At 40.0% G+C, this 72,089-nt stretch overlaps 2 protein-coding genes across 17 annotated transcripts; one reads left to right on the top strand and one right to left on the bottom strand.

Moving 5' to 3' along the window:
• Positions 1-33,569: 33,569 nt before the first annotated feature.
• Positions 33,570-48,736, bottom strand: THNSL1 (threonine synthase like 1). Of its 14 annotated transcripts, none has more exons than XR_003253506.1 (4): positions 48,647-48,736; positions 47,591-47,888; positions 35,558-45,098; positions 33,570-35,099 (listed from the first exon to the last, which is right to left on the bottom strand). XR_003253506.1 is itself a non-coding variant. In XM_026065767.1 (4 exons), exon 4 carries the CDS (start codon positions 44,211-44,213, stop codon positions 41,991-41,993), a length of 2,223 nt encoding a protein of 740 aa, XP_025921552.1. In that variant the 5' UTR covers positions 44,214-44,260; positions 44,750-45,098; positions 47,591-47,888; positions 48,647-48,736; the 3' UTR covers positions 33,570-41,990. The 14 variants fall into 14 exon arrangements, 10 of the variants coding, with proteins under 10 accessions (XP_025921552.1, XP_025921550.1, XP_025921543.1 ...); XR_003253504.1 differs by having other exon boundaries at positions 33,570-35,675; positions 37,174-45,098; XR_003253507.1 differs by having other exon boundaries at positions 33,570-41,081; positions 44,750-45,098.
• On the top strand, positions 48,701-62,017 carry ENKUR (enkurin, TRPC channel interacting protein). 3 transcript variants are annotated; one of them, XM_026065769.1, is made up of 6 exons: positions 48,701-48,769; positions 49,043-49,136; positions 52,619-52,764; positions 55,662-55,888; positions 56,906-57,052; positions 61,557-62,017. In XM_026065769.1, the coding sequence occupies exons 2-6, from the start codon at positions 49,060-49,062 to the stop codon at positions 61,728-61,730; spliced, it is 771 nt and encodes a 256-aa protein (XP_025921554.1). In that variant the 5' UTR covers positions 48,701-48,769; positions 49,043-49,059; the 3' UTR covers positions 61,731-62,017. The 3 variants fall into 3 exon arrangements, with proteins under 3 accessions (XP_025921554.1, XP_025921553.1, XP_025921555.1); XM_026065768.1 differs by having other exon boundaries at positions 48,718-48,765; XM_026065770.1 differs by lacking the exons at positions 48,701-48,769; positions 49,043-49,136 and adding an exon at positions 48,799-48,883.
• Positions 62,018-72,089: the final 10,072 nt, after the last annotated feature.

The raw sequence follows: 72,089 nt of genomic DNA, 5'->3' as shown, positions 1-72,089 counted from the left end.
TGTCTAGGTACTGGAGAGTTTGATGAGTATAGTCATGCAATCACTCCGCATTTAGCCAAGACCCTAGAGCTAACACTGGCTGTCTTCAGGACTTAAGACCTCAGTTTTATATCTCAAAAGATGTTCCGCACCACTTTCCATTTTAGTCCCAACATCTTCTAAAAAAAATGATCAGGAGTAACAAAGATGCTGGAGCATCTGATTCTCCCATCTCTTTTTTTAATACGCGTGAGAATGTGCAAGCAAACAAGTTATTGCCGTTAGAGGAAGCTCCCGAGCATCAACTATTGTCTGAGAATTACTCATCTGAATGCTCTTCCCTGTAGTACATGTGAGATCATTTTCCCCTCTTTCCCTGACAAATAAGCCATCACAGTTCCCTTGAGCTGGAGATATCCACAAAGACCATGTAGCCCACAAGCTGTAAAATCCCATTTTGTCTACCTCATGGTAACTTGTCCCTGTGTCCATTCCAGRTCAGGGAAGTTATTCTGCACTTACGCAGGCATAACTCTAAGAGTCTGTTCTGGCACTTTCTGCCATGTGCTGCTCTGCATCTTGCATAAAAGAACATAATCCTTTTCCTTGAAAATGTTTTTATTTTATGAGACATGCATTATGTAAGTGGTTTCATTATACCACCTCAAGACTAAGTACCAGTTTCATGACAAAGGAGTTAATGGTTTTTGGGAGGCAAAAGACAGATGGATGGACAAACACACAAAACGTGATCACATAAGTTTTATTAAGGGTATCTGGATAAAAATATTCATAGCAACAGCCTGATCCTTCAAATGACCGTATAGGTCAGTAACTTTTCTTGGACAGGCTCACTCTTCACCTTAGTAAGTCTGTGTAAAATTCATGAGCGTAAGCATTTATAGGATCATACCCCAGATTAATCCCAGGGGTCATTTCACGTTGCTCAGTATTCTTAGCTCATGTTTTCCTTTGGTGGTATAAATTATTCACACATCAAGAAGCTAAATCAAAAGCAGAATGATACTTTATCAGTATTAAATCCTTTGACTCAGACCACAGTACAATTTCCTTCCTTGGAGGATGTGTCTTTTAAAACAGTTCTGGCATACGCTTTCTCCCCTGCCTCAAAAATGCAAAAAATTTCAGGAGTTGCTCGTTTCCTTCTGGGATGTAGAGAAATAATGTAAGTGAGAGTACATAGGAGATTCTTCACAATTAATTTACTGGCAGTACCAATAGCCCATCCAAAGAAGTAGGAAGGAAGTATAGTTCATTTCAATGGCAATTTCTATTGTAAGAAATGTTTCACATGCTGAAATGCTCTTTATGGCCATGAAAGTGCATCCTCGTACTACTGAAAGMAGACTAGGAAATTACATACAGAAACATAAACAAAAAGTTCCCAAAACAGCATAAAAAATGGACAAAACAATTAAGTTAAGGAAATTCCAAATGAAGGTGGTAACTACATCAGGCAGTGGCATAACAAATATAGTGTACATAAATAAACCTAGACATAATAAAAGGTAGATTTACTGAAGTGCATTCCACACAACTCATATCCTGCTGCATTACTTCCTATCATTAATTACCCTATCTACATCAAAATAATATCAATCAGCCAATTGGAAGCACAAGTTAATGAGCGAAATTTCATATTCTGGGGTCAAGTTCCTTTTCCTTCATTTGTCTTCGTTAGCAGCATCTCTCAAGGCTTTCCAGAAATAGAAGGCAGTGAAGTAGACTAACAGCTTTAAAAATTGTCTCTCAAGAATGCTCAGAAATAAAATAGCAGAATTAGCCACAGAGCTTTTAGGATGAAATTGAGATTGTTATTAAATAATATAACAAAAACTACATCTTCTCTTCCTAATTATTTTCACCATCTGTATTTTTGACTGGGTGTCACATTTGCCTTGCACCTTTGCACTGAAGGATATAAAATGTTTTACAAAATTACTGACTGGTCTGTAAAGCACAAACCATAATAATGTTTCTTCTCTGGTTACTCCTGTTCAATGCATCTAGTCCGTGCCTTTTCCTTCACTATGTCCTATACTTTCTTCCTATTCCAATTAAGCTGGGTTTACCTCTTTCCCTCCCAAGGACAAGGCAGGAAAATCAGCCACTACTGGTATCCCATGGCATCTGCACTGAAATTTGGAGACCCATGCATCTATGGGACAGCCACACCGAGGTCCAACTTCTCKCTCCGTCCTGGCGACTTGCAGTCTCCTCTAACTCCATTACCCAAGCAGAAGTCATGCACACCAGGACTTCTCTGCAGACTCCAAACCCCTTAAAGATATAGGTATGGGGAAGGCAAACAGAGGAAAGTGGGATGTTACTGAAGGTGGGTTAGCATTCATTCACCCAGGGAATCTCTTTGGCTCCTGTTGCTTCTGCTTATGAACTGCCGGGGAAAAGGAGAAACAGTGTCACAGAAAGAGCGAGTCTTTCTTTATCAGTAGCCAGAGTCAGCTTGAAACCTCTGCCCTTTGCTCGCATTCAGGAAAGCATAACATATTCCTAAGAAATACTTTGGTTATCACAGATATGCACCAACATATGAAGTGAAAATATGGCAGTTATTTAACAGCTCCTGCAGTTTGCACACACACCAGTGTAGGTCACAGGCATCAGACTGATCAGCAAAACAAGGTGAAAGCATTTGGAAATTGCATGTGCAGAAAGCACATCCTTGCATGGGGGCAGAGATTCCTGTCCTTAAATGACCACATATAGAGGGATCTCAGATTTATGTCTCATGAGAACAAAACGGTTTCTTCTGTGCTGATTTTATTCTATTTAGCACTAACACAGAATCTGTTTATATAAGAGCRAGGTGATAAATGGCAAAAGGCTGCTATTCACTTGGAGCTGAGCAATACTTTACTTGAGAAGTAAGGATTTCCAAAGATCAATTGGTATAAATATGGTATAAATGGTATAAAAATATCATAAATATGATCAAAATCAACATTTGGTGCAATACTGCATACACATAAACAAACAGGAAAAGGAAAAGAGGTTTGAACATTTAGAGTTTAAGATACACAGTTGGTGGGGAGGGTCAGTTTGTCAGTGAAATTCAAACAGTTCGTGCAGTTCAAGAAGGTCTCCAGTCCTGTGAAGCCAGAAGGCACTTGCAATGCAGAGATCAGACACAGCGGTGGGAGACACCTGCRCTAGTCCCTCTCCTGCTGCTTTGCTTGGTGACCTTGGCCAAGTCCTTGGTGGGGAGTCAGAGCAGATCACTGCTGCATGCTCCGCAGGGACCTTGGCCACTGAGAAAGGCAGGGGCATCTTAAAGCAAACTGACAAAAGTCTGTGAATTTTTGGACTAGCTCTTTCAATGCAGACCTTGCTAACCAGGTGTTCAGGTCCAGGTGGGGCTGACCCACTGGAATTCCTCTGGTTCCAGGTGTGTTGGTCACCAGTAACTTCTCCTCAGAAATAAAGCTGATTTTTATGAAGATCAGTCCCCCTCAGCAGAGCCACTCATTGCTGCACCCCTTTGTTGTCCTGGTGCAACATTCTAGATTGCCTTTTAAATGACCCAAGTTAAAAACAGCATTCACATTGTGAAAAAGAGCTTTTTAAGATCAATTTTAATTTCTCTTTATTGCTTTTATTCCTAAATCAGAACTTAATTAATACCAGTTCCTGCCAGGGAATAGTTTTCTTTTCAACTAATTGGTTTTGTTATCTCTTTGTCTCCAAAAAAATCAGCTCTATGAGTTAGGTCATCTTTCAGGTCCAGGTCAAGTCCAGGAAGCAACGGCAAGTAAAGCAATGGCAAATCACTCACWCTGTGTATCTCAGTCCACAAAGACAAAGCCCACTGTATCCAACTATCTTTCTGCCAAGAAAATACCTGGTAAGGAAATGTCCAAAGGGCTAACTACCCTGTCCAGTCAATAGTGGTGTCAAGAGAGCTACACTTGGAGTATCCTTCTCTGAAGAGGTGCCAGGCTGCCACTAACCTCTATAGAGAGCTGAAACAAATGCACCATCATTTTTGTTCCAGTTCATCATTTCTATGAATCTGTTCTCACATTCAAGCCACTCCAAAAAGGCACCCTGAGGTGGTTAAATACCACATTGGAAATGCCCTCTACCACACGTAAACTTTTATCAGTTTAGACTTCAGTGTTTCTCTGCCCTCGCACTGCTCCGGTCAGTGAATCTGTTTGCACAAGCAATGTTACACATACAAATCCCTCACAGGACAACAAGGAGTAACTTGGGCTAAGAACCAGAGCCAGGAGTTCATACAGTTCTAAATCACAGCTGCTTTTCCTTTATGGTAAAACTCCTGTGTTGGTGGTTTAAGAGACAGACTTCAAAATATGTTGCACGTGTAATCGAGGCAGTCAGTCTACTTGGGTATGCAGAGCACTAGAGGTGYGAATGTCTCCTTTGGTTGCAGTAAATACTAGCTCAGATAACAAGGGTATCAACAGAAATACTCATGATGTTACCTCTCTCGCTGCTCATCAAATCATGGCACAGAGGGACCAAGGATTATGTAATAAATATCTATGCTACTGTTTCCTATAACCTGTGTACAGGGAGGCTCAAGAGATGTACCCAAGAAAGAGCTCAAGCCTTCTTCCACTGCGTGGCAGGCTTGCAAGAGAAACCATTTTCCTGTGAACAATCCAGTTTGAAAAAATCTGGGAGATGGAGCTCATGCCTCATTTAAATAATTCCCTTTCTGGCGATGCAGCCAGGGTGCTGCCTGCTGCTCCAGCTCCAGCTGGCTTTGCAGCGCAGGGGCTTGCAGCCAGGAGCTGGTGGGTGGAAGTGCTCTGATGTGCCTTCAGTGTTGTCTGCATAACTGATAAAGGAAGGTTTGTCTATAAAACAAAAGCCTGTGGATAGTATCCTCTCGTTTAATAGAACTTGCAGTCCCCACCAGCACATCTGATTTGTGTCTGGAGAAATGAAGAGCTGCTTTTTCAGACACAGTCATTTTCCTTTCCATGCAAGTAGAGTTATTACCCACATGTATTATTCACCAGCAGCTTTGGACTGCTAATTATTTGGAAAGAACCAACATCTATTTAAAATTGTTAACTTAGTGAAGCAATTGCTGTTCTTCTGAGACAGCATGCACAAGTTGATCAAGACAAATTCTTAAAGCAAAGAGAAGTTTCTGTTTTGTTATTTCCCCATAAGAAGGCTGAAAAGAGCAGTGGAAACATCCTGAAAAATCTCAGGTAATTTTCTTCAGGCCTCCCATGAAAGATCACATCAGCTTCTGTCTCCTAGCTCCCAAAGCTCATTTACCTGTGGCTCAGTCATCTCCCCCATTAGGAAGAAGCAAGATGGAGGAAGTCCTGCACTGCCCAACAATGACCATGTTGTTACCATGTTCCCACAGGCCCCATCACTGATCCCTCTGAGAGCCCCACTGAAACCAGGACAGTTCCTGCCTGAACAGCCTCCGTGGATGCTGCGACCAGGGGTCACCGAGTGGTGCAGGTAGGAGACAGAATGTTCTGTAAAGAACTGGCTTCTTTYACAGTGCCCCTGTTGTCACTGCTGTTTGTCCTCAGAGTGTGACACTGGTCCGCAGCTTTGATGCTGATTACAACTCCTCAATGCTTGTGGATGCCCTATTAACTTTAGCAAGAAAGAAATAAAAATAAAGACACAGTTCTATCCCATATCCTAATGGACAGAGCCTCAAATGCTGGAAGCCTTCAGACAGTCTCCAGGTCTAATTTCTGGTGCTCATACTTGTAAATCAATTTTCATAGCCCAAAAATCTCCAGCTGGCCCAAAGACAAACCCATCTGCTTCCCCCTGAGCTGAGACCTTTGCAAGCCACCCCTGGTGACATGAGGGTTCCCACACTGCTGTTCTGCAACTCAAAGAGGCTCCACAGACCTCTGACCTGTGTCCTCCCCACCAGCACACTGGGTATGCACCACATCTGCTTCTGCAGTCTACGGGTGCCAGGGTCTTATTTTCTCACAGCAGCAGCATGGCAGGTCTGGGGAGGCAGGCAGCGCTGCAGGAGAGGAGGCAGCAGGACCAGGCATAGAGACAAGTCTGAGGAGAAGGGTGTCTTGGAGGGGAAGAAGAATGAAAATCAGAAATAATAAACAGCAAGGAGGCAAGGAGGTAGGAAGATGGATGCAGCTAAAACTCCTGAAAAGTTGGGAGACGTTGCCCTAAAAGTCACTGTCTTCAGTGACAGCTTATTTAATGTGGAGTCTATTACAGGATATTATGCTTGATATTCCAAACTGGCCATGAGATTGGCCCTACTGCCTGAGAAATACACTTGCTTTATAAAAAAAATAGAGTAGTATTTAGTCAGACCAGTAGTCCATGTGTCAGGTATTTGTACTTATCATTTTCACAAAGTCTGACAACACTGAGTTCCTCAGTGCAGTTGTAATTATTGCATGGCTAAACTACCTACATGACAAGATCCTCCAGGGACATGCTGTATTAGGGCATTGACCGGGGCTGGTGGCAAGACATGGAGCTTCTGCAGTGCCTGGGCCCAGATGAGGAAATTCACCTTCAGGAAACAGGAATGACTGGAAGGTTCGGGGTGCACAGTCCTACATGAAACCTTCCCTGCCTGGCTTGGCTGAGCAGAAAGAAGTATAGGTTGATTTATTCTTTTTTAACTTATAAGAAGCCTAGCTGATGGGGCTGAGTGAATCTCTAACAAGCCAAATAGGGATATTAATTTACTTCATTTTAGCTTCAACTTCCTAAAAAAGAAAAAACTCAAGAGAATTGCAATGCAAAATTCTAGGTAAAAAATTATTTCTGTAAGAAAACAGATATTGAGCTACAAAACCAGGCCATGGAAGATTAGTCTAGGTCCTTATAAGGACTAGGACTTCTTTTGGTAATTTGAATAATTAGCCCATCTCTGTTATTTCTGGACCCCTAGAGAATAGTGATCATTTGGGGAATCTTTCTATAAGCAATTTATGCATTCCAATTAAAGATTTTATTATGAACTCTCACTATTCATTTCGAACCTCACATTAAATTGCAAACTTCATTTTGTGAGACTAATCTGCCTTTCTTGCTGTTGTCTTTGCACTTTTTCTGGGGAGGAGATGCCAAAGTGGGTAACAAAAGACAAATTTGAAGAATTGTTAAAGTTTGTATGCCTCCTACTCAAATGAAAACCTTCTTCAGCAAAGAAGGTGGCCAGATCAAGAAAGCCAGGCTAGTGCTAAGCAACAGATCACCTGTTGTGAAGACTTTAACCATCTGWTGAGGTTGATCAAGAGTTACACAACAGGCAGAAGTGATGCTGTGAAATCCTAAAAAATATGATATCTTATGATTGTGTCTGTAAAAAAGAAGCAATGATGTGCTTGAGCATGTGATAGATAAGCAGTTAGAGATTATGCCTGTCTGAAATCTGTCAAAGAGCTGACAAAGGTCTACACAAGACAACTGTGGTACTGTCTAGAGCAGGGCACACAGACCAGGAAATGACCACATAGGGCAATTAAAGACATACAGCGTGAACTGAACACACTGTTGTATAAAATTCTTGAATAATTTTAATCATTATTTTGGGCCTTAGTATGTTAAATAGTGCAAAATAATCTAGAAGAAAGTAAAATCAGTAGAGATATAAGAACATGAGTGAAGCCCTCTTCCTGACTTCAATCATGCTAAGTTAGGCTAATAGGAAATAAAGTAACAGGAAAGCATTAGAGACAAGGTACATCAGAAGTGAAAGATAAGCAGTGATGTTCTATCTGCTGGATGAACAGCAAGAAGCTGGACTGTAAAAAGCAAGGAGGTATAGCTGCTGGTCTTAAAACGATAAAGATAATTTCATATTTGTGATAAGATAATAAAAGAAGATCTCAACCCAGATGTGAGTTCATGTTCAAGGAAAGATTTCTATCTCCAGATAGCTTGGGACCTTCCTTAGACCTCAAGTAGGTTTAGGTAAGATCTCTCCCCTAACTGGCCACTCTATCAGTGAGTGATCTTTAAGGCAGGGTTTAGAGCTTTCAGCTATAATTCCTACTCTCATATCTGTTATCAAAAGTTTAGTATTGAAGCCTTATAGAAATTCTTTTGCCACAGCAGCATTGCATTGTCCTTTATCTAGTCATTTTATCATGTGTTTAAGATTTAAAGTAAAGTTCTTTTCAGTCTACAACAGCAAGTACATCATTTGTTTGGAATTCTTTGGAAATGTGCATTCCTTGAACTTTCTTCATTTCAGCTCAGCTTTACAGATCAACAGCTCCTAATGACAGGATCCCACTTAGCACATGCTTAACATATGGATAAAATAATTAAACTATTAGAAAATGCATCATGGGGATATGAAAACTAATAGCAAGTGTATGATGCAATGTATAGAGAACCGGCTAAATTGTAAAAAGAACAGGCACAGCTTGAGTTCTCTGGACTCCAACTGCAGGGGAGCTCGACCTCTATATGTGCTGCTGGATTGCCACTACACCTTATTACTGATCAGTAGACCACGCTATGCCTGTTATCTACCATAATGAATGCAGAAACCTGCATAACAAATCCAGCGTCAAGCTCAACTGTGTAGCTGAGTAAGTGAGAGGGAGTTTGGTCCTTGACAGTGGTGGTGTTTGACCAGACCCCAGCGCAGTCAGCTGTGGCTTGTAGGTGAGACATGCTAACAGTGGCCAGTGTTCATGGTAGCCAGCAGCTAATAAGGGAGTCGCACTCGTAAGGGCATTCAACATTTAAGGCTATAAAAGGTGACTTCTTTACTTCCTCAGGTGGTCCTGGCTGCTGGAGAGAAGACTCCACACGTCAGAGAAGAAGCCATGTGCGAGAAGAGGGGAGAGGAAGGACCTGGGCGCGCTGGGGGTATGGTACTGTAGGCAGGGAATGGTGTGCAACTGGTTTAGCTTGTCTGCATCTGGTCTGTCCTGTGCTGAACAGTCTGCAAAATGGTCTCCAAATCTGCTGTGCCTTTCCACTGACCCTGCAAAGACAAACTGTACCACCCAGAAACCAGAGCCCTGGGAAGAGGCATGCCATGAAATGTATGAGGTGGAGACTATGGTCCAGAAACCTGTAGCCAGGACAAATAAAACTCTGGCTGGAGCTACACTAACTGAAGAAAGTTGCCAAGAAATGAAATCTAGTTATGGATTGAAATGTAGCCCTCAGATCAGTATCTGTGCAGAGTGCTTAGAAGGGACTACTCAAAATGTGCAAATCTCCAATGGGTACATGAGAGCAAGGACATTGCTCCAATGTTCACTGGAAAACGTTGCAGAAATCCCTGAGCATGTGGAGATCTGAGCAAGCTTTTCCAACAGCTCAGAGCAGCTAGCTCCACGCAACTTGGGCCTGGAGCAGTTTGATCCCATTTACCTTGCGCTCTGTTTGAGCAAAGAAACTAATAGGCCTCTTGGTGGAATTTATGATCTTAGATGAAGCCTGATGTAACGGAGGAGTTAGACAGGAGTTTGTAACCAAGCAACCGCTGCTGTATCACTGGTCTAGGGGTGCACATGCTGCATTAAGCAGCTTCCCCTTAACCGTCTTGGTCTGTCTGCAATTGCATGGCACTGCATGGCCACAGCCAGACAACTACCCGGTCTGAGCTGGCCACCCTGTGTGACAGGTGCCTTGTAGCCACACGGCTGTGTCTGCATGCCTTGTCTCTCTTCATCAGTATCTACAGACTCATTAGACTTTTCCAGCTTCTTTGCTCTAATGACTAGAGGATGGTCTTACCTGAGCCATCCCTAAACTAACACTGCTGCAGTGCTGCAGGCTCTGGGGGTCCTGCTGCAAGCCTCTACGCTTGGGGTTCGGCTTGCAGGCCCAGCTTCTGGTGTGATGCAGCCACACTACAGCTCCAGTTTGGTTGCCAGTYCTTGTAGTTGCAGGAGGGAAGCTTTAACATATGAATCAGGTGAATCCACGGCTTGGAAGACAAACAAAAATGAGCACAAACATATTACACAGAAAGGTTTGTGATTTTAAGGCCATCTGTTCACTGGTAATTAAGGCCAGTTGTATAAATACAAATAAATGGAGTTTACCTGTGTTTACTTCAGTCTATGCAGTGTTTACCCACTTTTCACTGTGTGCCCTAAGGCTCTGAGCAGGACATTTTGCCCATGTTTTTATTTATGCCATCACCTCTAGGCACGGCTGGCAGAGTGACTGTAGCAGGCAGTAGTGAAGCAGTATGCACAGTCCAGCTGGTTCTTCAGAGTATAAACCCTTTTGGGCTRGGTCTGATTGATTTCTGCCCTTGTACAACTCTCTGAAGATAGATATTTAGTGCTAGTTTAAAAAAAAAATCACTGTTGGTTCCAGACTTGCTGTCTCCAGTCACTTAGCACTAGTCACCTCTCTGTTCCAGTGCAGGGTCCAACTATGCTCAGTGCCGCTGCCTTCTCTGCAGTCACTGCTCATTGCAATGACCTTCTCCTCTCTCTATTCCAATGACTTGTTCCATCTCTTTTTTTTTTTTCAGCTTCCTCTCGCTTGCTCATCTTCCTGAGCAACACTGGCATTATCTGTGTTATTGTGTCGCTTCACTATAAACCACTTTGGCTGGATTAAAGGAAGGGTGTTATGCAAAATAAAGCAATGCCATATAGGTCTTCTTTGCTGCTCCAGGAAAGCCTGCCTACATGTCATACTAAGAATCCAGCTCACAGGCCCAACATGCAGCTGGATATCCTGCAAGTTGCTGACAATCACATTTTCTTCACTTGAAGTGGGGCTAGTTTCTGGCAACACTGGAGCTGATTTAAACTCTTCACAAGATCAGCTGATTAATAGAGACAACAGAAACATTGATCAGCAGGAACGAGCACATCATGAATATTCAGAAGGCCCTAAAGTAAAACTTCTTTAATAAATGACACGCCCTCTTTCATTAAGTGCGGAAGTGTTTCATTCATGACTACTGAGCTAGCAGCTTTCACTCCAGCCTCATTATCCAACAGAGTTTGTTCACTATTGCACTAATGAAATATGCTGAAAATACTAAAAAGGAGTGAGAGAGATTTTTCATGCTCTGATTACCTGCTGCCAAGAGAAATCAATAAACTAACCTTAATAAATGTGAAAATGAGCTGCTGAAAATATAAAACAGATAGTCTTGCTCCTGAGTTCTGTTGCTCTCCCTCAGCTTTGACTAACCTTACCTTTGATTCACTATAACCTGGTAAAGAGGCCAAGTAATACCTAAAACTCTGCTCTGCCTCAGTAGATTTCTTTCCAAAGGAGCAGGAGCAAGTAGTGCACGAGGTCCCTCACCCGCTGCCGCCTCCAGGCAGTGTAGGACGGACCCGCTCTTGGGAGATGGGCAGAGCAGCTGCACCACGAGGGTCTGGGATAAGAGCTCCAAGACTGCATTTCTCCGCTTTTCTTCATTGCCATAAACACCTTCACTATTTTCCCTGCTGGCCAGGTTCACAGTTGCATCATGCCTTGACCCCTCTCTCCTCGCCGTACATCTGGGGGCAGGTCACAGCTGGCTGCCAGGCCCTGCTCGAAGCTGCCCCATCACCGTCACGCGGGGGCTATTTTCACTGCTGCTGGAAGTCCGTTTCGAGGTCAGCTTCTAGCCAGCCCCACACCAAATTGTACTTCGCAGAGCTGGCAAAATGTGAAAAGGTTTTTGTCCCTGCTGGAGACACGATGGCAGCCAGAGGGGAGTCCCTGCAGGGCCAGCGACGGTGGTGTAGGGCACCACGAGGACCAGCCTGGGAGTGTGGAGGGGCAAGACCGGCACCCCACAGTGCCACCAGCATCCCCAGGCATTACACAGGCTCTCCTTGTGTTGGCAGCCAGGTCCCATGGTTCACCAACTAGCCAAATTAGATACAGGTAGTTTGGCATATTTCTGTATACAGAAAAACCTAATTGGATCCATTATAGCAAGATTTGCATACATTAGTATCACCGGTGATACAGAGTAGAATTATTATTATGTAACTGTCCTCATTTTGAACAGGCTGTCAGTCAGCCACCTACAGGGTTGGCATAGAGCATTTTGTTGGCAGAGAGGCCATTCCAACCCACTTTCCACTGTCATTTATTTGACAAACATTATTGTACCAGCCAGGTGCTTTATCTATCTATCACCATGATGACAGATCTCTGATCTATCATTAAAGAGGGAAATCTATCTAAATTTATACATATGTGTAAGTTAAAAAGATATTGTTTCAGCAACTTTTTAGCCTAACTAAAATCTGAGCAAAGTGAACACACATTTTCCATTAGGCTTTTTGTCCTATTTTATAGGTGATAATAAGAAGCTGGGAGGATTAGCAACATAAACTGATCTTTGCCATTTCATATATGACTTTAACCAGAAACACATGTTCAGGCAAAACTTCTAATGTCATCAATTATCCACAACTTTTTCTGTAATGTAAAGAAAATCACAAGCTCTGTAGTATGACTGATAAGCTAGTGGTATATTCTGAATAAGACTTTTGATGAGGATTTGAGTGAACATTCTAGTTTTTAAAAGATTTTAATGCATTTCTTCTGTTTACTTTTACTGGAAAACAAATTTATCGGCTGACATCCCTAGCAACCTGATGCTAATTTCAGCACCTGAGAGTGACATCACCCTCTTTATATGTCCAGAATGAGATCATTTCTGTTGACAGAAGAAGAAACAGAAAATGTCTGAAAAATAATTCATAATTACTTCTTGACAGAGAATTTGCCTGGAATGTTTTAAAAGCAAGACAGATGTTAGATTTAAAGTTATTTTTGGTAAGTAATGCTGCATATTTGGTATGCTAATACATGTCTCATGAAAAGAAAGTTATCAGCCTGTGAGGTGCACTCTTTTATTCCACAGGGGTTCTAGCGACATGGACTGCAAGATAGCAGATAAGGAACAAAACCTGAGCCATTAATGCCTGTGTGAATAATACAGAAGATGAAAATAACAGAGCAGCTTTTTATTCTGTGAAAACACCATTGCCTTTCAGAGACACAGTTTCCTGCTGCACCAGGGGACTTTGCTGATCCCTAGAACAGAGGGAACCTATAGACACTAATAGGCGGCAGCCACATAAACTGTGTGTCGACGAGTCTTTCCAAGAAGCCAGGGATAAATATATTTGTGGCAATCCCTATAATAAACGGCAAAGCAGTCCCTATTCTCAGCCTCATTGTGGATAAAACTCATGATGGGGAAATAATAGAAAAGGTAGTGAGATACTGTCAAACATCTGTCAAGGCAAAAGTCAAATGCCATTTCCTAGGCAATAATGCTGTATTAAATGTTCACTGTATTACAGTGCATTATGCAAAGGAGGCCCAAGATGGACAGTTCGGCATAATTTGGACAGATGGATCAGTGCCAGTTTTTCTGGAGGGTAGGTATTTTGCTAATTGATAGGAAAATGCCAGTGAAGAAACCTGTAAACCACAGATCAAACTCCAGACTTGGTTTGATTAAAGAGATCTACCAATTATACTGAAATATAAGATGAGTATGACACCATACTTTTTGCTAGGGATATCTGGAGCAAGGCTGTTGCCATCTTTCTGTGGCTACGTCAGGGTTAAAGAGAGGAGGCACTGAGTGATGCTCTCAGACATTTACGACACCTCTTCTGATATGCACAGTTTGGTACAGCCCTAGCTATTTCCCAGCATCAGATTGTACACCCGTGTAACATATGACATGCTTTCAGTACCTTCTCTAGAGACTTTCTCAACACCACAGAAAAATAGCTGCAACACAGTCAAGCTTAGAAAGAATCTGAGAAAGCATATTAAAACCTTAGAAAAAGTGCTTCAGAAGACTAAAAGCAGACACTGACACCAAAGTGAATTGGACCACAGCATTCTTCAGAATGTGTTCTGGGATTTTTCATGTCCAAAAACAGAGGACCACACTTTTGCAGAGAGAAGGCAACTCTTGCCAGACAGTTAGCATCTGCTTCAAAGCTCTCTCACAGATAAAGCTAGATCATCTGTCAGGGAAAAAACTGAACTCCGCCTATTTGCCAAAAAAAATCTGTTTCAGGCATCATTAGAAAAATACAGGGGTATTTTTAGTAATTACTTGTTAAAAGTAAATAGCTAAAAATAAAACTATGATTTCATACTGGAGAGAGTCTAAAGCTAGCACTTTAGGAACAAACATTTCTGCCCTTTGCTCTCCTTGAAAGCAGTAGGATTTCAGCTCTCCGATGCACAGATTTCCCCATAGCCCAGTCTCCTGAGACTATGGCACTGCAAAGATAAAGAAGCTGTTAGAGCAGCCGTCTCTTCCCTCCAAGATAAGGATGACTAATAACTCACTCAGCAGGTCCCTTTTCTTTTGGAACTGCCATTCTTAAAGGCTTATAATTAGTCAAGTCTGACTGAGGAAAATAATGTTTCCTGGGGACTGGTGACCAACTGAGAAAGCTGGTGGCCCAAGATGAATCGATTAATCCTTGTCAGCCAATACCCAAAACAATAGCTTGGCTGAAGTCATTGTTGCTCCATATGAAGCCTGCTTTTACTGAAGTGTGAACCAGCGTACACTGGTGTCAGGACATTTCCAGAGGATGGATCCCCATGCATCCACCAGTGTAAAATCCCAACATGACTAACTTGCTTTAAAAAAAACCCACCAAGCTTGTTGAGTCCTAATGCAAGATTGTTTTGACAGGTGCCTCAGTCAGATTTTCCTAAAAGCAGGACTCAGTTGAAAGCCAACCCGGGCTGCTCGGCCAAGCACTGGAGCCAGCCAAAGCACGTGTGCTGTGACAGAAGGAAGAGCAAAAACACCCTCACCCCAGGGCCCTCTGTCTGCCAGCCTCGCATTCAGTGATACCAGAGGCAACATCTCAACAGCAGTCACTTATATTTCCCCAAATATGTGTCCCATACAGCAAAATATCAGGTTTTTTTAACTCCTCAGCTGCTATTCCCCGGTGCTGCTGTTATCCCACATAATATTTGATCTTCAAGTGTCCAGAGAAATCTTAGCAGCAAATGCCAGGAGTTATGGATTCTTATTAGGAGAAATACAGTGCTTTTTGTGTCACTGCTAGAGTCCTTGCTGTGAGCAAATTCTTCAGAGAAGTGAGTCCAAAATCTAAAGACGAGAAGTAAAAGAAGGTTTGTGCAACTGCGCATTTTTGGATGGTTCTGAAAAAGAAAGTAGGCTGATATAGCTGTACCTATGTACTGAGTGGCCTCGGTTCTCCTGCTGTAAAGACCCAGGTGTGCTCATTGCTGAACAAGAACAGAAACAAGCAAACACCATATTCCCAGTGTTTCCCAGCAAAGGCAAGCAACAATAAGATAAAATCCTGCAGACTTCAACCAGGAACCACTGATTTTGCAGAGAATTCAGGTCTGCAGATAGAGGTCATGTAGATATTTACATACAGCATTTTAAATCAATTCCTATGACTCATCATAATACAAATATTTTCCTCACCAAATATAGGGATATAAAGATTACCTGTAAAGCTGCAGTAACATTTAACTACTGTCACATTTTAAATATCAATAGTTAAATAGTAACCAGTCTGAAGATCACAGAAGGACATAACAAAGACTAAACTTATGATGCTGTGAGAAAAGGTTATTTTTATGTAATAACTCTGGGGATGGCTTAAAAAGCCATCTTGTGCCACTCCACGTTTTCATAATCTACTTCAACTTTCAAGTGAAAGCAATATAAAGGATTAAACCAACTGTAATTTTAAAAATTCTATTAAGATAAAAAAACCTCATGAAATGGCACTTTATTCCTCAAGTACATACTCTCTCCTGCTTTTCCGAGCCACATTTCCCATAAAACAAATTTTATTTGCCAGCCCCACAAAGCCAATAGCACAAGAGAAGTGCAGCTGAGTCCATCTGCCCTTTGCATCTTCAGGAAAACTGGATGCTGGCCTCTCCCTGTCTGGTACTGATGTGCAGGCGCTGCAGAAGAAATAGCCCAGCCTTCAACATTCAAGTTAAGTTTGTAAGGTCTGTGAGGGAAAAACTTATATCTTGTAAACTAAGCAAATACTCTGTGATGTTCATTAAAAGAAAATATAGGCAACCCCACAATCACAATGCTACAGTTATGGCTCTAATACTGCTTATTTTGGAGAACAGAAGGAGATTTGGAGAATGGTACTGAAATACAAAAGCTTGCAGGCCACCATTTCAAGCCAGATTAGGTAGCTATATAGTGATCTATACAGAATAAGCTGGTGATATGACCCCACTTTAGGAGGCAGTAGATATTCCTATTAGAAAAATCATGATCAAAACTATCATCTTTCTTACCGGAGCCAGACAATTCAGTTGCAGGCCCCTTCCATTCCCAAAAATGCTCCTCCCAGGTCATGCCCTAGCATGCTGACAGGAGAGAAAGCGGATGCCTGAACCGCAGTCTCTGCGTGCCATTCCTGCACTGTTCAGCAGATGGACATGGGAATTTGCCTTCCAGGGCTCTCAGACCAGCATCTTCTACCAAGACAGCTGCTTTCACAAGTGGAAAAGTTATATCAGTATATGCTAACCTGGCACTACAACCATTACAGCTGTATCAGTAAAATTCCCCCAGGCATGACCTTATTCCAGGATCAAGGTCTTTTTCCTGTTTAACTATACCAATGTGGACTACAAATCAAAAATCCCCCGTTATTCCAGTGATAGAGTTTCCCCACATGGCTTTATGCATGCATATTGGCTTACATGTACTGGAGTAAACATATCAATAACTGATAAATATCCCTAGTCTGTTTGGAAGTATATTGGAGCCTGAAAAGCCCAGGGAAAAGGGAGAGAAAGGGAAGGAGGGAGAAGGAGCAGGAGCAAAGGGCTGTTCTGTTGTTTAACTGTACTCCAGAACAAAGAAATCTTGGAGCTACATCTTTAAAGTAGGGTTTTCAGGGGCTGCAGACATCCCTCTCATGTGTTTTATCAATTCCAGGAAAGCTGATGAGGCTGTCTTTCTGAGAAAGCAGGTGGTTCTGCTCCATCCTGCTGTTTGAAATCACCTGATGAGATCATTTCATCCAGGACACAACTTCRGAGGCCACGCTGCAAAGCAGAAATGAAGCGACAGAGCAGTCTGTGAATGAAGGGCATTCAAGGTTTCAAAACCACATCCTCCCTCATCTTGACATGATCAAATCATTGATGAGATGGTGACTGGAACAGCACTTAACAGCTATGAAAACAGGGTGACCAGCCAGTCGGTCAATGATCAGCAAAGGAAACAGAGAGCAGCTCCTGTAATCCTGGGGAGAAAGTAATGAACCTTTGTTCTCACTGTTGTCTGATCTATGACAGATTAAAAACTAGATTTCACTGCTGGCTTTGTCAGGTGATAAATTCAGCTTAGTTTAAGGCAGGAAATCTGGAAAACTCTTATGAATTTTGTCAGCTGTGAATACATGGAGGARATGCTAGCAATGCTTTTCCAGTTGAATAGGAGTAAATTGAGTATTTGCTGCACTGACAAAGTATAAAATCCAAGCAGAGATCTCACACTTAAATATTTTAAAGTTCATATAGTGTCATACAGTAAAAATCATCTCTGTAGTTTCACGAGATGTGTTCATTCAGCCACTGATCTTTTTATGCCCTTAAAGAAACAACACTCTTACCTCCTCAGTCTAATAGGATTTCTTGAAAACCCAAAATTCCAGTAAATCTCATTGGCTCATGAGAAACCAGTCTGAGTTCAAATCCTTTTCCCAGTTCTTTACTTCCTACTCTGAAAGGAAAGAGTGTCATCACTGATAAAATAAGCTCAAATTCAGGTGCCGGATTTGCAGCCCATCTTTGGGATGAGTCTTTGGGCATGGGAGAGGAGAAATGTCCATTCCTGTCATTAGCCATTAGTAGATGAGTTATACTATAAGCAGTGCTCTTGACAGAGCCCTCATTTCTCCCCTCAGCTCTACAGCAGGACTTTGGGATATGGCAAACTGATTTCTGTTGCTAGCTACTACTTCTGCCAGCTGCCCCCAAGTGATCATTCCGGGCGTGGAGGAATCTGAGGTTGGACGTGTGTCTGTGAGGCACCAGGGTGCATCTTCAAAGAACTAGGTCCTGGTTTTGACACTTTTGATACTGCTTAATGCAGTGACTGTGTTTCCCATTGAGTTGCAACAGAGCAGATAATATAAATAGCAACAATTTGAGTCAGTGTTTAGGTTGCTGTGTGGCTGTGAGATATTAATTTCTTTGGGTTTTGATGAGGATAATGCTTTTGCTTGTTATGCAGACAGTGTAGGATTTTTGCTCATTTGAGGATGAACAAGTTTAGAAATGCTGAGCATTTTTAAATGTCTTTGTGTGTGTGTGTGTGTGCATGTGTGCACGCGCATGTGTGTGCGTGTGTGTGTGTGTATCTCTACATTCTAGAGTAGAGACGCAGAATAGGCAGTGAGTACCTAAGCCCCGTCCCCTTCTGTCACGCAGCGCAGCCCGTAGCATGCAATCCCTTCCAGACACTAGCCACTCTTCTTCGGCAAAGTAGCAAAGCRTTTGCCTTGTGATTAGCTTGGAGAGCTCATTGCAAAATCTCAGTTAGAAAAGGTGATTAAAACCTTTCTGACTTAAATATACACTATTTCCTTTATGCCTGTTGTTTTGTAGGCTGATACCGTCCTTTCCATAGATGGGTCTCTCCTTCCTCAGTGTTTCCCGGTTGGTGTATTGGCAAGCAGTGACAGTGCAGTGCAGTGATTCCTCCCGCAGCCGTGTAGGACACGCTGGCAGCCCCTTCCCAGCTGCGCTGTGCCAGCAGTCCCATCAGGCTGCAGGGCGGCTGGTGGTGCCTCCTGGCAGCATCTGCACCTCTCCGTGGGGCAGGGAGCTCCTTCCTGCAGCATCCAGGGGCACCCAGGCGGGGCACGGCCCAGGCAGTGCTGGCAGAGGTGTGTCGGTGGCCACAGTCCTCCCTCAAATGTCAGAGCATCCTTGTCAGCACAGTCCACGCAGGCAGGATGCTGTCTCCTGGGTCTCCCTGGTGAATTTGCCTGGCTATATATGGGAGCAAAGCAGGAACCAGAGGATGACTAGGAGTGGGCAGGTATCTCAAATCTGCCTAGGGGCTGAAGCAGTCTTTCTTTCTGCCCATTATTAAACTTAACTGTGATGAGTGAGTGAATTTTCTAATATGATTTCTCCTTGTTTCCATTGCCATCTACAAAATGCACTGTTTAATATAGATTCATACAAATATTTAGCTAATGCACTTTAAAAATCACTGCATATTGTCTCAACATAAAGAAATAATGGCAAGGCTCTGTTTAGACCAGGCTTTTCCCACATGGAACGCCTTCTGCTGCTCATGTCCTCCTAGGTAGAAACCACCTCATTTAAATCCCACACCATAAGGCTTTGTGACTATTTCTTCTCATTAGAGAATAGCATCAAGGTGAAGACCTGAGCCATCTTTGGAGGGATGCGATGACTCCATTCCTGCAGCATGTCCCTCTGTCACTGCGGCCAGGGCAGCGAGCCTGCTGTGACAAGCAGGCAGGTGCAGGCAGGGGACCCTCCGCAGATGGGCCCAGGTGCTCTGCCTTGCCAGGGCGGCAGCGGGGTTAGTGCAAGCTTTTTGTTTCTCTTCAGCAAAGCTCCCTCCATGCCCTCAAGGACATTCTTTAAATTCCTTTCTTCCAGCACATTGTTTGATAGCCCATAAATAGCTCCTCTTCAAACACAATGCTCAAAGCCCAAAGTAATAAAAGAAGGGCAAAACTGTTTCAGTGTTTAAGTGCTTATTGTGCAGGCCAAAAGCTTCAGTGCTCCGTTCAGCCTTAAGTAAAAGAAAAAGTATTCAAGAAATGCCGCTTCATTCCTGAGACTCCCATAAAACAAGGTTGTTTTCCATCAGTCATCAAAAATATCTACAGAGCATGAAAGGATTTGAAAATAGAAAGGATGAGCAGAGTTGCAGCATCACTGTGTGCTTTTATGAAATCAGTTTGGAGCTCATGGCCAGGGTTTTCACATGCAGATACCAAAAACAGAACTGTGTAAACTCATCATGTCTGAATTGCCAGCAGCCTTTGTTTATGTTCACAGCTGGAACACGATCAACAATTGCTAAAAAATCAGTCCTTCTGTGATGTCCAATTTTGAGCATCAAGAAGCAAATACATTTCAGAACACAAATTATTTAAGGAAATATTGAGATTATTTTCTTTCATGTGTCATTTCACAGGATTACATGGCTCCATGAATGTGAAGACAAGACCAGGGAGCAGTGATCTGAGTTTTCTTAGTATTAATGTCATATAATATTAGTTTATAAATATCATATCAATAATAACCTTATTTCCTGTTCATTTAGCACCTTCTCATAGCAACATTAAGCCAATTTCCCTGTTTAATGACAAACCAGTACTTTTGGAGATGGAGGTAGGGTCCTGTGATGTTCTCTCTTTTGGTTACACCCTTCCAAAGGGAAAGAAAAATATTTTGCCTTCCTGAAGGCTTTTTACCTGTGCCATCATGTATTGTATTAACTGCCCCATTCAATATAAGTTTTATATTAGTTGCTGGGATTCACTTCTGTTGTACAAGCACGTGTAATGTAGCATTCTTGAAGCTCAGTGTAGCTGATTAGCATTATTACGAGTAACTTGAAGTCTTTAGATGATAATCCATAGATTATCACTGAGCAAGATATCTGCTGTCAAGTTGCTTCTGGAATGTTGGCTAAAGATCTAATCTTTTTATCCTTCCAAATCTGATCCTCTTGTAACACTATTAACATGCTATGTTAAATGGACCTCAGTATCAGGGATGTTTATTTAGCCCCTAACCGAGCCTAACTCTAAAGCCAGATTTACCTTTACACATGAGAGTATTCTCTTTAAATGTTACAATTCATGTGGTTAGTTTCAGTGCATGCTAAATTGTCTCCCTGGGTCAGGGTCTCCAGGAGGAACACCCTTCCCCTTCCTGCTTCACCGTGGAGCCCTTTGCATCCCAATTCATCCCGGAATAGACTCAGAGACTGAAGACAGTGCACTTACTCTGATGACAGCTGCTATAAATGCTAAAAGTGGCCTGTGAGGCTGGGAATATCCTACAGAAATCAGTCGTGATAACAAGTCATGATGAAGGTATAAGAAATGTCTCACAGTTTGTCAGCTAATGTATCTTTGCAGAGGAGGATCTTTTCTGCGTGAGGAGCAGAAAACTCGCCTCAGCCTGGTAGCTCTCACATGACTTTCCAATGCTTTGGCAGGAGGTGAAGGAAAACTGCGCTGTGCAATTAACTCTCATAATTGTTTGCATCAGTGTCGCTGGGACCTGATACTAACCTCCGCAGGAGTGCGTGGCCCCTCTGCAGTGCCAAGATTTCAAATGGAGAGACCAGCAAGAAGGGAATATAGCTTGTCTCATCCTGAAGTGTGAACAGAATTAATCTGGAATGATATTAGAAGCAGAGGCATAAGATTTTTTTTGCAGATGACGCAGAGCGAAGACAAGATCCCATTGCCTAAAGACACAGGTTACAGCATCTAGCTCGCAGCGTGGAGCTCTCTGCAGTCCACGGAAATGCAACCTGAGAATGTAGAGATGTCATGTTCCCATCCCCGCTTTATGGAAAAAATACCATCTGTCTGCCCTGCTCAGGATTGTAACAGTATCTCCAATGGTATCCTGCTTCCAGGCAGGTGAGAAGCTTGCGGGCAGCAGGCACTGCTGTGCAGAGCTGTGGACCGGCACATGGAGGAGCTGCTTCTTTCACTGGGCGGGTTCTAGTCTGTCTCTTGGTTTTCCCCTAATAAAATGACCTGTTTTTAAGGTGAAGCTGTCTTTCTCAGACTGTCTTTTGGGAAATTAGAGGGTTAGTTTTTCAACTTGATCTGTAACTCTGACAGTTTGACCAACTAACTATCCAAAAGCATGACCAAAAATTATGACACTTTTCTTTCTTCTGTAATGTGTAAATCCAGCTTTTTCCAAACACTTTGCTACTTTTCTCTAACTGTTCATGTGTGGTTCAGGAAACAAAAAGGGAGGGGAGTTGTGCAAGACGTGGTCCTTACAGACCTGAGGAAACTGTGCAGCTGGTACAAGTGGCATCCCCAGCTGGATGGGGAGCACCGAAGTGGAGCAGCAGCTGCGCCACCACCCCGCACGGTCCCTGGGACACGGGGGATTGGCACGCGCAGAGGCATCCCCAGCTGAGGGAATCCAGAGGCTACACAAATCCAGACTCACCCCACATTAAAGCAAGGACAAAACCGATTCCTAACACAGCAAAATACATGCACCTTAATAGGAATTAGCACTGGCAACATTAGGCCCATAAACACAAGAAAACTATAGATCTGTCTGTAACAATAGGACAGACAAACTGAGGCTTCATAAAGATTACTAGGCACTTTCCTATTGCTAAACTTCATTTTACAGGAGGTGTTTTTCAGCTACAGTGATGGATGTCTGTAAAGTGTCTAACCACACTTTCACAGGTTCCTTAGTAATTCAGGTGAAGGGGGTTTTGGATTAATAAGCATAGCTACTTCTGCCTCCTGCTCCCAAACTGTATCTGGTGATACACAAACCTAAGAGTCAAATAAGGATTCAGGTGTGTTTATAAGATTACATTCAGAAGCCAGAGATAAAAGACACATTTTCCCTTTTTTTGGAATAAATTCTAACATGAAACAGTCACATCTGTGGAAATAAGATTGCTCTATTACAGCAGTCAGAAGTAGATCAGGCTTACAGATAGAAAGCTCCAGCTGTACCAAAAGGGGAAAGTGATGCTGGCAACTATTTGACTATCAGTTGAAAAAAGGAAATCCCCTCCAGGCCAATGTGGAAATGACGGGTGAAGAGAGCATCTTTGCTGTTGTGATATTAATAGCTCATTTGCAGATTTTTACCCAAATCTATTCACTTCAAAAGCTCAGCTCGGGAACTGAGAGAGAGGTTTTTCAACAAAACATTAGTCTCAATTAACTAAATGTAACTAAGATAAATGAGCTGAAAAAAGAAATTGAAGCACATAAAACTGGTGAGGCCATTAAATCCATAAAGGGAAGATGCTGAAACTTGGAAGGTGTCCTAATTGAATCCTGCAAATACTCTGAGGCAGGGTCAAAATGGGATAATAGGGGCCCTCTTAGACCAGAGAAGCTGAGCAGCCAGACACTATTGACACAGACAGTCGAATAACAGCACGGCCCATAGCAAATGCTGTGGACTAAGGTAGGAAAGAATTTTAATGAGCAATTTGAGTCTCATACATGCTATGGAAAAAGGACTTGGCATCCTTCCCCATGTTAAAAAAAGATATTGCCCTCCAGATTAAAGCTTAAGTCACAGCATCTTCCAGGGAGGATTGAAAGGGACCATAAYAGAGTTTCTTTCTTTAATCATGATATACTGATAGTAATACATATACATAAGAGCTATGTTGGATCAAAAAGAGCAAGCTGAAGACTAACAAAATAAAATAAAATAAAAATACAATAAAGTACTGCTAACAGATTTTAAGGCATTATTCCAAAGTATTATGGACAGCTGTAGTAGGTAAGGCACTCTTATATAGACAGTAACTTAACCAACAGTGCACCTTTAAAAGACTATTTTCTCATGTCTTCAGAAAGAGGAGCATCCCAGTGCTCTCAAATAAGGCAGGTATGCAAAAGCAAGCAATATCTTGTGAGATGACAGGCTCTGCCATTAAAAACACAACAGAAGGACCATCGTGGACAGTGAGGGTGAAAGAAGCAAAGTGCTCTTCAGGCATCAGGGGGCATCAAAAAGCTCAGCTGCCTTCTGAAAAATATCAACGATAAGTTATTAGCCCTGGGTAAATGAGTCAGATGTTTCTTCCCCCAGGAGCTGTTACACCCTGCGTGGCCCAGCAGCAGAGGGCCAGCAGATGGCTGCTGGGGAGGCCTTTCTGTCTGCAAAACACAAAATAAAAAGAACATGCCCCAGAGCACAGCTGATCTCCTAATGAAAGAATTACCCTGGTTTCATCTGAAACCCCAGCGTGCAACGGCAGCTCTTGCACCCCAGGCAATGCCAGCAACAGAGGTGGTTTTGCTGTCCCAACTATATTGCACTTGAGAGCAGAGCCTAGCCTACAGCAGTGTATTAGTTGTCTATGTTATACTTTAGGCTACAAAAGTATAGTATGATCAGTTGGCAAGACTCATGAAAGCCTACTAAAACCATTGTGAGACTGAAAGAGCAACATGTACTTTATTTCCTGAGCTCAGCACATGATACGGCATGTAAACCCTCCAGGAAAGCAGCATTTTATTTTTTGAGACATTGTACTGCTGCACTATTGTGAGCGAGGCACCCTTGTGAGATTAATTTCACAATCAAGCTGTTGAGCCAGAGAATGCCATTCTGCTTCATCTGTGCTTGCTATGGCTTGTTAAAAGGACTCATTCTCTCACTGCAGCAATGTTCATTTCCATTTGATCATTTTCGTTATTTCTAACCAGCTTTCTATAAATCAGTATCTTCCAAGAAACCCGCAAAATTGGTCATAATGGAGGTCTAAGCACATATGGTGCTATATTCAGATAATGAAATATTTGTTAAACTGTGCATGGCTATGTATGCCCCTGAATGTGCAACCTCGCTGCTATTCACAGGTCTTCAGAAATAGGTCTCCAGCAATCCTGAGCCAATGCATGCAGCTAAGACCATCATGAGTATCACCTGGAAATCAGACAGACACAGTAGTCCTTTCAAACTTTCCTTTCAAAATAATCAGGAACTAAAAACTTGAAAGCAAATAAGCTTCTAAAACAAAAGGTACGCAAAGTCTTTTTTCCACCAAGAACTTGCTAATAGTGACAAGTTTCTACCTATTTGGAGAGGCTATCATTATTTCTGACRACATAAAGTAAATCTTTTACAGAAAAGGTTTACACTGTTGAATTTTTTTTCTTTTTTCTTTTTCTTAGGTAGATTCAAAAATCTTTTCAGTGTTTTCTACATCAGTGTCTTCCCTCCATTTTTTCACTAAAAAATCAAAATGGTACAATTTTGCCTGGGTAGATTATTTCTATTATTTATTTGTGCATTTTCATGTAAACAAGACTGACTGCTTAATGGAAAGTCATCTCCTGTGTTTCTCATATAAGAATGTATCTTTTGTCCCAGAGGCAGACATGAATAATTGCTTGGTTACATCTACTACAGTACTTTGTTTTTTTACCATGAATCTATTCCCTGTGCAATGACTAATTAGCTGCTGCAAAAAGGAAAAGGAGGCTTGGAGTGCTGTTTGCCCATTTTTATTCCCAGTGAATTGCTCTTGTTTCTTTACACGCTCAGTTGTCAGAGAGGCCAAGGCCTGACTCTAAAACCTTCTGTAGCAAAAGTTCAGCCAGCTGCTCCGGACCCTTCAGCTGCGATATGATGAAACTCATAGCAATAACAGCCTCAAACTCCAGTTATCAGGGATGATCTCTGATACTCAGATGAGGGCCATTCTGGTTACATCAGCTAGTGGTGGGGCAGCATTGCTGGGGTGCACCAAAATGTAATCCCTTTGGGCACTGAGTTCACCATCGAATATACAGGACGGTTCCATGACGGCACAGGTGACTCCATCGCCTCTCCTGTGGACACTTCTATGGCTTTCCTCACCACAGGACTGCAATTCGCAGGGCTGTTGAATTCACTTTTGAAACTTCAGGAAATTTGGAGGTTCAATCAGATCTTTCTCCTGGTTTCTAATAAAATACTGCCTACCCAACATGTCCTCAGATGAAGATCCAGCTTATTGGGTTACATAAATATAAATATGCTAAAAGTAGATACTAATATTTGCATGGCCTTATTACTGGGTTTTCCTAATAAGCTTTGCATGGAGATGTTGAAATAACAAGTTCTAGTGATGTCCTAGGAAGCCAGTGTAAGTCAGAGTTTCTATGAATTGGGAGTATATGCTTCTCACTGAGACCACAGGGAGTACTCCTGTGCCAAGTGTTTAGTCCCTGGCTGAATGCCGCTTTCAGATCTCTGGCTGAAATCTCTGTAGCTACTGACACTTTTTGAGGGGCAATAGCTACTGAAAGCAATGGGGACTTTTCTTTTGACTTCAGCTAAAGTGAATGCGCTATTAGGTCAGAATGTGTATGGTACCTGCAGTTAAAATGATTGCTGACTTTGCTACTAAGAGAATATTTTACTTGTGCTTCATTGTTTGAAATATGACCAATTTCACACACACTGGAAAAAAATGGAGGCAGAAGACTAGAGGCAATGTGAGCCAGGAAAAAAGAAAAGGAAAAGAAAGGAACAGAGGCAACTGTGAGGAGTAAAACTGTAGGGAAACACATCATAACCAAAGGCAGAAGATCCTGTTTTCTTTTGCTCAGACTTTTGAGATGTAAACATTTTGAAATGGAGGCTTTAACATCGCAGGCTGAAAGTGTTCATGTTGAGGGTCTGCTTCAGGCTGTGTTACTCTGAAAGTATCAGCTAGATCCAGGGGAGGAAATTATCTGTGATCATGTAATTCAATGCTATATTACAAAGAGCATACAGCATATGGGGGAACTGAACTAAGATTGTGTGGGAAGTTATGATTTGGATATTTCCTAGCAGATGAATGTTTGACCTTGTGAGTGTAACATTACCAAAGTTCTCTCATGTAACACTAATATGGAGCTTCAGGAGCTTCAGTCACAAACTTGACAAGTATCTCCAGTGACCAGGTCTCTTGCTGTGTCTCTGCTTTATTAAACATGGCAAGCAAGAGGGAGATGGAAAGAGTGAATGAGAATATTAATTGCTTTGAAAAGAACAGTGTTTTGTTTGTGTTCAAATTTATACAGAGCCATTTACTGGGGTGTCTGGCTTTTAGCCCATGTAAGATAATAATGAAAGGGTTAAGAGGGAATGTCATGGATAATTATTTCAAAGTTAATAATTATTTAATTAATTTCCAGTCTGCATTTTGCAGTAAGTCGATCCTTCTCCCATTGAATTCCATGGCAGTTTAGCAGTTCACTTAAAATGAGAAAGATTCCAGATCTATCATGTAAAGTAAAATCCAGCATTTAAATAATCCCTTTTATTCTGAAATTATAGAGCCTTCTCCAAAGATGTATAGTACTGTTATTCCCGTTATACAGACATAGATACTGAGGTTACACAGCATCACCCAGATGGTCAGGTGTTGGGGAAAAAAAAGGCTACATATGCTGCTTGAATAAATATGTTTCAAAGAAGCTGGAGATTTTATTTCCAATGGATAACTTACCATTTTTATTATTTACGAAGGAAGTTCAGCTTCTCTTGCAATCAGCTTTTAAATGCAATTTGGAAATTCTTTTCTGAAGTAAAATACTACCTTACCTATTAACTGTTAAGACATCTGTTATCATCTTCCCTAAATATCAAAATTAGCTCAAGGGCTCTCAGCAGTGTAGGTAAAATTAATCACTGCAGGGAAAGACAGCGGTGCCAGGCAGCTGCGGCACCGCAGAAGGGGGAGCGGGAGAAGGGGGAAGGGGCAGGGCACAGGGGCTGGCAATGTGGGGAGGGATGGGCCTTGCCCCCCGCACCAGCCCGGCCCCCCAGCTGCTCCCCTCAGCGGCAGCAGCAGGGAGGTTCCCCAGTTCCTGCGTAGGCAAAGCTTTGGTGTGGCCGTATCAGTTCTGCTGCCTTGACGGTCACCACGGGCAGCATGCGGCCTTTCTTGCAGCCATCCTCAAAGGCAGCAGCGTCATTTTTAGGTTTGCAACAGACTTGGGAAATCAGGAGTAAATCTTCCCAGGTTTCTCTAAGAGCACCTGGCAAGCACAGGGAGTACATCATAGCTGCACCTTCCAACACAGTGTCCAAGATTTTTTTTTCCCTAAGGGCATCCATACCCTCAGTCTGGGTTTAGACATCTTCCCAGGCTTCTAGCATGCTCCAATTCCCCTCGGACATACTGCGGAAAGCAATGAGCATGTTGCTCTTTGCATCATTACTCCGGGTCCTAGGATGAACACGGGTTGGACTTCTTGTGGCCTAAAAGCACATGGGCTCCTTCTGAGAGCAAGATGCAGATTTCCAGTAGTTACCATGGGCAGATGGCTGATTTTGCCTCACAGCAATGAATTACTTCCCCATTGTCTGGTAACTCAAATTGTTTCCATTGGAAACCATGTATTAAAAAACCCAGCAAATAGAAAATGGTTTTCTCTTTTTTAATAATTGTGTTAACCAGCATTCCCCAAAATATTCTTCCCATTTATGTGTCAGTCACAAGACAGAAACTGCTCATGAATTATCACTGCATGTAGGAAACTGCCTTGGCTTTACAGATATCAGAACAAAGCTGATTTTTTTTGTTGTTGTTATCATGGAAGAAAAAGTTCTACTTCCTTCAACCTGCCTACCATCGTCCATCTGAAGCAGAGCAGTAGGTATAGTAGTTTCTCAGAGGCAGCTGAAAATACTGACATGAACTACTCATATGCCCATAGGTCTCTGCCCCTGCTCCAAATCCAGTCTCCAAGACTAGGCTGGGACACAGATGGAGTTGCAGGGGACCATGAGCTCTCCCTTGTGCTGTCTAACATGTTCCCTAAGCCCAGATGTGGACAGAAGTTTAGTGCATCCAAGTTCAGAGGAGGCAGCTAAGGACAGTGGGTTGTAAAGGAGTGTGTTGCAGAAGAGGATCGCTTATATTCCGGTTGCTACTGCTCTCTGTAGCAAGTCTCTCTTCAAAATGTGGCTTCTGCCTGTCTGTTTAGCAAATGCCAAATCGTAAATGCTATTGTAAAGTGCGCAACAACCTTTCTGACTTCAGAATATACCAGTCACAGACTGATGCTTGGAAGGGCTTGGGCAGCAGCAGCCGCTACAGAAGAGGAGCTCGCAATATGCCTGGGAAGCCTTTCTCCCTGAGTGCCTTTATCTTTTTTTTCAGTAAGAAGTCACACTTCTCCACATTCCTAAGTGATTTAATTGAGGTGGCAGGTTAGTTCACTGAGTATAATTTCCCCCACCTTGCCTAAATGTAGTTTCCACTTTGCAGTTCTGGACACCTCTCACCAATCTCATGTCTCACTGATACTTTGCAGTTAACGTTCCTGGGTTAGAACATGGGTTAGAACAAAGTTTATAGGCCAAACTGAGGTCACATCTTTCTCTGTAATAAACAGCCTTCCAACATGACTGCCTAATTTCTTCCCAGATAAAAAAAAGTTTCTTTTTATGGCTACCTTTTGTTTCCTGCTTTGTATCCAATTATCACTCTAATGAGCCAACTTTCCACTTATTCCATTACTCTGCATCATAGACATTGTACTCTGATCTGAAATTTTTCCAAATGCTCTAAAAAGCTACTGCGCTCCCTTTGTACACCATAACATTAATATTTTCAAACAATTCCACTATATTAATGAGTTATGACCTTCCTTCCTAACATTACAAATACTTTTCTGTCTTCTGCCCCTGGCTCTGAGTTGGTTTTCTATCAGTTGTTTATTCCTCTCTTTAGTTAAGAATATGCTGAAATAATTTCTTAACTACTTCATTTACAACATAGCTTTGATTTCACAGAATGTTTCTATTTTCCAACCTCTAAGGTTTTTGTTTGAATATCTGTTGGCAAATAGCAAGCATTGTTCTTGCATTTGAAATTACAGCTGAGACCCACCCAGTGGAACAAAGTTATTTATTTTCATTTAGGTGCTTGGGACAGCAATAACGTCGAGTGCCTGCTGGCCTTGGGGCAGGCGCGCAGCTCACCGCTGGGCTGGCTGGGCGCCGGCGCCTCTCCAAGGGTCAGCCTGGTCCCCGTGGCCCGCACGAGCGGCGCTGCCAGCGGGAAGTCACCGTCAAGCAGCAGCGAGAGCACAGTACCAAATGCAGAGTGTGCCTTGGGGATTGTATGATTCAAGTTATTCAAGGAAATGAGAGCAAAGCAGTAAAGGGTATCAAGAGGCACTTTTGGCAAGAGGCTGATTGGAGAAGCATTGTGCATACAGTTCAGGAGGGAGCAGAGAAGGGGAGATGAGGAATAGTGCAGAAAAATGTGTGAAAGAAAAGGAAAAGGAAAAGGGGGAAAGAAGACAAAAGTGTATGAGGAAACAGGTGGTTTCTCTTGCTTTTTGTTAAGTGGTGCAAGGTTTATAATCTGTAAGAAAACTGTCTCATCCAGGTCAAAATCAACATAGATATTCCCCAGTAAATCAGTGCAAGTCCTCATAGTTTGTCTTATCTGAGCAGAGACATCCATGCCTGTCAAGTTGCATAAAAATCAGTAGACGCTAACGAGTATTCACATAAAACGTCAATCAGATAAAGAACTTAAACTGCAGCCACTTCCTAATTTTGAACCAAAAGACTGGTGAACTGAGAAGCAAGATTTTGTTGATTCTGCAATGTGCTCTCTCGGGAGGCTCCATTAGCCCCAGGAGCCAGGGAGTCTCCCGCCGCGGAGCAGAGCGGGGCCTTCACCCTGGCACAGGAGAGCAGGGGAGGGGAACCCTCCCTCTTCCGGGTAACTTCTTTGGGCTTCTTTCAGCATGTTGGGATTCTCCAAATGGGACATACGCTGCCCAAGAGTGCACAGGAATCGTTCCGTGGCCAAAACCCAGACCGAATAGCCAGGACTAACTGGCTGCCGGGGTAACGTTAACGGGCTGGCAGCTGCTGCCTTTGCCATATGCATCGAGTCTCTGCGGCTGTGGCCGCAGGGGAAGCATCTGGCGCCACTGCTCTTTGGCACGGGCTCAGCCTGCATCTTGCTGAGATGCCATCTTCTAATTTGCTTTTTCCTTAAGGTTTTGTAGATTCCATGGCAGTATTTTGCCTCTAATCCTTGAGATGCTAATGCTCGACACCTCAGCAGTTTCGGTTCTGCCTGTGTTTTTGCTTTTCTTATCTCGTGGGGCGTCAGTCTGTGTGCTCTCACAGCATGGCAGCAGCCTGCCCAGTGGCAGCGAAGCAAGGTCGCATGGCGGTGCTGCGCAGAGCAGGCCCTGGCTTACAGGGCAGAGAGGCAGCGAGGTGGGACCCTCCGCAGGCAGCGAGACCAGCTCCGAGGCCTCGCCCGAGCACGATGGGCTCTGCTCTCCATGCACATCAAGTGCAGCCTCACGCAGCCTCCCTGGGCACACGCGCACGCAGCGCCCAGCCCTGGCCACCGCGGGGACCGTGGCAGGAGAAGGGGCTAGCGTGCAGAGGACTGCACTGGCAGGAGCGGCAGGGAGCCGGGCAAGGCTGCATGTCCAAGCCGCAGAAATGACAGCATCTACCAGCGATGCCTCTTGTGCCTTTTGCAGTTGCTGTTTTGACCTCTGTCTCCGCATGCTGCATTGCTGAGCCTAACTGCCCTGTTTGGGAAGGTTGTGTGTCTCCTCTGTAGCCACCCGACACACACTGCAGAACAAGAACAGAGCTGGCCTGTTTTAAAGTCATGGCCCTGTTTAAACAAACTGTTTAAGGGATCAGAATTTCAGTCTTGAGCTTTAATTCACAAACATGCAGTGGAATTGTGTCTAGCTGCTGACTGCTCACTGGCAATGATTTTTCCCTCTTCCTATTTTTGCTGCTGTTTGTTCCCCCTTTTTGCTCTGTGCGTGTTGAAGTCTGATTTGCATCATTTGCTTACACGGGGAGGAAGAGGCAGAAAAAGAAGAAAACAGACCATAATCAATTTGAACAAAAAGTTGCAGAAATTACCACTTCCAAATTTTCTGAGGAAGTTACCAGCTTATCAAATATCAACACAGTCATGCATATATGCCTTTTTTGCTCTTAAGTGAAGCTATGACAGCAAAAAGTCTTCTGCTTTTCCTTTCCTTATAAAATCACTGTATATGTGTACTTTTCCTTCTCTTTGGAAGTGATAACAAATTGTAGAATCCTGCAATCTGATAGCCATCAGAAGTGGAATTAATAACAATTTATTTCTTAAAACATAAGTGCAGACATTTCAAAGGATTCCTGATTCCAGGAGGGAAATAAAACTCCTGATTTGCAATCCAAGCATGCAGCCTAAAAGGAACTTAATTACATGAACCACAAACTTCCTATTACAAGATATGTTTTTAAAAAAGCTTTATGATTCTGGTATATTGCATTGTAATATAGCATTAAATTTACTCTACAAAGACTGATTTTAAACTCTTCTGTGGGAAAGAAGTAGAGAATTAAAAATAGTTATGCTAAAATGACTTTATGAAAATATGTGATGGTAAAAAATTTGAGTGCATCACACAGACATCTCTGCAAACCAAAAATTTACCAAGGTGGTCTCAATGACACTCCAAACACTACTGTTACATGACTGATTTCTTCACTATATTTCTCTCTCTGTTAACCCTGTAAAAGCAACAGCTCTACAAGCTGCATCATCACTAACAACATTTAATGCAGCTGTCAAAAAAGGAGAAAAAGGGAGAGAAAGGAAACACACATGCATATGGTAGGGAATTTAGGAACACTGGATTACAAAATAAAATTGCTTTCATAAACTGATCAAACACCATCTTAAATTAAGGTGACAGGAAACTCATCAACAGAAAGTTACTGGACGTTGGAAGTTAAAGATCCCAATTTCTGTGTTTTTGGTCCTTACCTACATAGCCACAATAGCCAAAAGGCATAATAGCTTGTCAGCTTCTCAGCAGCACAGCTACTTTTAAACTGTTCCATTTATATGTAATTTGATTTATGAAGTAGATCATACGATTAGTAGTAGGAGCAAAATCTCATCACTAAGAAGGATGTTGCTTCCGCTGCCTCTGAACTGACTGAAAAAGATCAGTGTCTAAGGGCCACTGCGGGAGGCTGAAGGAGACCCACTCTTCACCTTGGGTGCTTGGAACAACAAGCTAAGTGCTCACAGAAGGCAAATTTTATTTTGGATGGATTTAAAAAAAAATTACTTTGTATTTCTTCATTTCCCACTGTCAGCTGTGCCTTGCGGAAATGAATAATAATCTGTGATGCTGGGCACTACAGAGATCTTAGTAGTTTGTAAAGTAGTTTTAATCTAACCTTTATAGAGGGTCTACACAGAGTAGGAAGTTTCCCGTTGCACTCAAGATCTCTGGCCCAGCTTTGTTACTCAGGATTTTGAAAAGAACTTGACCATAAATCAGGTCTCGCTTACCCTTTAGTAAAGCAATCCCAGTGTCAGGCAGAAGTAGGGTTAGGAAAGTAATGAAGCCTCAAGCACCCTGTGGAGTGGGGCTGCAAAGGGCCTGCCAAAGGACGTGTGGGACTACAGCAAGGTTGCTCCCAGGGCAATTTTGGTCTTGGGGCCTTGAATGGGGTTGGTGGGTTCCGTTCTGGCCACACCTTAGGTTAGGGTTAGGACTCAGTTGGTGTGTGACTGTAACACTTATCTCCGGTGAGGCCTGAACCTAGACCCACCAGCCCCATTCCAGGCCAGAGGTAAAAGTTGCCCTGGGAGCAAACTTGCTGTAGCCCCGCATGTCCTTTGGCAATCCCTTTGCAGCCCCACTCCACGCGGGGCTCTAGGCTTTATCTTTCTCCTATCTCTAAGCCTAACCCTAGTCCTAACCCTAGCCCTAATCCCTGATGGGCCCTGAACCTGATCCCACCAAGACCAGTTTCACACCCCACCTGAGATTAGGGCTAGGTTTAGGGTTAGGTTTAGGAGAGCAATAAAGCCTCAAGCTGCACGTGGAGTGCGGTTGCAGAGGGCGTACCAAAGGACTCATGGAGCCTTTGAGATGCTTTTGAGGTGGAGGAGACCTATATTTACATCCATCTATTTGTGCAATAGTATAACTGAATAAGAATGTAAAAGCTTTACCATCAGTGACTAAGGAGCACAAAGATTAGAGGTGGTGGCAATTTGGTAAGACTTGGTGCTGCACACTTTCTGGAATCCTGATTTAAAAGCTAATTGTAAAAGTCTAAATAAGTAACTTTTTTTTTTTTTTTTTAATGGAGGAAGGTTAGGGCTGTCCACTTTCAGTAATCATTAGTATTATTAGCCTCCAATAAAAATTCAGCAAATCCAACATGTCATTTTGATCACAGATAAAGTACAATATTACAAATATTTACAAAGCAGAGTTTGGATGTATAGTGAATATTTAATATCTGATAATTTTCCAAAATACATATTTCAAGTTTTCTGAGACTGAGGAAATGAGAGTGAAAGAGATAATGTTAGTAGGTTGTGGAAGCAAATCTCCATGTTGCATAATGACTCTTTGTATCCCTCCCATTTAAAAATCTCATGGGAGTGCTTTATACATCCAACTTCTTTTCCGTAGGCAATCCTGGTCATCTAGAGAAGGCAAACAACTCATTTCCTTTGCAGTACAATTATTTCAGAAAAACCTTTCACCAAAGCCAAAAATGATAAATCATTCAGAACAGTAAAATCGCTTGCATAAACAAACACAGCTTCTCTTGGTAATTCTGCTTTCTTGCTCTAGGCACAAGCTTGTTACATATGGCAAGTGAAAACACTCGTGGTTACAGTTCCCCATTCCACAGTTCCCATTTCAAACTTCTTCGTAATCATGCTTATCAAGCAGCAGTTACATAGGGCGCAATTCCAAACATTTATAATCAACCTCTTACAAACAATAAACTGCGTCTAGTTAGCCCCTAACTCACTTTGTACTAGCATAGCAATCTGCAGATCTTCCTTGAAACGTTAGTACTATTATTTGTCAGGAGTCAGCACAGCCATTTTTTCTCATAGTGTTACATGCAAGGTTTTGGTTATATTAACTCACAGCGGTTGCTGTATAGCTGACACATCCTCAGGCAAAAGGACAAATTCAGTGTCTTTTATTTCCCTCTTTTCCTGGAGTTGGAGTATACATCCACGAGACGTCCAAGAAGCAACATCAACAACAGTCGATGGTTTCCACTGGTAGTGTGCATCACAACCTACTCACCATGGCATTTCTGGGCACCCTGAACCAGCTTGACTAACTTAGTTCACTCATTTAGCTGTGTATATTTCTACTTACAAATCATTCTTCAGGCTAAGCCCTCTCCACATTGCAACCATCAGTCTCTGAGAATTGAGAAAGAATGTTTCTTTCCTTAGTCTTTTTGGTTTTCCTGTTTTTCAGCATCCTCTGTTGGGTATGCTTCTTGCTCTTCTCAGTGGAAACCTAGGCATCTGTCCCCATCTACTCACTTAGTGCTACACCAGCTTACTAAAAAGAAAATTCAGTGTAACTTAACTTGAAAGGTAATGGCAGTGTTACAGTATACAGTGTTACAAATCAATATTCAAATCATTTACTTTCTGATCAACATTTTACTTTATTATGAATACGGTTTTTTTGCACTGCCATTTCCATGTCTTTGAGAAAGTCATTTACATTTTACTACATTTTTTCCTTAAAATTTGCAGTGAGTGGGAGATTTTCAGGCCCTCGAATTCTACTGGTAGTCAATACTAGATATTGTTGTCTCATAACGTGTGCCTCTGCAGTCCTCGCGATAAACATCTACCAACACTCACCTGATCATACTGAAACTGTTTTTTTGACTGATAATTGTTTTCAGTGTGCAAAAAATCATATTCTGTTTTGCACAGCCACCTCTGAAAGACAATATAGGTCTAACAGCATGTTTGGAAAAGAGCATCTGCTTAATGTCGTAGCAGTACCTGCTCACTCAGCAAGGCTGTCATTAGTGTCAGCAACGGATGCAGTCACTGCTCCATCTTCTCAGCAGTGTTAAATGATAGAAGCCCAAACGAGAGGGCTGGAGCCTTGGCTGGTGGGCTGCACATGGGACAGAAGAGTTAGCAGGAGATATACATAGGCATTACAAAAGTTTTTCTAAGGCCGCAAAAGTTTCTCTAGCATGAATCTATCAAGAGAAAGAAATTTAGCCTAATATAGCCCTTTCTGTGGTATACAAGACTTGAAAGAATTTCATAACTTACACTGGATTCTGGTTTTAGCATAAATTTAATGTAATGTCTTTCTTCCAAACCAAAACGCAACTAGGACACTAGCTAAAATGGAAATGGAAATGTTTATTTAGCTCAGGTCTGATCTCACAGAGCTTTGAAGTCAGAAAAAAAAAAAAATCCTAGCATTTTAAGCAAGGTAAGATCAGGACCTTAACCATGGAAAAAAAAAAGTATAATATATATATATCCCCACGTTTTGCAAAATCTAGTCATGACAGTTGTGCTTTTGTACTGGTTTAGTAGGTTGTGTTATGTTTGTTCTTAAGGAAAAAGAGTAAGAGGGTATTTGATTTTAGCATGCAGAGATCACAACAACAACAAAAAAGCAACCTTTGGATTCTGTTATCAACCTAAATGACAGGTATTTGAAAATACATTGCTTGGTCATTTTAACACTAAGCTATGAAAAACCCTCCCCCTGTACTGCAAGAAATAGTATTTATACTGTTTTTTCCTGTGAGTACTGTTATTTGCTCTTCCCTATCCCAAAAGTCACCCCAAGCCCCAAATGCTGCATCACATTAGAAACCCAAAACACAAGGGTTTTGGCATTGTTTGTGCTCTTGATTTCAATATTAAGGAATTGTGATTTAATTGTTTATTTTAGATTCCTATATTACAGCAAAATTGATTCAAAATTTACAGTTGGCAGGTCTCTAGCAGCATACAATGCTGTTAATTAGCATGGTGTTTCTTTGACCTGGGACAATCACACATTTCTGCATACTCCATATATTAGCAAATATTGACCTATTCATCATTAAGATTTCTTCCTTAAATGAGTTTTAGACAAATTTCTGTTAATTACATTTTCTAAAAATGAAAACATAAAAAGGCCATATAACATTACGACTGTTTATGATAGCCTTTCATTTAGAGCCAGCCCTCCAAACACTGCAGAAAATGATGTCCAGCAAAATTCTGTTAGGAATGCCATCTTGTGGTTATAAGCTGTATATAACAAGGACTATAAGTATTTTTAATTCATTTTTTACTAGTAAAATACCATCTAGGCAGAAAAGAGCTATCTATACATGGCCCTTCAGAATTGTACATTATTCTTTTATTAACCACTCCGGATGAAAACGTCTGTGAACATGGCTTTCCTGTCCTCATCTATATATAATGCTAATTAATTACGCAGGGAGCATTAGTTTCATTAGGAAGTGGGGTGCATTTATTAGCATTTTAAACAAAATCAGATTGCCACATGCAGTATAACTCAGTAAAGGAGCCCACTAAGTGCCTATTTTATTTAGATATAATTTAATAAATTAGTCTAAAATGTAAGAAAATATACTCACTTTTTTCTCAAAATATGTTTGTGGAACAGATCTCTGTGAACACACTTTTACTTCCTCTAAGCTTTCCAGAGCATCTTTGTGGGTAGATAAAAGGACAAGTTTAATTACGAAAATGGAACATTGGACTTTTCAATTTGTATTATTTAGACCTTACTGTGAGTTGAAAATGAATTGAAAATGGCTGTTGAATCACAAATTGCTCATGAAAGCACAGTGAAATGCCAGGTAAACAAGAATGGAAAGAAGGGGTTCAAAAGCATCTAATAAATTTTAAAAGATTTCTAACTTTTAAAAGCCTAGAAAAATGAATAATCAATAGCTACATTCAATCCAGCTGACATTTTCATAGGCATTTCACCACTGTATATGTTCTACTAATTTTCATAATGAAAGTAGATATTGCACAAACCATCACAATACATACTGTATAATGAAATTTAAAACTAATGAGCCATACCCTAATAGCCATGAGTCAAGTCAGAGTGTGCATTAATAGTCCATTTGCAATTCTCTAGTGGCAGAATGAACAAGGCTAAACATATCCAGTAGCCTATTCAGAGCAACTTGTTCTGCATATGAATAATACTATAGCAGAACTGAAATGATTTCACAATCTCTAACGCTTGGACAGGTCTTCTTCAAATATTGTTCATATTTTTGTTAGCATTTAAGTTATCATTTCACTTAACTCCTGGGGCAGCCAAAAAGGACTGCTGTCTTTACTTAGGTTGACCTCTATCATAACATGAACCAAAAGGCTTCCCTGAATTAGTCCTCTTTCTATGAAATTTTATCTTTTTAGAAAATCATGTTAATCTAATATTGCCAGACTAGAGAAACTTTCACCATTGTTATGTGCCTTTATCTCTACTTACAATGTGTCTAACTTCTACTTACAATTACTGGATCACTCTTCCTGTGCTAGACTGAAGGGACCTTTATTACCAACTTTTTACTCCAGAGATGGTGCTTCTACGCTAACCTTCCTTTCACTAAACTAAGCAAATTCTTCTCATTGAGGCTTTCATGTCAGTGCTTCCTGTTAATCTTTTCTATTGGTCTCATGACTCTCCTCTGAGCTCTCTCCAGTTTCCCAGGATTACTGGAAATTGTGGATCTTGGAGTTGGGCACAACATTTCTTGTGAAAGGTTATATCAAAGTCAAACACAGACAATAATATTACTTCCTTAACAATACTCCCATTTCTATACAGGAGGATCTCACTGCTCCTGTTGGCCACAAGGCATGCTGGAAATTCACGTTCAGCTGAGCATACGCACCATCTCCAAATAGTTTTCAAAGTCCTCATTTCCCACAACGAAGTACTTTATTTGGTAAGTATGACCTGAAACCTCTGCTCCTAAAGACACACCACTTCTTTAAGCTGCAAATGCAGTTTGCTAACGGCTCCTTGCCAAAGAATTCCTCTTATTCTGTTTAAGTGACCTGGCCCTGTCATTATTTAAGTTTTGTGTCATCTGTAAACTTGATCAGTTATTATTTTATTTTCATCTTTCCTTAACAAAATCATGGTTAAGAAGCAAATCCTGCGTGAACCCACATAACAAATCTGTTCAGTTACAGCTGGCCTTTCAGAATTACATTTAGAGATCTCTCAGATTTGGACCCAATTAGTGTCAGAAGGAATTTTTATATTGTGAGATGACATTTTGTGTGTTTCCATAGCAATAACTTATTTCAAATAAAAGAAACTGTATTTGAAAATCTGAGAGTATTCCAAATACCAATGTAAAATCTCTAAATAAGATGCTAGAGGCACAATCCCTGTGCCACATAACTGAGTTTGTAAAGCCTGAGAAACACTTTTTATAAATTATGCATTCCTGCGAAGCAGAGGAAAAACATCATGGTTTCATGTATTTGGTTAAATTTTATGAGATACTGCACATAAGCAGTTAAATCTGGTGCTTTATAAAATTCTGTTGGATGACCTTCCTACCAAATGTCTAGTTTCCTATGCTTTATCCATCTACTAATAGCCCATGCTTTACTCTGATCCTTGCACCCGTTTCATGACACTGCAGTCAAGAAAGTGGCCAGAAACCACCTTATACAGCTACCTGAAAATAAAACCTGCCCGAGTAAAAGGCACAAATAACACAGATCCACCTCAAGGCCAGAAGACTCTCTGCAGTTAAACCTAAGCTAGAGAGCAGGACCCAGCCTGGACTGCCTTTCGGATTGCTGTATTCTGAAAATCTGAAACTGAAGCAACAACTCCCACTTTTGATAAAAGTGCTGAGCATATTTATGACTAGGATGAAAAATACTAGCATTTAAATCTTTAAGTTGCTAATATGTTTAGAATTAACTGCTTGTTAATGTTAATTCACTGAAATTAACAACTCACTTCATACTGCCATTTCAGCCATTCAAAAGTCATTTTTCAGCCAGTGATCCTGAAAACATATAATCTAAGTAAACCAAATCATTGCTGTCCAAGCAAACTGTTGACAGAAAACTGGTTCACCCCTCCACTGAACTAAGTACTACACTGAACTAACAGATCGTGTGGAAATCCGGAATCCTAACACTACTGCTATACTTTTATAGTGCCCATCTCTAGAGTCCACAAGCAGATGTGACGCACAAAACCACTTCATATTTAAATTGAAGGTACAAAAACGTCCAAAATTTAATTCATTGTTTAAAAACGATGAGTAAATACTGTATTGTTAAAGCCTTCAGACATTGCGAAACGTACCCTCTAAACAGGCTCTTTAACCACTGCCTTTACGCACCTCTACTTAGGTTCATGAAACAGTATCAACTGTGACAGTGGTCAAAGTGACACAAAAATATCAGTTTGGAATTTTATTAATATTTTCCTCTTCAAACCAAGTTTAAGTTATTGCCATGAACTTTGAAATATTGATTGCTAGATAGAGTCATGCCAGAATAAATCTCTGTTAGGGATGTGGTTCACTTCTTTCCATCTAATAAACTAACTCACTCAAGGTAGGTCACAGATTTCTTGCTTAATGTTGTTTAAAATCTGAGCTTTTTTCTTCTAGGTGCTGTTTAGCAAATCAAACTCCTCATTTCAGATATTTCTAGAATGTATCATAACAGTTTGTGACAAATTGTCCTCTGATGACAAATGGTATTAAGTCCTGCGAAGCCAGGTACTGCAGAAATACCACAGAAAAATTCCTTATGCTGAAACCAGCTCCTGTGCCAGAATTCAATTCAGGCATTTAAGACTTAGAATTCTGGTTTTGTCCTGAGCACATACAGCGAGAGCATTATCTTTTCACTTAAGACTAATGTGAGAATTAAGTAGAAATGTCCAGACAGGAAAGGTGAATATGCACTAATACACCTAGACCAGCAGTGCTTTTTTTGGCAATACATTTATGCAACTTTTTCCTACAATACATGGATGTTTATTACATATTATACAGCCTTTCTCATGTTGCCTCTGGAGAATAAAAATGCAAAATGATTTTGCAAAATTATTGGAGAAATAGCAAGGTAGGATTGAGCAGAGAATAGAAAGATCCTGAAAAGACATCTAAGAACAGCAGAATCCAGAAAGCTTTGTGTGCCACCTTTCTAACTGGCTACATCTAATGTTGTATAATGTATTCACTGTGGCAAACATACATCATGTCCGAGTCTTTCGGCTTACACTGGAACCCAGTACATCACATTATGTAAACTGAATGACAATTTTTCAAAATAGTTTGCTGGATTATGTCATTAGGAAAATCAGATTGCTAACACAGACGTGGTTTAGATTACACAAGGAATACCTCTGATGCTATCACACTTTCCAGACTCTGAAATTCATCTTTCACTTTCCTTGATGAGATGCTAAGAACTTTAGGATGCTTCTTTTTTATCCTAATTCATGAAAAGCTAGTAAAATATTGAGGAAATAAACCTGAAAAGAAGTGACAACAGAAGTAATCAGAATATTCTCAGAAAGCCGTATGACCTTTAAGATAAAACTTGTATCCTAAAAATTTAAAATGCAAGAAATAAGAACCAAAATCAAATATTTATTTACACTTAAGGTGATTGCTGCTATTACTAACAAATTATTGTACAGTATTAAAAAAAGATTCTAAATTTTAAAGTTCAAATAGAAAAGGCCTAGGAAAGACTACAGCACACTGAAGAACTGTGTTTCAAAAGTTATTAAAAATATTGAACACAGGGTTCTGTTTTACAGAGGAAAATATCTGGGGGGAAAAACTGTCTGAAAAAAAACAGAAAAAGAACCAAACTTGTATATAAACATTAACCTCACAGTACATAAAAACAATATACAAGACAGCGTACCAAACTGGATGGCTCAAGGGTTTAACAACACATTTATCCTTGAATCTCTGTAGTGAAATCAACCCTCATTGGTAACATACAAATATTATTACAATATTCRATAATTTTTCAATACCCTAAGTGAGTTACAGTTTAACTAATCACCCACTGACCAAGTGATGGTATCATTCTCCCCAAACCAGCGCTATCAGTCTCAGAAAGGTCGGACCATGTTACTTTCTCCTTCTGTGGGGAAGGCTTAGGGCTCGTGAAGGAAACAGCGTTGCCAAGGAAAGCCTGCACTGCTGCTGTCTGTACTATACGCGACCTGCGTTTTCCAGGTTTTTGATACTCTTAATTCAGAACCTGTCACCACTACTAAAATTCTCACATGCATTACTTTAAATATATTGTTGAAATTGAATATAAAATTGAGGAAGTTATGCTGTGAACTGGACAGAGTGTATGAAACATGCATTCTAGTATTGCAATTGGCACAACAGGTATCTGATAGTTTAGATAGATTAACTCAGAAAACTTTCATAAAATGATTTTGAATTAAGGCTTCTATGTGGGACATCAGCATACCCATATCAGCAGCACAGATCTGATGATCCTCATTCTCATTCTTTTTCAGTGTCTCTAATAGGCCCCAGTGGACTGGAGGCAGAGGGCTGTAAGAACTCAGCAAGTGAAGCTGACTTAACGGATTCTGTTTTATTTCTGCAATCCTCAAAGCCCTCAAGATAGCAGGTGCGAACTTAGAATAATGAGCTGTAGATGAAATAATAATTGGGCAAGTTCTGTCTTGTAATCGATCTGCAACTACTTTAGCAACAGCTGTGTGTGTATCCAAAATATACCCTGTAGTACTGTATACAGAGTGGATGGCAGCTAGACAGTCCTCCTCAGAGCACCACCCAGCCACCAAGTCCTGTTGAAGCTTTTCAAGTAGATCTTTCTGTAGCTGGAAGTGGCCCTGATTTTCCAACTGATTATATAATTGTGTCACCAGTTGTCCATCACCATCAGCAATCAGGTGCAAATATCGTTCAAGATTGGAGGACTTCAAAATATCTACTGCTGGTGATAAAGTGGGAATTAATCTTCTTCCCCTCAAATCATAAATACCTGTTCTTATGAAGTCAGTCAAAACATTGTTTTCATTGGAAGCACAAATACATTTTCTAATAGGAATTCCCATCATTTTAGCATACAATGCAGCTAATATGTTGCCAAAGTTTCCTGTAGGAATGCAAACATCTACAGGGTTTCCAAAAGCAATAATACCTTGATGAACAAGATCAAGGTATGCAGAGGCATGATAAACTATCTGAGGAAGCAGCCGTGCCCAGTTTATTGAGTTTGCTGCAGCTAAAGCTGTTCCATATTCTACAGTAAGAAAGCCAGTATAATCAGAATTAGTAAAGATTTGTTTTATTGCTGTCTGGCAAAAGTCAAAATCAGATTTGACACCTACTGACCAGGCATTTTCTTTCTGACAGCCAATCATCTGTGATTTTTGAATTTGGCTTACTCCATCCTCAGGAAAAAAACTCATCACAGCAATTCTCTGTTTGTCAGTATCATGGAGACGACTGAAGCCATCTAAGACAGCACTCCCTGTGTCACCAGAAGTAGCTACCAGAACCAAGTAATTGCAACTTTCGGGAACACAGTATGCAAATATACGTGGCATCATCTGTAATGCAAAATCCTTAAATGAAGCTGTTGGTCCATGAAACAACTCAAGGAGAAACTGATTGCCTGTCAAATGCCTAACTGGGGCAATTTTGGAACACGTAAAGTTTTCTCCATAAGCAGTGCCAATAATTTCTCCCAGTGTAGAAGCAGGTATATCAGCAGGATGTATGCACTTTTCCAGTATTACCTCAGCTCTTTCAACATAGGTTGCTTCTATCAGGCTTTGCCATTCTCCAGCAGTTAATTTTGGAAATCCGCTCTCAGGAACAAAGAGTCCCCCATCAGGGGCTAAGCCCTCAGTGACAACATCACTGAAATATTTAGCAGAGTCTTTTTGCTTACAATTTCCAGACCTAATAGACCTAGTTGAAATAAATGTTTCCAATTTTGAGTTTTGATATCTCTTAACTGCATCAAGCACCTTTTCTGCTATAGCTTCTGCTGTAATCTCTCCTCCACAAAGAACACGGATATCATGCCACCTTTTGTAAAACTGCTTCCTAAACTGAAGTATGTCCTTGAGAGACATACCAGAATCCTGGCCCACAATGCGATCCACTTTCATTAATTTCAGCCTGCGCATAATGACTGCTGTGGGTACATCCAGATATACAACTATTCCATTTTTCTTCACATGCTGCATGCCAGCAGCATGCATTGGATTGGACCCAGTAAGGGAAATTACACTTCCAGATGCTGAAATCTTCAACAGGGCTTTTCCTTCCTCCTCTAAAAATTGCTCATTACCAACATCCTGCAGTTTTTCTGACACACTCATATTCCAGGTTGTTTCAAGGACATCATCATCTACATCTATGACAGGGCAATCTAGTTTCTGACCTACTATTCTCCCTACTGTTGTTTTCCCAGCACCCGGAGGTCCCATTAGGATAATATTCTTGTTTCCAATGAGAGAATGGCTTGAGAACCATGACTTCCATATCTGTGCGAAAGCTACGGGTCTTGAAAACATCAGTTTTAAACACATGCTAGAAAGAGTGTTTTGGGTTATTAGTCTTAAAGGCCGATACTGAACAAGGTGAAACATCTTCCTCTGCTGTTTCTTTCAGGTCAACTTGACAATCCACTCAACTGCTTCGAAGAAAAAAGAAATTAGTCCTTCAGCAAACAGCTAGATGAAAACTAGAGAATATGAAAGTCAAACAGCAAGAACTAGAACACAAATCCAGTTATGATTTTTCAGTGCCAAAGAGGTAAATGTTTTTCTGAAGGTTATTCATTCCACTCCCCTGCATAATTCCAGCTCACTTTCCATGGACAAATCTGACTTCTTACAGTTCATCTCTTGAGGGTAAATAAGGACCCATCAAACTTAACGCTGCAATACTATTTGCATACAGTATAGTATATAGGCATTCAAAACCAGCTGGTTTTGCCTATAATATACCAACTTTTACGTACACGTTTACAAATAAGGAAGCTTAACTAAATTATCTTCTTGTAATCAGAATGTTAACAAAATCTGTATTCATCCACCCCCTTAAGATGTCTTTAGCTTTGATTTCTTATATTTTCTTTCTAGAAATCAAATACAAGAACCATTTAAATACACAGAAAACTCACAGACTGTTGCACAACAGCAAGGCTAGCAGAGTTGCATCCAGTTCTCTTCTAAAGGGATGGGAGACCAAGCAAACGGTATTTGAAGTACTCCTATAATGGAATTTTACTTGGTGCAGTTTGTGTAAAATGAGAGAGAGAAAGAGAGAGAGAAAGAGAACATCATGAAGACACTCTATACTCAAAAGAAATCACTAGGAAAGCAGGATCTCCAACACAGAGGAAGCAAGAAGTTCTCAACAGCAACATGTTATTTTCTTTGCTTAGGGAAATCAACACCAGTATGAACAGGAACTGCAGAACAAGAACTCTGTGTGATGTTTAGGGGCAAGAAGAAGGACCCTCAAAAAACCTGCATGAAAGAAGAAAAAAAAAAATCAGCACAAAAAGCCCTACAGAGTCATTTTTCATTTTAGGAAGGCAATCAAGTGTCATGCTGTTATTTCTTCATTGATTGCTTCTAAAAATGCTTAGAGAAAACCAGCAGGGAACTTTCTTTTAGGAAACTAATGAAATTTTGGACATACAAATCCAAGAGTGCAATTACTTAGTGATTACTCATCAATCCTTAAAAAAAACAAACAAACAAAAAAAAAACACTATGTATTTTTTGAAGGTTACTTTTAGTCGCTATACTATGCTGGACTCAAAGAGATGGGTGACTGAGCTGCAGATTGTACAATTTTTTTCTGTCACCATAACGCATAACTAGATTTGCAATCAGCAATTTCTAATAACCATGTTTTAAAAACTCAGTCTAGGTGTTGATACTCCAGGTATTTGCTTAACACCACTTACTAAAATACCTTTTTTAGTTTACATACTGGTTACTTTCACTAGTGACATGATTTTTAATGAGATGTTTCCCCATGACAGACTACACAGATGATTCAAGAAATTCACTGTAGAGTGAGTTTCCAAATCCTTCCATCATTCCGGTACCTTTTCCCCTGACCCTCTCCAGTTCCAACAGCTTTTTAGAACCATGGAGAGCAGGAGTAGGTCTAGCATTTCAGTAGAAGGAAGGTGAGCACCAAATAGGAACTGCATTATCTTCCAAAGACCTACTTATGAATTATCCATGTTTACAATTATCACAGCAGTCCTTTAAGACCTTACTGTTCCCCATCAGAGTACACGGTATCATATTACTCCAGCTTCAAAAATAACACAGAGGCTCAAATTTTGTAAGAGGCTGCCATGAAAACAAAAACTTTTCAGTTCCAGTTCCTTGGAACTGCTCCTTGCTCTAGATTCTAGTCTATGTTCCTAGATGTCTTTTATACTCCACATTCATTATCAGGCTATTAGTGTATGTTACAAAGTCAAGTTCTTTTGATTATTTAAATCTTTCTGTTCACTCATTTCTACATGGAGAGATGTTTTTGCAAAGGGTAACCCCCTAAATTTAATTCTATTTCCTGTTGATTGTAAGCTACACCCAGTAGTGTGATTTAATGCACATGCTATAATTACAAGGAACAGATAAAACTAAAATAGGCATACCATGCTGTAGTTTCTTCCAATCCTTGTAAAGTGTAAGGGAATGCTCATGTGTAGAAGCAATATAACAGTTACTTAAAAAACAAAATCTGTGAAAAGTAGGTATAATATTCAGTATAAAAGTTATATGGAATATTTGGAATATTCAGTATAAAGCTGTAGTGTATGGTAACATACAGTAGGGAATACATATACAGGGGTATAGGGCCAGTAATAGGTATTTTATGAACCTTCCAGATGTAAGCTTACGTTCAGGGCTCAAAACATCTAGGGACAGTATTTCAGTAATTTTATTTCTTGAACAGACAAATCACTTGACACCTTATATATGAGGTAAGGGAGCCTGCACTATGCTCAACTTTGTGGCCTACATGTGCAACTGCACTACAGATTCACTCTGAGGAGCAGGCACTAAGTATGTGCTGTAGAGCTGCATGACGTAACATCTTGACTGCTTTATGAAACTAGGCTATAGGGACTCACCCCCCAAAATTATAGATGTTGACATAAAAGGAATTAGATTTTGATTTATGCAGTTATAGGCTTACCTTGCATACATAGAGTTGCAACTGGTCTATGGTATTTTCTGATATTAAATGAGCCAATCTGGTGCAAAAATTGGCAGGAAATTTCTTTATCCAGCTACTTAATCAGTTTAACCTATGCCAGTGTAATCCAATTTTGCACCCATATAAAGTATATGTGCACATAAGCTTGCATCAGTCAAATGCAACTGCTTTTGAAATTAGTTTTTTATTCAGTTGACAAAACTTCACTCTAAAAAAAGCCTTGAAATAGACTTTATCTATAGTAGAGTTTACCAGTCTAGTTACACCACCAAACCAACCTAGTTTAGATGAAGCCAATTCCGTCAAAATATTTTTTTCTTGAAGCAGAGCTTACACATCCAGACCTCCCATGCAGTAGTAAGTTTTGACAATACATCTTTACTCTCCACTTGGGACTCCCAACAGTAGTAACATTAGAAAATATCCACATTTTTAATAACCATCACTGATGGCAGGAGTTCTAGTGAAAAGTGTCTTTAGTTCCTGGTGACTTGAGGCAAACTTTAAACAAGAAGTTTGCAAACACATACTGTATGGTTAAAATTCAGTAAGCAAGCAAGTCAGCAGCAGTTTACAGCTCTCAAAGACCTCAGATACAAGACAGGCAGTTGCCATACATCATCTATGCCTTTTGGACACAGGACACAACTTCTGCTTGAGTTTTCTCAGAGCTTTTATGCAGAAAAAAAAAATCCCAAATTAAAACATTTAACTTCAGCCATCCCAAGATCATCTCACAAACCAAGTTTCTGAAAAGGTATAGAAAAATCACCTATGTTCTGAGGAAACGCATCTCCTCATTTCCTCAAAAAGCGCATTTAAGGAAACCTGCTGGATAACAAGTGTAAGAGTTTGGTTGCAATAGCAGACAAGTGAGCACATCAGTCACAACCCGTGAAGGGGGTAGAATCACTTACAAACTATATTAGCAGATCTTAACTGCCACAGACACCTGGGGGAGTCAGACACCTCCCAGAGTTTTCCAAAAAAATCTTTAGGCATTCAAATAGCTTTAGGAGTCTTGCTCACTGCCAGGAAGGTGCCAAGCTCATTTCTGGGCATCGTTAGGTCTGTAAAGCAAAAAAAAAAAAAAAAAGAGAGAGAGAGAGAGAGAAAGACAAAGCTGATCACATTTCAGACTTGTATTAAAGATCGAAAGCGCAGGTGCTGCCAAGGTTGCGCTTGCAACATGCCACGCAAGTCCGGAGAGGCTCGGGGACGGGCTGGGGAGGCAGCAGCTGCCCGGTGCCTGCAGGCAGCCGCCCGGCGCCGCTGCGAGCCCCCGACGCCGCGGGGACCCGGGGCAACCCCCGGGGGCTGGCAGGGACGGCGCCGGGAACACAACGATCACACGTTATGGCGGTTTGGACACCCCGCAGGCGTCGAAGAGGGGGCGGCGGCCGGAAAAGGCGACGCCGCAGCGGCCGGTCAGTCGCGCCTCGCCGCCGCCACCAGCGCGGCCCCCTCGGGCTGCGGCCGCGGGGGGGGGCCGGGCCGCCTGCTCCCCTCAGGAGCCGGCCGCGACGGCGCTGCCCCTCGCCGCGGCGCGGCTGCCCCGGCGCCCTCCCCGCGCCCCCCCGGAGCCCGACGCCGAGCCCTGAGGCACCCCCCGCCCCCAGCGCGGCGCTCACGTACCCCGTGGGGCGGGGCCAGGTGCCGCAGCCAGGTAACGGCCGAGCCCCCGCGCCCGCAGCCTCACCTGCGCCCCCCGCGCATGCGCAGCCACCTGCCTGCCCCCGCCCCCTTACGGCTCCGCCCGGAGTGGAGACACATGCGCAATCAGGCCGCCCGGCACGCCCCGCTTGGGCCCTCCGCTCCCGGCGCTCACCTACTCGAAGTGCGCCTGCGCAGCTCGCCAGGTTTACCAGCGCCTCCTCGGCCGTCGCTTGTAGTGCCTGCGCCAGCGCTCCTGGCCTTGGCGTTCCGCTCCTGGAGACGGAAGTGGGAGTGCGTAGGTCCCGCCCCTCATGGAGCGGTTACTAAGCAACCGGTTTCCCTAGCAACCGCGGGGTCAACAGTATGTCGGCACCTGCCTGTCTCCGCGGCTGGGCACCGCCCGAGCGGGGTAGGGGCGCGGGGCGGCGGCGGGAGGGAGGGAGCGAGCCGGCCACAGAAGCGGCGGAGTGCGGGGAGTGGGAGGGAGAAGCGGGAGCATAAACAGGGCGAGCGCCGCGAGAGGGGAGCGGGAGGGCCCGTGGCGAGCGTGTGGCTGCCCCGCCCGCAGGGCCCCCCCGCCGGAGCATGGCGGCGCCGCGCGCCCCGGAGAGCATCTACAACCTCCTACCCCGCCTGGAGGAGAGGCCTGTCAAGCCGCCCAGGTACGTGGCTGTGAGCGACCACCTGCTGGCGCAGCGGCCAGCCCTGGTGGAGCACTGAGCCTGATAAGTTACAGACAGGTATTGAAAAAAAAAAAAATCTAATTTTTGCCTGGTTGGTGCTCCTACTAATGAGTCACACTAACTAACATTTGAGGGTTAACAGCCTGCTCCTAAAGGCTGATGATTCAGTTTGCCATCTTTGATGCCAACCTGTTCATTGACACAGAATTTTTAAAGCAATATTTCCCCACACAGAGGAATCACACAGCAGCTGAAAAGCTCTTTCTTTGGGATTTTTCTCAGTATCACACATCCATTCCTTTTCTGTATGGAGTATGTCTTGTGACATTGTTTCCTTTGCTTCTCTTTCTCACCCCTTAAAAAATTAAAAATGTTTTCTGCCCACCTAGTATTAATTCCTTTGTGAACTTGCATAAAGTTCATATTTGATGATTATGTGAACACATTTTTTTTTCTGGATGCTACTATTGTATATGAAAGAAAGCTGTTACACTTAACCATTTTCAGTGAGGGGTTAGCCTAGCTCATAATACAATATCTTTAAAATTGGTGGAAATACCAGTGACATTTATTAGAACAAAGATAGTTATTCCTTTTCAGATAAAGGGGTTCAGACTTGCCAGATTACTCATTCTGAACCTTTTCCATGTAAAAATACACACTACATTTTTTTTTGTTTCTTTCCAGTGTGAATCGAGAATAATTTTGGCAGACAGAGCAAAGTGAAATGACAGTATAGCAGGGCAAGCAGCCCACTAAATCCATTCCCATCTTAATACCATTCAGAGATTTGGACACTGCATGACCATAGTTCATCAGATTCAGTTTAGGCAAGGGATTCTCTAGGTTGAATATAATCTTACTAAAGCCCCCTCCCTATCTCTCCGATTTCTACCCTTTCACCCCACTTCCTGCTTTGGTTCACAATGTGCCAAATATCCAGTTGGTGGCAACAGCTCAAAACTGGTTAATAGCATCAGCTGACCAATTTTTACTAATGTATACAAAATAAAGGGTCATTTCTTTAACAAAATCATAGATACATTTTACTCCCAGCTGACTGGGTACTACTCATGAAACTAAGGCTAGCATCTTCATTTTCCCCAGCTTTTATGTCCCAAGAAGATGAGATCTAAGGAACAGTAATTGTCTTCTTATAAATACGTTGCCTTTTCTCCCTTTGCCAAATGCTGAATGGAGTAAGATCCTGAAGTCCTCTGTGACCGTGTTTTCTTCCTCCTGGCCCTCTCTAGCTCTACATTTTTGCTGTACAGCAGCATTTTCTGCTTTCTTGACCATGTGTCAACGTTCACTGAAAAGATACAGCTGCCACATCCGTTTGTCCAAAGAGGAATGCCTACGGCTGACTACAAAAGCTGACTACACCTTTAAAAGATGTCTTTAAACTTTATACCCATACATAATAAACTCCCTAACTCAATATCTTCTCATTCACTTTCTCATTTCAAGAGTGTGTGAACCCTAGTACATTTAACTCCTCAAAAATAAATAAAAGTCAACATAAAGTTGCTACCTTTCTCTATGGTATGGCCACAATGCCTCAGCTACCAAATGGTAAGGAGCACAATAGTTTTTGAATGTGGTGCTTTTGTGTCTAATCCAGCATCAGTTTGCCATGAAATTGCCAGAAAATAAAATCAAGGACTCCATTACTTATAATTAGAGGTGTTTCTATATATTCATATTCATGTGTCATATAAGATTCATATCATCTTATGTACATAATCCTCTTTCTCATTTTTGAGACCAAATCACAAGAAGAAAAAAGTTCCACATTTTAGATGTAGTCCTTTCACATTTGCTAATGTTACAATCAAGTATAACTACATCTTTCTGACATCTGCAGCTCATATATAAATGTTTTTGTCAGTGTTGCTACTATGACTCCCATTCACTGGTCCAACATTTCCTCCTTTCTTTTCTCCTATTTCAGTAAAATAGGCTGTGTTACATTTAATCTTTTTGTTCTTTTTTTCTTTTCCTTATCTGAAAACGTGGTATAGCTCTTTAGGAAGCACTCTAAGGTTTTTCTATGTGAGAAGAATTCAGCCATTCCTCAGCTTTTGTCTACCACAATCAAATATGACATTATGCCTAAAGACAGTGGATTTTAGAAGGTACATGGCAAGGTAGCCTTAGCTTCAGGAGCAAGGAGTTCTGACACCTTCAGCAAAGCATCTGTGAAAGCCCAGTCCTCAGTTAAATGCAAGATGCTACTAATCAGCTAATGATCAGCATTTGGCTTCTTTTGGAGAAAATGTTTGCATACTTTTGATTAAAGCAGGAGTTACAGCACTGTGTGCAAAATTACTCCAAAACTTCAGTGTGTGCATACAGCTTTCCATGTCTGAGCTCTTACTGATTCTTGTATTAGCCACAAGTTAGTGGCAAAACCACCACTGATTTCAGTAGTTCAGGATCAGAGTTCAGATCTGTGTCATATAAGACATATATAGCATTTGCTGTGCTATTTCAGAGCAGTCATCCATCTACTTTAATCTCTTATATTAGCCTGTAACAGATGGCTCAAGAGGAGGATTGAGACAATGATACAGTGGAAAGTAATGAGATAACCTGGTGATCAAAGACATTCTGTTCAACTCTCCACATCATATGTTTTGATGTGTTCTGAAGCATGAGGTTTTATACGCCTTTAAAATATATTTCATCTCATAGAATGAAACTGTGAATGTTCTTATTATCAATACAGAACTCTGTTTTGTGAAGCCAACTGAGGTTTTTCCTTTGGTATGTCTGATTACCATGTTATGTAAGGTCCCACAACAAACCTCACCTTCTGCAACATGTTTGAGATACATTAGTGCTTGCACCTTTCCCAGGCTACAAATTTTCAAATGTAGAAAATCAAATTAAGTTGGCTCATGATTGATATTTTCCTGTACGTACACAACAGTATATTTTGAGTGCATTTTCAAACAAAGTATATAACCCCATATAAAAATATATTTTCAAAATATTAATTAAAAATAATTAAAAAAATAAAGAGACCCAAATGTGTAATGCATAATGTCATTAAAATAATGATTTTGTGTTTCTGACAGTTTTAGTAAGCAATACTCAAAACCATTTTGCTCCAAAACGTAGGGTTTTTCAAGCTTCAAAAGGCTTGTGTTCAGTATTTATATGAACAGTGCATGCAGGAACCATTTCCCCAAATGTGATAATAGTGACCTGGGAGGCACAAAAGAGGAAGGAAGCAGCAAGTTAGCTCTGGAACCAGATGTACACCTTGTCAGTGCAGTGCTGGGCCTAACCTTATCAGGGAAGGTGTACGAATGACAGTTTATTTGGGAGATGTTTTGGAACAATATAATTTGGGCTTTTGGATTGAACTACTGCAAAAATGTGTATTCTTTGAAGAGTATTTTTTAATAATTTTCTGATCTTTAACTTCTTTATGGTATTTTTTAAAATCAAAGGTATGTATCAACTTTTAGACCATCTGTCAAACATGAAATAGAGAAAAGTAAAGCTCAGTGGAAAACAATGGGACCAGCAAAAGTTGAAGTTCCCTCTCCAAAAAACTTTCTGCAAAAACATTCAAAGGAACCCAAGCTACCAGAGAGTAAGTGTTGACAGGAAATCTATGAAATGTAATATGTTTTTTTGTTATTTTAGAGTTGATAATATTAACATTGAAAACAATACTGCTAATTATTGAGAATCTGATTTTTTCAAGTTTAAAATCATTTTTGCATGCTGGGATGGTTTCCATTGTTCTTTTTTTACTATCTATGATTTTGAGATTATTTCTCTACTTTACAAAAAATGTTTTTCTCTTATTTTTATTGTGCAAAATACTGAAACAAGCAACAGGGAGGTTATATATGTGTTTGGAAAATATTGTGACTAGAAAATATGGGAAGCATTTACTGTCATGTGATACAAAGCTGGCTGAAATGAATAGAAAAATCATTAAATCTCTTTTGGCTGCAGCTATTTAGATATTTAAGATGTGTCAATGATATGTTCTACCCTGCTAATATTTAAATGCAGAATTATTTAATTCAGATTTGTGTGTCAATCTTTCCTGCAGTTGGTCATTAATATTAAGGTAAATAGTATAAACTAGGGTGTTAAAAGTGAGCTAATTGTTTTTAAAACTTGAACAGACATGGGGAAAGTATATGTGTCTTTCTTAATGTTATCACGAACATACAGCTTTTACTCTTCAGCATTCACTGTTGGGCCTTAATCCTGTAGCATTAAATTGACTGGCAGTGTTCAAAGCTTAGAAGTTTCTGGAGAGCTGCATGCCACAGAAATAAAGAAATTGGAATATTTTGCTCTGAAGTGCCTATTTTCCACCATCCTGTCTTTGAGCATAAACCATAATTCTGGGGAGAAGGAGATGACAGTTTTAATGTTCAGCCTCAAGGCCAATTCTGTGAGGGTAGCCATACTCCAGAAAGGACTACCTTAATGCTATTGGAGTTGTAGGTACATCATTGTCAGAATTTGTGATGGTGTTAGAAGGCTTTAGCTTGAAACTGTTTTTAGCCTATAAAAATAGATATTTTTAGTGTACAATATAACAAAAATACACTGTGTAATAGTGTGTGGGAGTCCAGCACCCAATCCACCTGGCACATGCAAACAACTTTGGCATTGAAAATATGGGCTCGCCCATGAGGCTTTGGAGGTTTGATGCCTCAAGCAATATGGATTATCAGAACTTTGAAGTAAGCTTAAGTCCCTGAGGCCCTGTGGGCATCTTGGGTGGTTTTTGAATAAAATCGTAGCTTTTTCAGAAAAGCTAAACAGTGTTCAGTATACCAGAATGTAATACTTCGTGACCTCTGAGCATTAATGCTTCCAAGCTCAAGAACTTGTTAAATTACTACACTAGTGCTTTAGATGGGTTTAGCAAAGAAGGTTGATTCACCAGTAACTTTGAGCTGTCCATAATATCCCTTTTTATGTACTTTTAGCATAAAATTAGTGTTATCTACTTTAAAATGGTCGTATTTTGAGATTCAGTGCTCTGACATTTTCCTCAAACAAGCAGCTCACAATATTCCTATTTCAACTTATTGATTCCGGGCTTCCTACTAGTATGTGTTTTGGTGTTTTGCCTTAGGAGTCATTGTGCTAGAGCTTCAAAATGCCCATGACACATCATAACTTTCATACAGACTTATTATTTCAGTGCCATGATTAGATCCTAAAACATCTTGAAATGGAATTCTATCATCAACTTAGAAAGCTCTTGCACCTTTGTTGGATGGAGTTTCATACATACCTCAGAAAAATTATGACGCTTAATCCCTCTTTTAAAGCACATGATCTATCTTTCTAAAGCATGTGAAAATACTTTCATAACTTGGAATGTAACCAATTACCAGTTGTCTACATTGGATTATGGCATTTTGTTGATGATATCTGTACCGCCTTCAAAACTGGGTTTGATCCATTTAGTTAAAAAGTAGGCTGCAGGGGCAGAACAGAAACAAAGATTGATTTATTTTTTTTTCATTGAAATCTAGGATAATGTCTGTCTTGTGGAGTTTGATCACTCACCACTTCCTTAGAGGAGGTGTGCTTCCTAAAGCTTGGCTAATCTCGTTGTGTTACTGCCCTCCTGCATTCATTTTAACTAAAATCAGTTGCTGGCTCCAGAAGAAGTGGGAGTTCCCAAAACATTCCCCAAAAGTGTGTGTCAGTGTTCTGCAGATGAGGGTGAGCCAGTGTTCACTGAGAAGCTTCAGAGATCTTGTTTCCAAAAAGAGATCCTGAGAGAAATAGAGATTTAAGTCCTGTATTCTACAGTGCTAAATTATGGTAAGCCAGTAGGTTGTAAAAACAAAAACGAGGGAAGCATTGGTTCATGTCTTCAGTGTCAGGAAATCATCCATTGTAGGAAGAGCTCTGTCACGTGTGACATTCCAGACTTATTTTCTGCCAAAGAAAGAGAACATGAATTTAGACAACCTGAATCAAACTACTGTAGCTTCTTCTGAGTTATCTCTGATAATGACAGTTAGAGTTATATCTGGTGGGAAGTATGTGGGAAATGGATTGTCTTTCATCCCTCCTCTGGACAGGAGACTACTGACTTTCTGTTGAAACCTTGGAGAAAAGATTACACAAAAAAGGAAGGGTCTTTTTGTTCTTTGGAGAAAGGATTGTGAATAATTGTTTATGAACATTCTGGTAAAAGTAGTTTTAATCACATTTGAAAGGAATCCCACACAACTGGTCTTACAAAGTAAGAGTGGCATATTATATGGAAAACCTCTCTAAAACAACACAGTATTTCCTATGTTAACTTCCATTATGCCCAACAAGCATGCTGGTTTTCATCATAGTACATCCCCAGTCAATTTTTATGTTTTAGATACAGTTGGTTTCTATTTTTATGTAATTTGGTTCATAATTTCTCCCTCTTGAGAAATGTAATAATATGGAACTGTAAAGTTCTTTATGGTTATTGCTGAGGGTGTTTACATATTCAATTCACAGGAAAAAAAGAACAGGATAGTAGGAAAATGCCTGCATTATCAGTGCCACGGAAGACAGATCACCCACTTATGGGAATTCAGAGTAAAAAGAATTTTATAAATGCAAATGCTGTTGCTGCTATCATGGGATTGGCTAAAAAGCCTCAACCTATTTATGTTGATAGAAGACAGGGAGACAAACACCTGCTTGAAACTTCGGGACTTGTTCCAAAATATGTTAAAAAAAAGGTAAGTTGTATTAAATTAAAGCGGAAATATCAGTAGTAATGTCTATTTTTCGGTTCACTACTGTATTCTCCTGTGAAATGTTTATGATTCTTTTTGAGATGTTTAGATACTATTTGCATTAGAACCTTTGAAATTTGTCAAGGAGAAATCATAAGTACTATGGTTGTACCTTGCCTTTGCTCTGTATTCACTTGCTTATGTTGTCAGCAAAAGTTTGCCAAAATGATGCTGCTAAAGCAAAAGCAGATGTGTTGCATTAGGAGCCCAGGGAGTATCTAATGGGGAGACAAAGAGCTGCACTTGGTTCCTTTTGTTCACTCAAGAGTCCCACCAATGGATAGCTAGCCCACCTCTAACCACCGTGTCAGGCACTGGGCACCAGCTCACCTCACATCGCAGAGTAAAAGAAGAAAGAGTTTTACACCAACTGGAACCAACTTATGGCTGAATGATCCATTCACTTGGCAGCCTTCCTCGCTGTTAGGATTTAGAGCAGTATTTCCAAAATTGAAACCCCACAGGTGATACAAGATGTGTGGTTAGAGCACTATAGTTACTAGTTAGTTACTAGTTAGTAGTTTTGATTCTCTCTATGGCATACGATGTTTTAGCAGAAATCAGGATGCAGGAAAACCTTTCAAAGAATGTTTCCAAGGAAGACGTATTTCCGAAGGTAGAATTTGACACCATGTACAAATGTAAAATAGTTTGCTGTCATTAACAGGTTTCAAACTCCGCACTCTACCATCAGTTCTTATAAATAGGTGTTTTGCTTTCTGGTTTCTCTTGTCTTTTGAGGTTGTAAACAACACTGGTGGAAATTCTTCATGCTTTTTGATGAGACTACAGGGAGAATAATGTTTGATACTTCTGAGAACACAGCAATTTAAGATTTTATTGCTTTGTGGCAGAAAATTCCATTTCCAACTGTCTTTGTAAATATAATTATTATGTATGACAAGTATGTCTTTGGTTTCTTTTTGAAAGTATACATCAACTTTTTCCTTGCCCTTACAGGATTATGGTATTATACCAAAATATGTAACACAGAGAAACAAAGAAATTAAGAGAGCTCAGAAAGAACATGAGGCCTATGTATTGGAGTCTCTCAGAAAAAGAGCCATGAAACGGTTGTCTGACGAAGAAAGGAGCAGTCTTCTGCAGGTCCATATTTTGATTTAGTGTATGTAGTAACATATGCAAAAGATTAATAAGGTAATGTAAGTCCATATAAAGAGTGTACTAAATTTTTAAGCAAGACAAATGGGCTGGCTGCTTTTTCACTAGGTGGAGCTATAGAACAGTTGTAAATTGAGCTGAAGGGAGCTGGTCTGTCTACAGTTACAAACCAGCTTTACAAGTACTTCAATTCTATTAGATTCATATCCTCTTCACCCACTTGGAATTTCAGTGAAGCTTCGAAGGGATGCAGAGAATCAACTGTATAGATCCAGAGACAGTTCTGACTCTCTACTTGTGAATCATAGAAAAGCACAAATTTCATCTTGTTTTTTCCTGATACATAATGCCATCACGTTTATTGGCAGTTTCTATCTTCACATCATGACTTCACTGGCTAAAGCATAAGGTCATGCTGTGGCATGTGTTAGATGTGGCAAAAATAGAAAATAGAATTCAATTGTAATATATTTGTAGAATTATGACTAAAAAATGTATTTTGTCAAGCTCTTTTGTATAGTCTTCCATACAGTATGTATGAAACAAGTTTTTGCAAAGAGAAATAATAGCATAAAGAAGTAGAGAGGTAAAGAAACATTTTAAACGTGTAGTAAAGAAAAAAAAAGCTGAGATTTGAAACAAAGTACACTGTACGGATATGTGAGCAGACATAGACAGGCTGCCTGTCTGAGGTGTCAGAAACTGATGGGAAAAGAGACCTTGCATCAACTGAGTAAGATTAATACTGTATGAAAGGATGAGAAGATAGGCACTGTTTCTCAGTTTAAACCACAGATATTCAAATGGTCAAATACTTCATTTTTGATACTAACTGTATATTGTAGTTATACTGTACATATACACTGTATTTTAAAGAGACTTGCACTGATGTAATTATGTGTTTATCAGCATATTTTTATGTAATCCGGTTCTTGAACTGCAATTTCTCATGACCACTTTTTAGCTAAGTTTCCTATGAAAATAGTGATGTCTGTTTGTCACTCTGTCCCGTAATAACTGTTGATCTTAGCAACCATTTGCGGCAAATTAGCAGATGGGTGGACATCTCCAAGATACTACATTCCCACAAAAGGTCAGCAGAATATCTAGAGACAAAACAGTGTCTAACTCACTTGCAAAGATTAACTGGTTAATCAGCAAGAGGGTAGATCCAAAGTAGCCAGCACAATAATGTCTCTTGCTTGTGGAGAAAGTAATAAAATCTAGGAAGGGGTATGGGAGAGAGGTGAGGGTATTGCAGTGGCAGCAATATAAGGAACATAACAGCAAGGGTGAAGATGTTGTTGTGATGGGGAAGGCAGGGGAGAAGCTGATGTTTCAGCCAGTTAACTATGCAACTAAAATATATGTGAAACAAGGCACATGAGTTCAGCTGCTCCAAGTTCTGTGTGTTGTTTGATAAAATTATGTTTTACATTTTTCAAATACAAGAGTGAGAAGAAATGTCATCTTTGTTAATTAAAAATGTTTTATATTCTTTTTATTAACTCAGTATCTTCTTTTAAATTTTTCAAAATGTTTTCTCATTCAGGGGCCACATTATTTATACTGTTATAATGTCAGGAGGAATTAGTGTCCCCAGGGTATGTGGCTTCTACCCAGTGCTCAGATGTAGACATATGGGAATTCCTGTCTTTTAAAATAATTGACTGTGCTAGTGCACACATGTGCAGTATCTGATTTGAAAAAATACATGGCAGTAGATGTCTGAGAGCAAAATCCAGCCTTACGAACTTACAAAAATAAGCAGAAATCATTTGTGCCAACATTTTTTTAAATATCTCTCAATTATGCTTATGTTGGTTGTGATTTTATGAGAATAAAAGAGAATATTGATAAATGCAGTACATATTTCTTACTGATCCAGCATGTATTAGAATTCCTTATATAGAGTTAGACGTTCAGCTTGTGATTTAGCACATAGCAATAACAGTCAACATATTACATAGCTTTTGGAACAGCTGTGAGGGAGCTTTTGTCTGAAGGAGTCACGATTTGCTTTTGATCTCTCTACTCTGCAGTGATAGAATAAATTGTGATGAGTAGATGTTCTAATGTGTTTTCAAATGCTCTTTTTCAGTGGTTTCCAAACCAGCTTTTATTAATGTAAACAAAGAAGAATTATCCAAAAGAGTAGTGAATGACTATTCTATGAAAGTTTCAGAAATACTGTATTTGTTTTCATGACTATATATTTGTAAAGTGTAACTTATGCCTGGTATACTAGGAGCATTATTTGAGTACTTTACAGCTTTTGATTGCAAAGACAAGTAGCATTACAGGACAGTAAATAAATAAGCTTGTATATTGCTCTTAGATTCACATATTAAGGTAGGGGTTTTAAATTTATTTAGACAGTTGTATATGAAGATTGTAGGAATAACATTACAGACAAAATACTTTGTCAAGTCTCGATATGAATACACAAAGCATGAACTGTTATGCAAGAAATACTCTGTAAAATATTAGCTCGTATTAAAATGCATGTTTTGCTTAGTCAGCATTTGCAGGGAGCAGTCTTTTTTTCTTTTGTAAACTAATTCATATAATAGACCAAATCAGACAAGTTTTTAGGCACAACAGCTCTTCTTGAGTTCTGAAATAGAAGCAACGATCTCCAAAGCTCAATACATATTAATTCCTCTAAATTTAAGTATGCTAGTCAGTATTCTGGGAGAAAAGGTGGTTAGTAATAGTGGAGAAGGACATGTTAGTATGGGGTAATAAAATGATTATCCTAAAGAAAGAGAGAATGGTAATTCACCTGTTCCAACAGATTGAGGGTGAAGGGAAATCGTATTATGTCATAAAATCATTGTATTAGTTGAATCAATTTTTCATTATAAAGGAGAGTTAAGAACTTGAGTTTCCAGGAGAATAATTTCAGGTCTTCATTTCTGAAGATATTCTGTGATCTTCCCTTGGGAAATAACTAAAAGCCAAAAAAATGAAGTAGTTGTTTTGGAAAAATGTTCTCCTACTGATGACTAAGTGTTTCTATTATTTGCTGGTTGCTGTATGAGTTCCTTGTGGTAGGTGTGATTAAGTTCACCCATATAGTTTTCTTTAGGACATTTGGTGCATTGAATAAACTATACTACAATTTGATATTTGCATGCATAGGATTTATAATTTTCATCATTCTCTTGAGGAGAGAAAGTGAGGAGCATTTTGTTGCACTAATTGTGAGGATATAAAGGCAAATTTTAAATTTTAGTGTTCTGTCACAGTCTGGTTCCATGCAGCATATGTTGGTCAATGAAAATTTGCCTCTGATGCTGAGCTAGTAGGGTTATGAGTATGTTTCAGATGATTGCTTGTTTTGTTGAGGCAGGATTTAAGTCTTGGGCTTTTATGTATGGAAGATATGGTTTGCTTTATCTAGTAAGCTAATTTTTTGTGTAGCAGCATTCAAATGGAGAGGTGACAGTTATGGAAATCATTGGTGATAGAGGTCAATGAAGGCTAGGTTTTTATTCCAAATTATAAAGAACTTATCTGTAGATGTTGGTTGGAATGGGAATACAGTTATAAAGAATTTCTTCAAAGTATTTCATACAAGTTAAAATATTGTGGGATCAGTTTGGTGCCTGAGGGAAGTCTAAATTACTGAAAATGAAGGTGGTGGTAAGATGAACTGAGTGAGACTGGTGGTGAGTTTGGGCTGGATTTTCAAGTATTGGTATTCTTGTAGATACTGAAGGTAGGCTGTAACGCCACTGCATGTGACGTGTGGTGATATTTGTGATAGCCAGATTGCTGTTTGTGGGGAAGTGGTTTCTGTAGTGAAGTTTGTAGAAGAACTCTGTTGCATTTTGGAGAAAAGCAGGTGTTTGAGTGATAGGAGCTTTGAGGCAGTTTTTAGGATTCCTAATAGTTCCTCAGTGAGCATACTAGAATAAGATACAATGGAGCTGTCAAAGTTGCCTACTGTAGATCTTTGACAGCATAGAAAAAGTTTCTTTTACAGAATAAGGAAGAGTTACTCTTTATTTACCTTATGCAGTTTTTCTTGAAGATATTGAAGATGTGAAATGAAGTGTAGAGTCTTCCTTGAGTTCCTGGTAAGCTGTAGAGTTGACTGTTAGTCACATTGGTATACTTTTTTCAGTTTAGCATTTTTGTAGCTTCTACTTTATTGGCTAGTTTAATTATTGTTTGGTGGATGCCTCTTAAAAGATCATCATGTAGATTTTTCTCTCCAAGGCACAGAGTTCTCTGAAGATCATCCTTTATGTTTTATAAAAATAAGCCAGGATTATTTCTGTTGGAACTACCTTAACTTTTAAGCATTTAATTAATTTGGTCCGGTTAGTTAAGATGATTAAGCATTTTCCATGTATTTATCTATTATTTTAACATTGCAATGACAAAGTCAATATTAAAAAAATCTAAGTAGCTTGTGTGTATATTATTCTTAATGAAGTAAGTTTTTCTCATATATTTCCTTTTCATGTAATGGTTTTAGGGTCTGAAAAAGAACTGGGAAGAGGTGCATCATGAGTTTCAGGGTCTTTCTGTATATATAGACACCATACCCAAGAAGATGCATAAAGAAAAACTGGAATCACAGATGAAACAACTGGAGCATGACATAGGTGTCATCGAGAAGCACGAAGTTATCTACATTGCAAATGAGTAAGAACCATTAAGTAAGTCCTTACTATGAGTAGGGACTATGTTTTAAATATTGCCTCTTTCTTCCTTTTCTCTTTCTCTACCATTGCCTTTCAAAAAAATTAAAAAAAAMCCCAAAAACTAAATGCTTAGAAGAAATTGAAACAAGTCCAATTATTCAGAAGAAGAAAATATTCTAATAGCTAATATTCTAATAGCTAATACAAGTATGTAGTTTCTTACAAAAGTTGTTACACATAGCTAATTCTCATCTGTATAATTCACAAAGCTTTTTCAAATAAAATTCTTTAACTTTCAGCACAGAAACAAGAATTTCATGTTATTCTTTGTAATTTTTACTAACTGCTAAGATTTCTATAAATATCATAACTTAAGCATAAAAAAAATACAATTTCTTACGTTTGGAGCACTTTTTCCATTTAACAGCCAAAACTAAGTGAACTGATTGGCTACTGAAGAAAACTTGGTAAAAAATAACTTCAGGGTGGGATTGCTACTGGTCTAGTTATTAAAGAGCTGAAGAGCTAAAGAGTTTAAACAATTCTATTTCTAAACAGTTTGGTTTCTACGTAACATTTTCTGTATTCATTGTTTGTTACCAAAATCAATTTTTACAGGGGAAGCCCATAATAATATAAACTTTGTGCAGTGTAGTTACCACAGGTAGCATGCTGGGCATGCTTATGTATGAATAATGCTATGATGCTGTACTACGTTTACAACTGAAGTAGGAGAATACGTATTGATTGCTATTATACATATAATGTTAGATCTAAAACAATATACTAGTATGTGAGTCGTGATCTGGAAAGACATTATATTGGCATACTGTACTGCAATTATTTCACTAAAAACTAGTTTTTTTTCCTTCTGCTCAATCTTTGCTTCAGAACTCATCTCGTTCTGTATTATATCAATCATTTAAACCAGCAGCTGTTGTGGCATCATAATACTTGATATCAGAAGAGGATGAAATCATGAATTTCAAGCAAATTATTAAGAGTGAAATTTTCACATACATTAAGTTCCTTTCATAAGTCTGTCAGGGAAGGGCTTTGAAGACTGCAGTGATTCTAGGCTGTATTTCCTGTGCATCTTGGACTTGTCTATGACATGCACTAGGAAAGCTTGGGTGAGCAGGAATGTATATTTTGTTTTTTGTCAAGCAATAATGCTTGTTTTTGAAAGATATAAGATACACTGGAGGAAAAAAGTGGCTTCATAAAATATAAATTTCATTTACTATTTACTCAGAATAATGACTTATAGTGTATACTTTAACAAAACCCTACCAATCATAAGGACTTAATAACGTGCCACATTATCTGCAAATGAAGTACAAGATGCCTTTCTTGATAAACACAATATAATCAATCATGGGTGCTTCTTGTGGCTTAAAGAAAAAAAAACAGCTTTCAACTTTAACACAGCATGCATTCCCACCACCTCACTCTCAGCTGTTAGTTACTCAAAGACCATTTGACTGAGTTAGACTGAGGATCTGGATTTGGCTCTTCTATTTATCAGCAGCGCTAACTTTATGGAAATGCAAAGTAGGAAATTGCCTACCCCAGAAGTTAGTACAAGCAACAAAGCCACACTTGCAAATATGAAACATTTATCATTCACCAGTAATGTTAAATTACTCCGTGTTAAATTTGTCAGAATGAAACAGAGAGGGATACAAAAAGTACTGCTGTCTAACATGAGAGAGCGACTAAAGACATGAGATAGCGACTAAAGACAGCGCACTTGTTCAGTGGAGTGGGCTGTCACTAGTGCCTTTCAACAGCACTATGGTTTTTTTGCATAACCTCTTAGAGCACTTTGCAGATAGCTTTGCTGCCACACAGCACATTCTCCTCTTGGTACATGTGAATAGCTCCACTATCCTATGGCGAGGGTGTAACCCCTTCCATTTATTTTGATGCATATTTTAGGAGAGAATTATCAACACTTCTGATTATGGAAAACGTATAATGAAAACTATTGAAAGTATAAAAACAAGAATAACATTCTTATCCTTTAACTCTCTCTGGGAAGTTTGACAAAATAAATTTATAGAATTCAGAAAATGTAATGTTCGTGAAGTTTTTATAGGACAGTCTTCAGATCTGTAGGTCCTCACTGTGGTAATCTGTTTCTTTGCCTGGAACTCTGCTGGAATCAAGTCAGATTGAGACCCAGCGTGCAGACCTGAGAACAGAACTTTTGCTCTCATATTTTCAAACAAAATGAAATTACAATAGTTAAAAAGAAAAAAAAATAGCTGTCTTGGTTTTAAAAAAAATATAAGATCTCAGAAATTTCTTAGCACCGCAATTTATCATTAAAAGCCTCTTGTAACTTTGACTTTATTAACAGATCAGTTAAGTATTGGGAATTTCCAATCTCCCCAACTTTACTACAGCATTTTAACTGTAGTTAATAGCAAGCTGCTAGAGGTTTTGCTGAAGTTTTGAAATACGTTCTGAACACTTGCTGAGGTGACTTCTGGAATGATGCAAAGTTGTGTAACTATGGCAAATATCCTAAGTGTGTAATTCAAACCTACTGATGCCAGTGGGAACCCTTCTACTGACTATAATCAGTTGATAGATGAGTAAAAAAAGTACTGATAGGAGAGTAAAAAAACACTTAACATTGATCAGATGCTTTCTTACAGACAACTGCATTTAGAATAGATAGATGAACATTATTTATTTTTCTACACTTGGCCTCTTCAAATTATAATTTCCAGGTGTTTCACCTTCACAGAGAGACAGTTATACCAGCCCTAGCTTGAATAGGATTTAGTCCAGAAATTCAATACATTCCTGCAAATATGAAAGTGACATTTTAACAGAATTGTGTGTTGTGTGCTAACAGTAAAACAGAACTAAATAACACAAGGTGTGGACTTGCAGCTTTCCACAGTAGAGTTTGGACCATATTCTGCAAAACCAGTCTTCATTATGGGAGCTCTGTCCACAGACTAAAAATAGCATTATCCGTTCAAACATTCTCTAAATTCACTAGTCATTTTCTAATAATCAATGAAATAACAAAAGAAAATCAAAATACTTGCAGCACTTTATAATCATTTTCTCAAACTGATACTGTTAAATGGTCAATATTAAGTTGGGTAGCAATCATAAAACGCATGCTAAACTGGGTATAAACATTTTATTGGTCAGTAAGAGTTATGCTGCCACAAACTGAAACCATTTCCTGTTGTAAGCTGTGCATGACAAAACTGTGTACCTATTTTTTAAAAATAGCAACATGAAATTATGATAAATATCTGACTGGCTGTTCTTCGGAATGGAACTATTTATATTCAGGAAGTAAGGAATCAGATATGGCATCATCACAAATACAGGGAGTTCCTGATTGTATGGTTCTGATAGAGCGGCCGAGAGCCGACTCACGTCTCACAGAAGCATATGGGCTCCATGTGGCTTGTCTTAAAGCCCTGTGGTTTCTTGGGATCTGCGTGCATTCTTGGGGACTAAGTCTGAGGGTAGTTCCTCATCACCTTCCCCCCAGAGGGGCAACCTCACTCCCCTAATGAAATAGGAAGGTAGAAAATTTGTGGGAGAAATAATGTGGTAGAACGTTCTTACAGATTTAATTTTCATTAGTCCCTATATGGGGAGTTTATCATAGGAGGATGTGTATGTTCTAACCCTTTGTATATTTTTGTAAAAAATTGGCATCACCAACTGCTGTTGTGATCACTCTGCCACAAAGCTCAAATCTAGTCCTTTCACTGGCATATGTTTCAGGGAAAACAAGAGATCTAACAATTTCAGTGCTAATGAAGGCAGACATCTTTCAGATAAGAAAACTGCACATATATGCAGATTAATGGGAGTTCTAGAAAAAAAAACAAACCAAAGTCAGGGCTTTAATCCTCTGCTTTATGGTGCTTATAATATTAATAATATAATTATAGCAGAGACAGGTGGCAAAACCTATTATTAAGGTTGTCTGACATTTCCCATGATCAGGGAAGCCAGCTGCTGAGCCCTGCAGCTGATTGTGATCATTCAGCTTGGTAACTAGAGGTATATCAGGCCTGACCAGGCTAAGGAGGACTGGTTGTTCCTCCCTGTGAGTGGGTATCTGAGATAGTCATGTCAAGTATACTTGACTATTGAATTCCTAGATTGTAATTTTTTCTTTCTGCCTTGATCTTTCTCCAGCTCTTTTTTGTTATGTAATGTTATGTAAGCAAAAGTGTGAGTAAATTCAGTGGTTCAATCCTCCAGGCTAAGCAGTGGCACAGTGGGAATACAGGGTGAGTTGAGTTTCTTGTTTGTGTTGTTTTTTCTTAACTGTGTTTGAAGGGTGTACAGGGTAAGCATGACTGCCATCTCACCAAGTTATATATATATAAAAAAAACCCTTACTCTTCTTATTATACTACATTGTACCTGCAACACATGGTTACTGATAAGCAGGCATAGCCAAATAGTAGATTGCATTCATGTCAACTGTTCTTCTTGATGTTGCTGTGAGGATGAAGTCCCATTCAATCTCTCAGTACTAGCCCGTGTTGTTAATTCATTATTCTATGCTTTCCCCCACATTGACTGCACAGCGTGGAGGAGTTCACACAAACTTGTGAACACTAGAGTGACTTTGTGTTCAAATCCTTCCTTAAATGTTCCTTTGTAATGATGCCTGAAGAAAATTTGCCAACAGCTGAGCAGCAGACCTATGCAGTTTCCTTGAATTTCCCTGGCATTCTATAGCCATTTGTTGTTTCTTGTCTTATGCTTAGATTGTAAGTTATCTGAAGTGTGGATCATCTTTTTATCTCTTTGCATAGTGTTTGGCATATGATGGAATTTTTGTTCATAAGTAGAGCTCCTAGGTGCTCATAATAACAATAAATATGATCATCTGGGCATGAATCAATACCATGCCATAAAGGGGATGAACTGAAGTTGTGTAGTAAAGGGATCTGTTTTTCAAGAACCCTGATCTCATTTGCTTTAGCAGTTGGAAAGTAGATAAAGAATTGTAAGAAGAGAAATGAGATTTAAGGCATTTAACTAATTCCCTAGAGCAATAAGATTTATTCATGTCTTTGTCACAGAATTTCTTTGAAATGCAGTAGTAAATGACTTATATCTGGCTTTTACTGTTAGTCATAAATACTGCATTTCTCATTTCTGGGGTTCCTGACTTCTGCATTTTGAACCCATATGTGATAAGTACATGAGCTGTGTGCCTAAAGCTAATAGAAGCTATGCTTTGAACATAGGAAGTGCTAGATAATAGTTTGAAAACTATTATCTCAAATGGTCCCTCAAAATTGATGAAATTAATGTTTAATTTAACCTTGTTAGGTGTGATATGGAAAATTCAGATTACCCTCTAATTCACAGAGCTGTTGTACAGATAAGCTAGTACCCCTAGAACTGTTCCATTATTACTTTGGGGGCCATATTAAAGTTCAGGAACCAACATCATAACTCTCTTTTCAGAGAAAAAGTTCAATAGTGCGCAGTGCTTAGGGCCACATGTTGAACAAAGAATAAACAACCACATTTTGGTATTTGTTCAGAAGGAATGGTCTGTTTTGTACACAGAACGATAAAATTAGCAAATGGTCTAAATCCAGCATTCCAGGGCTCTTAGGGAGTGGGCCATTCTGTGCAGCAGTAGAGTTCAGCAGTTGGCCAGCCATGAACATCTAACATGCCTACCCTACAGGACAACTTGCTGGACCAGATTCTGCTTTTCAATATGCTTTTGTTACTGCACTGTTTATTCAAGGCAAGCTGTGAATTATACAAAATTACATGAAAGAAGACTGAGCTATTTTGGCAATGAAAAATCAGTCCGTAAACTGTTATCCACTTACTTGTTTGAAACATTCAGAATTCCTCTGCTTTGCAGATTTTGCTCAAATTTGCTGTAGCTTAAAAAAAGTGGGAGGGGAGCCAAATAAACAACTTCCTTAAAAAACAAAAACAAAAAAACCCTCTCTAACAGTTAAATTCAATACATTGGATGTGACCCACTACAAATTTACAATTTCCTGACTATTTTTCATGGCCATGAATGAAGAATTTGTCACAGGATATAACACGAACAGCTTTTCTTGATAATAATGCTTTATCATTCAAACATGTATACTTCTTATTAGCTGGTGGGGGTGATATTGCCATAATACTCTGAAGAAAATATACATTATTCCAATATTAAAGGACAAAGGGAAACTTTTGTTTGCATTTATTTCAACCGTAAAAAAAATATATTAATAACATAAACCTGAAAAGCAGAAACTGTATCTTCAAGAGCCAGGAAATTGCAAAGTGAAGCTACTAGTTGCTCTAGTCCCATACAGTGAGATGAATAATAAACAAAAGTGCAATTTTGTATTAAAGATGTTTATCATGGAACAAATAAGTCAAAATCCAGAATTCCTTCAAGCAGCATCTAACCCTGATGTAAACATCATATAAAAACAGACTGACATCTCAAATGTCAGCTTTTAGTGATTTTTCTTTTTTGTGAAAGTTACCATAGTTCATTTTCAAATCCGAAGTCAGTCTTGTAGACTCAGAGGTTAACCGTGATAGTTGAATATTGTGAATTTCACCTGTGGGTCTCGAATGCTGCAATTGCTTGAAAGCTGAACTTCCCAATGTCCAAAGGTGTTTTCTGGTTCTCCTGAAATTGAAGGTGGAAAGAAGTTAGATTCTGGCATGCAGTGCCACTCCATTAGCTGCTATATTACAGTAGTTGCAAGGGGGAAATAATAGTGTCTACACTACTATAAATAGTAGGATGCTACCCAGCCAATATGCCTAATTTGACAGCTTTTCCCAAGGTCTCCCTAGGTTTTCGAATGTAGGGAACAGTTTGTAGTACCACTCAGTGTTGTGCAAGGTGTCTGTAACAGTCTGGCATATAGTTTTTGCTGCAGTCCTGCTCTTCAGCAGCCACCCTATGGATTTGGGAACTGCCTCAGGTAATGCAACATAACTCAGAATTCTGGAATATATTAAAGCTGGATATGAAAGCAATTCTAAATTGCTTTCAACATACCTTGAAGCACTATATCTGGTACACTTTTCTTTTTAATATTCTCTTCAGTCATCATCTTGCCTACAAAGGTAAGCATCTTTCCCTGCAACAATAGGGGAATTCACCTACCTTGTAACAGCCAGCAAATGCAGGTTTGTACTTGATAAGATTGTTTACAGTTCTGCATTTTGCATAACAGCTGCAGCAACAAGCAGAACCAGAATAAGAGCTCTTCATCCCTTAATTGGCAGGCTTCTATCCAGGTAAGCCATACCTCTTGAAATATTCTGGATTTTCATGCTGCTCTTGTTTATTTTTGGTGTTTACTTGAAATCAGTAAAGATAAGACATCCACTGTTACATACTAAACTGAGTTGTCAAATCTGTGTTATAACTTCTTAGGAGAATAATTTATAATGGAATTGCAAAAGCTAACTGGTAATTCCAGGATACTGTTTGTTTTGTATTACTTTCTTGATATACATTTGCCCCCAACCTTCTGTTTTTGTTATTTTGTACATTATAGCTGTGAAAGGGTGGATGGTACATGTGCTGCTTTTTAATCATCAGAAACATGGTAAGAGGGGGAAAAGATGTGTAACTGAAATTACAGAGTTATTTTTGTAAAGGCCCAAGATATAATTCCTTTCATAAGGGATTTGCATTTAAATCATAACTCTACTTTGCTTCTGTCTGTGTCACTTTTTCCATCTGTTCTTTTATGTTTTTTGGCTATGTGTCCAGACCTACTTGTTAGTATGAGTTCACTGTTCTTCTACCCTATCTGCTTTGTTCTTTTCCCCTTTGATCGTTTCCTATGGTTGCATATTTGAAGTGTTTATTCTTTTCCTACTATTTTTAGTTTATAAACAAACAGGTAAACAAAGATAACAAGAAGGTTCTTCAGAACTCCTACAGCCTTTTTCCACAGTTAAGGCTAATAATCATGTTTTGGCTCTAATTTAAAAAGTTTTAAAAATCTAAAAACTCATTCATTGTATGCCAGTTCATACTGTAAAAGCCAGTTCACTGCATACATATACCTCCATAGGAAAATCCTTAGCAGCTTCATTTCCATTGTGCACACAGAATCTAATTAATTCTGGCTTCTATCAGTTCTGTGGGTTTCCAGAAGCAAAATTTGTTTTCTCATTTGTACCAAAATTAAAAAGATATATTACATTTTATATTATGTCAATGAGTAACCTTACATGTGGAAGAGCAGCTTGATGGATTGGACTGGGGGTTGTTGATAGCAGCACTACTCTTCAAACTGTACCTGAGCTAAATTTATTTAGTTTTTCATTTCCATATTCCTATTTATTATTATTAGCAAGACATGACACTTCATTATGCTTCTGAAGTGAGCCCTGTAAAACTGTTGGAAGGGGAGAATACCAAAAGGCTTGAGAGAGTGCAGTCATCCAACCTTGACAGGAAGAACAAACATTTCCTGTTTATCAGCACAATGCCGGTGGAATTTATTTTTTAGTCTCTTGTTCATGATAATCTTTTCCAAATCTTTAAACTTTTGTCTTTGGTGTTCCAGCTGGGATGTAGTTAGAGTGCGCTCTTGTCTTCCTGTGGTCCTATAAAGGACGTGGGTTATTCTTACAGAATTTGTGTCTTTTTAACCAACAAATTCAAATGGTAAAAGAAACCAGTAGGCATACAGCGTTGGCAAAACTTATCTGAAATCCTAACTGTAATCTAAGCAGCTTTAAGACTGTAGAGCCCAGTTCCGTGATGTTTATGCAAGAGAACCTTATCTGTAACATGGAGGTAACTGAATCGGATTGCATTTGTTTTAGGATGAATGTGGGCTTTAGATGGGCTTTCTGCACACCTTCAGGCAAGAAAAATCTTCAAATCTTCAAAAGTGCTTGTTTGTACAAATCAGTGGCATTTGATCCCAAAGTTTAGATGAAACATTAGACTTTCTTTCTGAATAGTTTTGAGAAACATTGACATGCACCAGAAATGTAAAAGGATTTAGGAATTCTGCCTATTATGAAGATCTATATGTATCTTACAGAAATATTTTTATTTACTTGATGAAGGTTTGTACAAATCTGTACATGCTCTTTATCAAATTCGCCACCTTTCACTAAGCTCATTTTAAAGCTTTGTGAACAGATACAATCTCTTTCCGTAATACCCCAGTCTTCATATACAGGGATCACTTCCAAGACAGAAATACTCTGGATTAAGCCGCTGTCACTTCATAAACCTGGTCCTCTCTTCTTTCAGCTACATTGTCAATTGTGGCGATAGTTCTTATAAGAGTAGATCCTTAACCCATTAAAAAGCAAAGGGATTTTATTTCATACAGGAAAAAGCATTTATCACAAGATAATTTTCAATTGCCATAGTACTGGGCCAGACTTTAACTGGTGGTTTATTTACTTTTTTTGTTTGTTTCCCTTATTAATAATTCCTAATATAGATATGGCAGAATTCTACTAGTTGTACACTTAATGAATAAAATACTGTAAACTATAACTGAGAGGAAGGAAAAAACATTTTCCTAAAAGCTACAGCTTTAGCCACAGTGGACTGAGAGGCTGTTAGCATTTTTCCCCAAAAGACAGGGTACAAAAAAAGATGGATTCAATTAATCAATTCTGAACTTCTTAAATGGAAATGTAAAGCTAGACAATGATCAGAATAACCCAAGAGAAGAAGCAAGCTTTCTCAGCTGTGAGGTTGTAAAAGCAAAATAGTGTTACTAACAATCTTTGCCAAATCAAAATCATCACAGAATGAGAATCTCCTCCTGAACTGTTCTCCTTTTAATGAGCAGACAGCTGAGAAACACTGAGGTGGGCTGAAGGAAATGGGAAGCCACGGCCTATTCCAGCATGGTGGGGAGAAGGAGCACCACCAGTTCAGCAGTCAGCCAAGATGCAAGGCAAGATTACTGACTTACTGCAACAGCTTGCTTTCCGGCCTCCTTTATTGCAGCAAAAACCTGTTAAAATGTCGGTCTAACCCACACCGGTTTCGTTGTATGCACCTAATTCATGAAGGCCAGGCCTCTTGTCTAGCTCTGTGCTGCTCCGCTCAGCTGATGCCGGCTTCTTCACGGCGCGCCTAGGCCGTTTCTGTCTCCTGTCACGCTGGTACGCAGAAGTGCCTTGTCCGCAAAGGCACTGCTGTTTCCTTTCCGAGTTCCTTTTAAAGAGCTATCCTGTGACACCTACATATGCTCTAGTGTGTTATAATCAGTATTTTCACTGTTAAAAAGAGACCTTATGCTGTCATAAGAAGAGAGGGTGTAGCTCGTCTGAGACTTCTGCCTTCCCTGCTGTCGCCTTACGGCAGGGAACATTGCTGC

Source organism: Apteryx rowi, unplaced genomic scaffold, assembly GCF_003343035.1.
Source record: "Apteryx rowi isolate R43461 unplaced genomic scaffold, aptRow1 scaffold_231, whole genome shotgun sequence".
Classification (NCBI taxonomy): domain Eukaryota; kingdom Metazoa; phylum Chordata; class Aves; order Apterygiformes; family Apterygidae; genus Apteryx; species Apteryx rowi.
The sequence above is the reverse complement of the archived record's forward strand: the minus strand, read 5'-3'. Positions and strand labels throughout refer to the sequence as shown.

Bases quoted from the DNA above. Each gene is read 5' to 3' on its own strand.
- THNSL1 (XM_026065767.1), bottom strand. From the start codon at position 44,213: ATGTTTCACCTTGTTCAGTATCGGCCTTTAAGACTAATAACCCAAAAC.
- ENKUR (XM_026065769.1), top strand. From the start codon at position 49,060: ATGGCGGCGCCGCGCGCCCCGGAGAGCATCTACAACCTCCTACCCCGC. The intron at 49,137-52,618 runs GTACGTGGCTGT...TTAAAATCAAAG, and splicing joins AGGCCTGTCAAGCCGCCCAG to GTATGTATCAACTTTTAGAC. The intron at 52,765-55,661 runs GTAAGTGTTGAC...TTCAATTCACAG, and splicing joins GGAACCCAAGCTACCAGAGA to GAAAAAAAGAACAGGATAGT.